This window comes from Pleurodeles waltl, chromosome 2_2 (assembly GCF_031143425.1).
Source record: "Pleurodeles waltl isolate 20211129_DDA chromosome 2_2, aPleWal1.hap1.20221129, whole genome shotgun sequence".
Taxonomy (NCBI): Eukaryota; Metazoa; Chordata; class Amphibia; order Caudata; family Salamandridae; genus Pleurodeles; species Pleurodeles waltl.
The window spans coordinates 1,100,583,492-1,100,655,580 of NC_090439.1; the positions used below are offsets into that span (position 1 = coordinate 1,100,583,492).

Consider the following 72,089-nt stretch of genomic DNA (forward strand, 5'->3'; position numbering starts at 1 on the left):
TCCTCTGTGTCCAGACATCCCTCTGCACTCTCCTGAGTGGGGCCTTCATCTTCAGGTGGAGAACTGGCACTCCTTGACGTCTCCATCCGGGTGGCATGGGTGGTGGAGCCTGTGTGTGAGAGAATAGAGATGTGGGTGTCCTGCACTTTCTTGTCCCTTGCAGCACTGCTCACCAGTAATTGGTGGTTACATTCCCATGTAGTAGCATGCAGGGTCCCTTTGTGTTCTTTTTGATGCATTTAATGAGGGGGTGGTGGTGCATTCTGGGTGTTGTAATGCTCCTGACATTACATGCATAGGTTGGTGACTGTGCACAGGGGGCTGGATAGTGATTTGTATGGGGGGCTGTGGGCATGCAGGAAACATGAATAGGAGTGTCTGGGTGTTGCGGGCTGGATAGGGGATGGGGCATGGTGGTAGTGAGAGGGATGGGGTGATACATGTATTACAGGTGTGGTGACTGTTAGGGTATTGTAGTTGACTTACCCAAGTCCAGTCCTCCAGGGAGTCCAGTGAGGCCCTCCGGGTGCAGGATAGCCAAGACCCTCTCCTCCCAGTCTGTGTATTCGGGGGGAAAAGGTAGGGGACCACCGCCAGTCTTCTGTACACCGATGTTGTATCGTGATGCCATGGAACGCACCTTCCCCCGCAGATCGTTCCATCTCTTCCTGATGTCATCCCTGGTTCGTGGATGGATTCCCACAACTTTGACCTTGTTGACTATCCTCTGCCATAGCTCTGTCTTCTTGGCCAAAGGTGTCTGCTGCACCTGTGCCCTGAATAGCTGTGGCTTGACCCTGAGTATTTCATCCACCATTGTCCTTAGCTCCCTGACGGTGAAGCGGGGTGCTTAGGAGGTGCCATGGTGTGTGTTGTGGGTGGTGTGTTGAGGTGAGTTGGTGACAGTGCTGTTGGGAGTGTGGTTTGTGATAGTGGGTGTGCGGTGTTTGAGTTTTGGTGGTGGTTTTGTGTGTGTGACTTGTGTGATGGTTAGTTCAGTGTATGCATGTTGAGGTGTCAATATCTGTTGTGCTATTGGCGTTGCAAAGGATTGTGGGGTGTGTATGTGTGTGTTTTATAGTGGTGTGGATGTGTGTCAGGTGTGTGCTTTTCAAATTTGCCAATGTGTGCATTTGTTGTTGGCGTTTCCCACTGCTGACCGCGGCGGTCGGGACCGCCAATGGTCGTTCGACATTCACTAACCGCCGCGCTGATTTGTGCATCATTATTTGGTGGGCTGGGTTTGTATGCGTGGCGGTGGCGGGGTGATGTGTACTGCGTTGCCACCGTCGTTGGCCCTGGCGGTAGGTGGAGGTTGTCAATTTTTTGGCAGTATGCCTTTTTGGCATCATTATACGGCAGTGTGCAATCCACCGCCACTGGCGGTCTTTTGTTGGCCGTCAGCACGGCGGTCGGTGGTGTTTACCACCAAGTTCATAATGTGGGCCTTAATCATTATAAATGTAAAGTGATTAATTTAACTGTAACCCGCCACTTAAATTCAATTACTGCAAACTTAAGTGCTATTGAACGTAACTTATTTGCAGTATTTGCATCCTCAAAAGTGGTAATTACAAAGTATTGCCTCTGATGTGGTTCTATGTCTGCCCTATTGCTCCGATCTGTGTTTTGACATACATGCCAGCGTTTAGAAACAGGGAGATTTATATTTAAAAATTGAGGAAATATATTTTAATTTGGAGTGTAGTTAGTTTTAAGCAGGAGAAACACATCATTTATAGTTGTATGAATCAAATGTCTCCTGCCTAACTTGGGATTGACTCTGCCTGGGTCCCATACAGGATGCCAATTTGGCATGCAGCTCCTTAGCACAGCACATTTTTCTGCCGACCAATAAACCCTTCCTATTAGGCGTGATGGTCGGGGTGGAGTGTTTGCACCTGGGAGGTACCCCCTGATCACCTTGTGAAATCACTTGCGGGGCTGGATACACCTTTATTAAGCTCCTCTGCCCAAGGTTTCCCACTCTTTGGGCAAGCCTGCACAGTGACATGCCTACCAGACAGCACAGCTGTCTGGTTTGCCAAAGAAATCTTAGGAAGTTTCAAAAAGTTGACCTGGGAATACATTCTGCCCGTTGCTTGCCATTGGCTTTGTGGTTTGCAAATCATGTTTTCTGGGTTTCTATTTTTTAGCTTTATTGCAAATCATGTTTCCTGGGTTTCTATTTTCTGGCTTTAGTTGCATAAGGCTCCCCAGCTCGAGTTCCTACTTGCCTGTGCTAAAGCCATGTTTACAGTATGCTTCCACAAACTCCTTTTCTGTAATAAACAGGCCTGTAAATCTTATGACATGTGCTGGGCATTCAAAGACCAAGGTCAAATGTCAAGCTGTGTCTTCCAGGGAGCCTGGTGTTTATTTAGCTTTCATCTATCTTCAAGTGAGAGTGTTTAAAGGAAAAGGGAATGCAGTGCTCTTTCTCCATAGAGCCTACTTGAAACTTTTAAAAATAAATTATTTCAGATATAGCCATCTCAAAAGGTATCTTGTTCTTCAGCTGCACAAAACATTTGCCTTTTATTTATGGGGCATGAAGTTCACTATTGGCATTGTCAGGGTGGGTGGAAGCATGAACGTTTATAAAATCATGTTTGAAAACAATTAGGGAATTTACTCTGTTTATGGCACAATCACTGTCAAGCAAAGGATAAGATCTTTTCACAGAAAAGAACCAGCCACATTGTAACACGATTTAACAAGGCTTGTTTATCACTTTGATGTGTAAAGTATATGCTTTATTTATGACATCTGTGGCAACCGGTTTTGGAGAGTTGGATCATTTTACAGTCAATTTTTACGAAAGCCTTTGTGTTTATGTTTAACTACATGATAATGATGTATTCCACCTGCAACTGTGCCTACATCTTACTACTAAACAAGTAGTCACAAGTGCAATTACCCTTGCAGGCACTAGGGCCATGATTTGAATGGTGCAGCAGGTGCAGTGACACAGAAGCCAAAAGGTTTAGGAAACCCACTGAACACTTATTATTGCACATTTTACACATAAACAAGCTGTTACGTTGCAGGCACTAGGTCCTTGATTTGAATGGTGCAGCAGATGCAATGGCACAGAGGCCAAAAGCTCTAGAAAACACACTGAACACTGATTATTGCTATTGTTTACTAGTAAAAAAGCAGTCACAAGTGCAGTTACATTATAGGCGCCAGGGTCATGATTTGAATGGTGCAGCAGGTGCAGTGGCACAGGGGCCTGAAGCTCTATGGAACCCACTGAACACCAATTATAGCTATATTTTACTACTAAACAACCAGTTACCTTGCAGGCACAGGGCCTTCATTTGAATGGTGCAGCAGGTGCAGTGTCCCACAGCCAAAAGCTCTAGGACACCCACTGACACAAAATATTGCTATATTTTATTAGTAAACATGCAGTCCCAAGTGAATTAGCCTTGCAGGCACTTGAGCCATGAATTGAATGGTTTGGCAGGTGCAGTGGCCCAGGAGCCAGAAGCTCTAGGAAACCCACTGAACACTGATTATTGCTATATTTTACTACTAAACAAGCAGTCACAAGTGCAGTTACCTTTAAGGCACAAGGGCCATGATTTGACTGGTACAGCAGGTGCAGTGGCACAGGGGCCAAAACCTCTAGGAAACCCTCTGACACCGATTATTGCTATTCTTTACTACTAAACAGGCAGTCGCCAGTGCAGTCACCTTGCAGGCACTAGGGCCATGATTTGAATGGTGCAGCAGGTGCAGTGGCACTGGGGCCAAGAGGTCTAGGAAACTCACTGAATACCGATTATTGCTGTCTTCTACTAGTAAGCAAGCAGTCACATGTGCATTTACCTTGTATGCACTAGGGCCATGATTTGAATGATGCAACAGGTGCAATGACACAGGGGCCCAAACTCTAGGAAACCCACTGAGCAATGATTATTGCTATTTTTTACTACTAAACAAGCAGCCATAAGTTTAGTTACCTTGCGGGCACTAGGGCCATGATTTGGATGGTGCAGTAGGTGCAGTGGCACAGGGGCCAAAAGCTCTAAGAAACCCACTGAACAAAGAGTATTGCTATATTTTACTACTAGCCCCAACTCGGAACCAGCTGTGGCTGATGTCTCCCCGCTCCCTAGTGACTGCCCCTTGCCCCAGTGCTCCCTGTGGCATAGTGAGAGTGCTGCCTCCTCCACGGCCGTGCCTCCGCAACCTTTCATTCTTCTCTCACGCGCTTCCTCCTTTGCAGGACTCCTCTTCTCCTCACCTGGCACAACATAAAAGAGTATGGATCACCTTGTTTCACAGTACGAGCAGCTTTTATGCAAAGCACTTAAAGGTTCTATAAAGTACTTTAGAGCTTTATAAGAGCCCCTGTTATATTGCACAGACACTTTTTTATGGCAATGGGGAGATTACATGATTTGGTCAGGATCACTGAATGTTGAGCCAATGCGAATACTCAAACCTGATTCCCTGACTCAGCAGCTCTGTCCGTTACTTCACATCTTTATTATTGTCATCAGCAACATGTACAAAAACATAGACAAAAAGAATAGATTTTACATAGGTGAAACCTATAGGCTTTGCCAATGCTTGTTCTTTATCATTGCATCTAATATGATCTTGAAATACATACCTTCGGGATGTGCACTATGTGAAAATGTCTCTAACATTTGATTTTACTAAAATGTTGTCTATGTAGAATAGCAACCCAGGAAATCCAAAGGTTGCACATAACTGGCTTGCCTCTTAGTTCACTATTGGCATTGCCAGGGTGGGTGGAAGCATGAACGTCTCAAAATTGATGTTTGAAAACTATTCCCTAAAAAAACCTCAAGGTACCGAAGGTCAGAGCAATGCTGACAGGCGTGACGGAGTGCTACTTTGAGGAAAATGCTTCCTCAGTAGACTCCGCGCAGACTGTGCGAGGCATATAAGGCGGTAATCAAGGGTATTGGCCTCTCCGCAGTAGTGGGGCAAACAAAAGAAAAGTGGGCAAAGATGGAGACTCTAGAACGGGAGATTCTGGCACTGGAAATGACTACTCCAGAACGAGACGAGGTGGACATAACTCACATGTTGACCCTCAAGCGACGTGAGTATCAAGACGTAGCGCAGGAGACTGCCAAACCCACCACAGACCAGTGCAGCACCGTCTCTATGAAGCCAGTGACAAGGCAGGGAAACGTTTGGCCTGGTTAGATAGATGAGAGGTGGTGTGTCGGTGGGTGGAGGGAATCTGGACAACGTCTGAAGACTTGATCAGTGACAGAGTGGAAATAGTAGAGACCTTTGCGACATACTAAACTACACTCTACTTCCCGTGGGTCACGACCACAAGGGAAGACTCTTATGAACTATTAGCAGATATCCGTCTCCTCCCTCTGTCCGATGACGACAGAGAGTCCTTGGAGAAGGAACTCTCACTGGAAGAAATAGTGGGAGCCATCAGGAATTTGCAGCCAGGCAAAGAAATGGGCCCTAATGGAGTCCCAATTGAAATATATAAACTATCAGCCACTAAACTTGCCCCCCACTAAAAAAGATGTACAAATAGAGTCTAACACGGGGAATACTGCCTCCGGACCAACGCCTGGACTCCATAGTAGTTATATGAAAGGAAGGGAAGCCAGAAGAGGATTGCAGATCAAATCGGCTTATCTTGTTTCTCAATGCGGAGATCAAGATACTGGCTAAAGTGTTGGCCTCCTGACTCATCTCGATCATGCATACGTTGGTGCACCCCGACCAATCTGGCTTTATGCCAGCCTGGAACACAGCACTGAACCTCTAGAGATTACAGGATGTGCTTGGCCACGCTGAATCGCGTCTGGAGGACGCGGTGGTCCTCTCGCTTGATGCCCGTATGGCCTTCAACACAGTCAAATGACTGGGCTTATGTCCTCGATTTGTAGCCTGGGGGCAACTCCTCTACTCCTCCCCTCTTGCACATTTGGTAGTGAATGGTGCCCGATCATGACCATTTACACGTTGATGCAGTACTAGGCAGGGGTGCACACTCTCCCCCCTGCTGTTTGCCTTGGCTCTTGAGCCGTTGGCATTATGGGTGAGAATGGATCCACTGATTAAGGGGATATGTTGTACTGAACAATGGAAGGATAGAATATCACTTTATGCAGATGACATTCTGCTATATGTAGTATAGACCCCCCCACCTCTCTAAACTGGATAACGCATATAATAAGTCTTTTTGGCCAGTACTCCGGTTACACATTTAACTGGACAAAGACAATTATTTATATCCTTAAAGGTGGAACACTCTTGCTTCTCCGGGACTGTTCCACTGAGATAGTGACTGACAGATTCAAGTATCTAGGCATTTACATAATCACTGACCCTACCCGCTACTACTCCCACAATCTGCTCCCCCTCCTGACTGACTCAAGCAAGACATCCAACACTGGAGGTCGTACCGCTATCATTGTTACGGAGGGCCGTCTTATTGAAAATGATGGCCCTGCCACGTTTTTTGTATGTCTTACACAACACGCCATTCCCTGTCCCTCAGCACTACTACAAAACAATAGACAGTGAGCTCCGGACCCTTTTATGGGATGGGGGTCAGACAAGAATAGCCTTAGCCAAGTTGACCAGGGGGTGGTATGACGGAGGAATTGCCCTTCCCTACATCAGGAAATACCACTGGGCAGCACAGTTGACAACCATTACCTAGTGGATACATGCACCCCAAGACGAACTGGCATACCATATGGACAGGCAGTTGCTACCACTGAGAGGGTACTTTAGGGCCATGTATGCAATCCCCTCTCCCAGGCTGACACACAACCATGACAGCTGGTTACTGGCACAGCGCACTCCATGTCCTGGGATGGGAGGGGAGGCTCACGCAGGCTACCCCCCTTTGGGACTCGCAAAGTGGGACCTGATCAGTATATCAAGAGTAGGAGACCTTTGGACATGTGGGGATATACTTACATTTCACGACCTGCAAGAGGAGTACGCATCATTCCCTCTGAGCATTACAGATATCTCCAGGTGTGCCACTCTCAAGGGGGGCGGAGTTACAGGAGTCCTCCCCTTTGGAGAGTAGATTACTAGATGAACTTCTCCCTCGCGTATAAGTCATTAATAAACAACTCCCCAGACCCACTTAAGCATTTGTATGCAGTGGGAACAGTACGTCAGTAGTATGGAAGACAAGGAATGGGGAGCAACAATGGCATCCCTAAGGGAGGTGGGGATCTAGGTTCTGATTGGTGCAGCTAAAAGTCCTTCATAGAGCATACCTGTTGTGCACACTTAGGGGCACATTTAAGAGCCCCGGGCGCCACTGATTGCTTGATAGCCTTCACTTGGTCATTTTCTTGCCCATGCACAACATTACCTGTTCTCACATTTCCGGCTCACTAACATATGTTTTGATAGGAGCTAACATGGCACTAGGGATCTTCTATTCCCTGAGTCTTAACTTCATAGTACAGTAATGGTCCAATTTTGCTTGCAATAATTAGCTTATTCACCTTCCCATAATTCTCAACAATGCCTCAACTGTGTCATTCTTTTGGCCTTGTGCACAGCTTTGTTGCCTTTCATACAGGACGGCGCTGTGCAAGTAACACACACAGACACTTTGGGCTAGATTTACGGGGCCCTTGCGCCTTGTAGCGCCACATTTGCAGCAACATTTTTGAGCACATCTGACGCTAACAGGCCACTATATTAGTGCCACATTTACAAGATGGCACAAATTAAGTTTGTGCCACCTTGTGAACCCTTTGCGCCACATGATGCATAATATATGCATGATGTATGCAAAGTCACGTTCCCTTGTTAGAGGGTTGCTAAAAATGGCGCAATGGAATCTTCAAGATTCCATTGCGCCATTTCTAGTGTCATTTTTAACGCCTTCTTGAAGCAGGCGTTAAAATGAGGCTCCCATTGATTTCAATGGGCCTCTTAACACTATACTGTATTAGAGTCATTTTTTCTTATGCTAATTAAGTATAGCATTACAATAGCATCAAACAAATGACGCAATTGCCCCTAACACGCACCAAGGTGCGTCGTATTGTAAATATGGCGCTACCATGGTGGCGTTAGGGGACGCAAGTGGGGCGCAAGAAAAGTGGTGCATCACTAGTCATGCGCCACTTTCTTGTAAATATGGTCCTTTGTGCTGTGGTTCAATGCCACTCGATTAAGGAGGGGTTCAACAAAGCTGTAGGTTTGGCCGGTCTGTTCATTTATGTACAGTTTAGTGTTGAGCGACATGGATCCAGCCTCTGTTTGGGACTGTGGAGACACAGGGTCTCGTCCTTTTCTCCTTCGCCATTGACCCTCTGTTTTACCTGTGCCAGACCTGTTTGCAAGTTGGGGACACAATTGGTGTCGTAGAAGGGGTTCTTGCCCGAAAGGACTTCAGTTTCTTTGTTTGGGTCTTTGAAAATGTGTTGCCTTAAATCATAAAGTTTAAGCCAGACTATAGCTAAATGGTGCTCGTGGTCTTTTATTATACCTGTCACACGAACCCGCCCCCACGGGTGGTGAATTATGTCCTGTGACCAGAATCTGTTCACTTGCAGATATGAAGGTGACCCAAGGTTTTCTTAACAAAGTATTTGTGTGTGGAGAAGGGCATGGAAAATGTGAGGCCTATAGAAAGATCTTTTCCTAGGACAGGCTGTGTAGGACCAAGGTTAAGGTGATTATGGAGCTTACAGAAGGGCAAGTGGACTGGTTTGTTGTGGGGGCTGAAGAAGGTGGATGCACGTCATGCAGACATGTCCTGGAGGCTGACTCTGCCAGACTACACACTGCTCAGAGTTATTGATCTACTCTGATGTATCCTTCCGCCGAGTGCACCTCTGGCAGGAGAACGAGGTGCAGCATTTCCTACAAGAATCATACTAGATAACAGCAGATAATACATCCTGTTTGTGGTGAAACAAGTGGGGGTTTTGGTGCGACCAAGGAATTACAGAGCAGTTATTCCTCACACTAATTTTCTCCTGTAATTATTTATGTCACAAAGAAGTTTTCATTAAGTATATACCTCAGCGCATACCAATTGGAATAAGCGGCATACGCTTAATTTCCATTTGAAGTGCTGCAGTGATGCTGAAGCAAGCCTCAGTTCAGGATTTTTCAAAACCCAGTGGGGCCCTTGCCTGCACTCGCAATGGGTTTGTTTTGATTGCTCTTCTTCCTCGATATAACCTTTCCATTCTTGGAATGTTTTAACATTTTCAGTTTTGCATTTTGCTTCTTTATTTGCATACTTTTTATTAATCGTCACTATTATTTCATTTTTTAAGCACACACTATTAGGGGAGGGCATCAACACAACCTCACAGTTCGTCGTTTTAGGATGAGTGGTGGGTTTCCAGTCAATGTGGACATGAAATGAAGTAGAACACTAGGGATACCTTCAGTGTGTCCTTGGGCCATGGGCCGTTTCAGCTTCCCGCGGGCCTAGGTTTGTCTAGGTATCCATCCATGCATGCGGGCAGATCTTCAATCGCATGAGTCGTGTATCCAAGTTGCTTATGTTTGGGGAGGGCTATGCCTCTTATCCAAACTAGAGCAATGCACCCACACTATCTGACACAAGAGACTATTCATTATCTGGCATATGAAGGATCCACTCTTTACACTTAAAACAAGCATTTGCAATGCAACGGGTCTTGTGTTTGCTCGTGTTAGAGCTACTAGCGTTGTAAACTCCTAACCGGACTTTTATTGCAACATAAACCATGTACGTATCCGGAAAAAGCGCAATTAACTGTGTAACAGGGTCGATATCATGCAAAGCGCTCGACTTCTGCCAAGCGAGATCACGCTGCAAAAATAGAGAAAAAGTAGTCCACGAACCGGAAGGAAAACAGCGAGCCTCGTATGTTTTCTGTACTTGGTCGATGCGCTCGAGGAGGGCAAACCACGTATGCGTGCCTTCCACTAATGAAATCAAGCAGATTCTAACAGGCAAGTCCCCGAACCAAAGAAAGACACTGACGCGATGCGGACGGGGCTCCGAGCCCTTTTTAATTCCTAAAGCGTCTCGCTAGCGAAACGCATGCGCATGCGACGCAGGCTTGACCCTTAAAACAGGCACCCTCTCAGCAAGTGGTTGCAGTTGGCAGGACCACGGAGCAGTTACACTGTACACTAAACTTAATAGAGTATGTCACACAGAACTGTGGGAAAAGTGGTTTCAAATCACCCCCAGGGGACCTTTTAGAACGAATATGAATGGTTAAATAAAAGTTAAGATATCCACAAGCAATAGCTTAATAATGTAAGTATATTCACGGCACCTTGAGACGTATAATACTTTGCATACCGGATGCTAATAAGCCACACCTGCTGATGATAGGCGCACCTTCATAACAGCATCAAGCAATTTGCAATTATGTGTTAATGACGCTTGTGGTGTGAAGTGAGTACACTCCCATGGCAAGGTATGGGGTCAATTTGACAGACTACTATCACATTTAATGACAACTGCGTTGTGGTTTCTTGAGCAAGTCAAGAACTAGGGGCAACATCTTAACAAGTGTAATTTGAGAACACAAGTGGCCTCTTCAACCCATATTCCATTAAGAGCGGAAAAGGGGCAGCACCTCAAAGACAATGGTTTACCATCTTTATTCCCTCTGTCTCAGACATTCCAAATACGTGCACTAGCGGTGGATTGGTTTGCTGGAATAAAACCAGCTCCAGCTGGGGTCAGCTGTACTGGTGCAGGCACACATCAGCATCACCAGTGCGAGCACAACTTGGGGCCACAGCCACCCCTTAATGATCAGTGATCTAAGTGTCCAGTTTCTGTCTTCTGTCTTCATAAAAACAGCATTGAATATATATGATCTATTATGGAGTGACAGGTCGATACCATCCAACACACCTTGAAATAATATTTGCCAAGGCCCCTTGAGTTTTGCACACAACAGTAACATTTGACTAAACCCATGGTGGCAGCAACTGTGCTTGGCATTTAGGGGGTCATTTTTGTAAATGTGGCAGTCCCACCACCAACAGGCTGGCGGTGAAGACCGCCACATCTCCACTCATACCGTCAGGGTGGTCAGAACCGCCGGGCTGGAGATGACCATCTCCGACCTGGCGGTCCACAGAAGACAGCCGGCGGTATTAGGAGCCAGCTTTCCACCATGGTTTCCGCGGCGGTAGCACTGCCACGAAAACCATGGCGGAAAGGCTATTGGTGATAGGGAATTTCTTCACTGTCACCGTTAGACAGCTCCCCCACCCCCCAACCAGCACTAGACCCCCCTCCTCCCAGCCCCCTTCAGCCACAGCGCCCCCTCACATGCATCCATACAGGCATTCACAACATTCATACACGCATCCATACACACATTCACAACAACATTCATACACGCATTCAACCACGCATCCATACACGCATTCACAACATTCATACATGCATTCAATCACGCATCCATACACGCATTCACAACATTCATACACGCATTCAACCACGCATCCATAGACGCATTCACAACATTCATACACGCATTCAACCATGCATATTCACACCCATCCAAACATGTATACTCACACGCAAACACACATTCACAACACTCACACTTACATGCATACACGCACTCACTTCAACATTCAGACACGCATACACAGATTCATGCACACATGCAGACACCACACACTCATACACACACACACAACACACATGCCAACCTCCTAACCCCTTCCCTGCCGGACGATCACCTTACCTGTTCGAGGAAGAAGGTCATCTGGCATGGAATGGGAAGGGGCGCTTCCACAGCCAGCTGTGTCCCGTCAGCAGGACTCCGCCAGGCTGTATTATGGCCCATAATATGATGGGGGCCGGTGGTGGAACCACCAGAGAGCCTCCACCCGCCAGCATGACTACTGCTGGATTTCTGCCCAAAGTGTGGCAGAAATCCGACAGTACCCGTAATATGGTGGGTGGGAGACCACCAGCACTGGCAGTCTCCTGGCACCCGCGGCTTTGGCGGTCTTCATGAAAGACCACCAAAGTCGTAATGAGGGCCTAAGTATGGAATGAATTCAGGTCAGATAAAGTGACAGGTAATGGTGGAGGGGGAGGCCCTCAGGGCTGACGGTTGCCACCCATACGGCTTGCCAGAATTACAGTGCGATCCAAATAGACTTTGGCGCAAAAAACAACCACAAGAAAGAGCCCAGAGGGGCTTCAATCCAATACTCCAGGAGTGCTTACAGCAGAGACCCAGGATGAAAGAGACTGCGCCCCATTATTCCCATGGGCAGTTGTAAGCCTAAGCAACTGGGGGCTTGCCTGGTAACACTCTGCCTCTGGGTGTGACTTATGTTTCCTAGACTATGGGGTCCAGATGTGGGGTGAACCTCCAAAGGTTCAGAGCCAGACATTGTGTATTCCTGGTCCTCATTAGTTCATCAGGTGAGCAGCCAGCTTAGGTCATATCATCACTGGCTGCCCTTGGATCGCCCATAAACTAATCCTTTACTGTACCAAATAAAGCTACAACATAACTTTCTCCAAACAAGTTGGTGTGGTCTCAGTCACCTACTTGTATAATTCTCCTTTGCATGCATTTGTTCAGTGTAAGTTAGTGTGTGGCCTAGTTATGGGATATTCGTGCTATAACGCTGCCTGTGTTGCATGCAGGGTGACAATTTGGCAGGTGGCACTGTAGCACAGCATTCTCTTGCTGGTCTATACATCCGTCCCATCAGTTTAAGCCACCACAGGGCTTGGTGGTCGGGGGTGGAGTGTTTGCACCTGCGAGGTGGGCTCCCCCGTAAAATCACTTCAGAAGCTGAATCCACCTTTATTAACCCCCTCGGCCCCTGCCGTCCACCTCTTTGGGCAAGCCTGCACAGTGAAACCCATTCTATTTCTTCCCCTTACTGTTTGGTTGGTGAATACAGATATAATACAAATGTGATGTTTATCTTTCTTGTTATGCGTTGCAGGGGGAGTTACAGGGTGATCCAAAAGACTTTGGTGCAAAAAGCAACCACAAAAAAGAGCCCACAGGGGCTTCGAGCCAATACCGCAGGAGTCCTAACGGCAGGGCCTTGGCATGAAAGCAACAGTGCCCCATTATTCCCACCGGCAGTTGTAAGCCTGAGCAACTGGGGGCTTGCCTGGTAATGCTTTGTCTCTGGGCATAAGTTATTTTTCCTGGACTATGGGGTCCAGATGTGGAACCCCCAAAGGTTCAGCACCAGATGTGTATTCCTGGTCCGCATTGACTAATCAGGCAGGCAGTCAGCTTAGGTCAACCCATTACTGTACAAAATAAACCTGCAACATAACTTTCTTCTAACAAATCAGTATGGTTTCATTAATTTACTTGTGTATTTCTCCTTTGCATGCATTTGTTGAATGTAAGTTAGTGTGTGGTCCTGACTATGTATTTGTGCTATATCATTTAGTCTGTTGGCTCAGTTAACTGATTCACCTACTCCAGAGCTCTTTGTTTGCCTCTATGGTCACACGATTAATTCATGGTGTGTCCACTCAACAGTTCAACTTTCTAAGATGGATAAAATTAGTATCATTCAGTTCAGTAACAATGAAAAATTGTTTTCTCTCAATAGTGCCAAGACATCAACTTGGAGATGAACCTTGGGCTAAAAAATACATGTTATTTTAGGGGGAGGATTTGGCGTAACTGCCAGGGCTGCCAACTTTGGAACTGGGGAACCAGGTTTGAGTCTCTGCATTGTCTCAACATCCTGTGATTCTTGACAAATCACTTATAGTGCCTAATTGAGATTATGGGGGGAGGGCATACTCCATCACAACTTAAGCAGATAGCCTGTCCACCAAAATCTTAATACCGTAGGAAACAATGATTTCGGCGGATGGGAAATCCGTCTCCTTTGTGATGGAGTAACCCCTCCACTGAAATCTAAATCAACCCTAAGTCTCCCAGTGCCTACTGGTGCTCATATAAAGAGCTCCAATATCTTCGTGTTGAGTTTGCGCTATCTAAAACTACAAAAATAATGTATGCACTGATGCCTAATTACATTTACACAGTACTCCAGAAATACCAATGCATATATTGCATGTTGCCATTTGTTCCAGATGAGCAGTGTTCTACGTTTATGTAAAAAAGGAAAGATCTTGTTGCACCCTGGTGCCACTTCACCTTTGCTGTGGTAAAGGTGCCATTCCTGAAATTAAATTAAGTGTCTTTGACAATTAGCAATCCTGCTGCCGCCGCAGTAGTTCCTTTATGCAAAGTGTAACTACTGCACAATCATGCAGTGTTCAGTTACTGAGCCCTGGCAAATACCTGCTCACAGCACTACCTGGGGCCACTCTTGAGTTGTTTATCTCTTCAACTGCTTGTTCTCAGCCTCCTGGTGCTCGATGATGTCACTACAACACATCAAATGTTCTCTTCCGTCTGTTTCCACAAAACTCAAGGGAGACCCCCTTTAGTTTGTGTACATTGTACTGTATAGCCCTGCATACAGTGCAGAGGAGAATGTGTGTATGTCGTGTTATATGATGGAACCTGAAGGTGACACATGTAGAGCTGCATTCCCTTCTGAGTATGTGACGTGTAAATGCGGGGTGATGGGGAGGATTGCAGCAGGCGCATGTCTGACCCATAACTAGGTGAGCCACAAATCAGAGCCCCCGGAGGAAGCAGAGAAGCATATATCATGTCAGGCATACTTAGGTCTGCACACGTGTGCATGCCAGTGCTTGCTTGCATTAGCACACTAACTCCACACCCATGGGCATTCAGAATGCTTTGTTTTCTCGTAGAAAAGAGTCATCACCAATTTTCAGTGACCACAAATGCACATCTTCCAGAACATCCACTAGTCCTCCAGGTCTTTTTAAACATTAAACATATAGTAACAAATCAGGGATGGAAGACACCAGGATGCTATGCAGTATAGTCACTGATCAATTCAAAATAGAAAAAGAGAGTTTACAGAAGTCATACATTTTTACAGGTTCTGTGGTGTTTTTAAAGACGTGCATTAAATTCCTTGTCTCTCTCTATTTGTGATGTATATCTTATGCTTCTGAGTAACAGTGAAGTTGTGACAGCCAACACGTGTTTTGCCCCCTATTTTGTTTGCAAGCCACGGGGCTTTCTCAAGGCCCTGAATAGCTGCTGATGGCTTGTCTGAAAATGTGTTAAAGGTTTGACTTGTGTAAACTCTGTTTCCCGGTTTTTGTGTGTATATGTGTTTAGCATAGAAAGCCCTACCCAAGCTCGTGCTCATGCACACCAACAAGACTATTTAAAAAAGCATCATTTGGATTTTGTGTCCCTATAATTTATCTCTCGTAAAAAAGCTTTCAAGCATTTTTGGGTGAGACAAGCGCAGTATTTATTTACACAAAAATATCAGAAACACAACATTTTGTTTTATCTTCACCCCAGTGGTATAACATTCACAAATTTCATAAGCAATATGAGTTCCCCACAATCTTCTGCTCCCATCGTAGCTGCTGTCCAAAAAGAAACGCAGGCTCCTGGGAATTCTTCCTCTCTAAAAAATAATGAAATATGTATTTTTTATTTTAAAACCATAACTTTCTCCTCCTTTGCAAAATGCCTTTTTCTTTTTGTTTCCTGGTAAAGGAACATACCTCAGCCTCACCAAGAGAGCAGACAAAGTTTAACCATAACTAATATGAAGGCAGGGCTGATCGTGGAAGGTGCAGCGCCACTCTTTGAGAACTCAACCCAAACACCACCTCTTCCATAAACCTTACCGATAAACATTCAGGAGTAATGCACCACTCTTCCCTCGCCAAAAGACATTTGTTCTGCTGCTCAACTGTATCACATGTTCAGAGTGCCCTTGACACTCACCTTCTTCAACCGGGCTTTGACCTTCAAGGTTTGGGGTCTGGTAACTGGACAACCATTCCACTAGTCAATGAATGATAATTGACGAGCTTCATCTATTGTACACTGACAAAATGTACTTATGCACCATTCTTAAGTTTCAAAATATGGCCACAACGTGACAAGTGTGACATTTTTTTACCAAATTCACAGTTATTGAATGGGTGGAAAGGTAGGGTCCCTGGTTTTGCCTCTTGTCCTCATGTTCCACCTCTGGTCAACAATCTCTAGAGGTACCCTTACACTTGCATAATATCACTTACTAATTGTCTTCCAAGTTCAACGTATTGTCACTTCAGGAGTGCATCATTTCTTAGTTACCTTTATGCAAAAGAGAACATCCAACTTGCTGCACTTTGAAAAAACAACGTGCCTTTGGGTATACACAGGAGAATAATGCAGCAACCATTTCCTTCAAGTTGTGCCTGCTTTGAATTGATGTGTATAATTGCTGGAGTTTATGCTTGTTCCATTGAGCTGTAGACTCTCAAGTCAAAGGGCACATTCCATCCTTAAAAAGTGGATTGTTTGCAGTAAGGTTGTGGTTAGATTCAGGAAGGATACTGTATTGGCTCAATCCATCAGTCATTAATAGATGCTGAACCCGAATGGGAGGCTGGTTCTTTGGAACCATTCTGACAATACTTTCATCAGCATACAAAAGTTGTGGTAACATTAAGTTTTAACAATGTCTTAATATCCTCTGTTGGTGGGGGAGGGGGAAGTCGTCTTCCCTTGCTAAATGTTTTGGGCCATATTTATTAACATTTAGTCCAAAGATATGGCACAGTTCTTCTCTCTTGTAGTTCTGCCGCACTTGTGGCTGCATGGTGCCAACATAGGCACCCTTGTGTTATATCGCAAGGGTGCCTGTGTTAAGGTCAGGATAGTTTTGTGCAGCCAAGGTACTTTCCTGCATAGAAACTATCCTTTGACACTTAGAGCCAGATGCATAAAGCTTTTTTGACTTGGGAATGGGCTCGATTTGCAGAATCATGCATATTGGGACTGTGAAAATGCATTTTTCAATGCACAATAACTAAATCGCGATTCTGTAACGTGTTAACGAATCACAATTTGGGTTTGTGATTCGGTATTTGGAAGCAGCGTATTTAGAGCGTCCCTTTCAAATGGTATGTATTAATGTTTTACTACCAAATTACAGTAGCAAAACTAATTTTTTACGACTACTGAAAGGTATTGTTAACCATTCACAAATGGGAAAGGGTACCCACTGGATACCTTACCCTTTAAGAATGATAAAAAAAAAGATAAGCATTTTTGTTTTTTTGTTTTTGAAACACGTCCTGTTTTCCTTAAGGAAAATGGGCTGCATTAAAAAAAAATCTGCTTTGTTTAAAAGCAATCACAGACATGGTGGTCTGCTGACCCCAGAAGGCCACAATCCTGTTCTGTCCTGTCATTCAAAGCTGTCATTCTTAATGGGTTGCAAACTGCAGCCTACCTCATTAATATTCATGAGGAAGGTCGATTAGCTACCCACTATGAACCGCTTATTAAAAATAAAACTTTCATACATTTAAAATTGCGATTACCAAATCGCAATTTGGAAAAAAAATGCTATTTTGAAATGCTATCCTAAAGGTACGTACAGCTGGCCCTGTCCCCTCACATGGAAAGAGGGAGTAATAAAAAAATATATATATATTTCTCTTTCTTACGCCAGCTTTGGGTAGAGACACCATTCTGATGCAAACCCATGTTTACAAGTCTTTGAATTACGAGTTTGCGTCAAAATGCGTGAGTGGGTGTTCAGGAACGCCCATGCTCCACCAGTGTAACATCTGTCTGACGCAAGGTAATTCAAGGCAGCGCAGGGTTTTGCATGGCTTAGTAAATAAAAAAAATAGATTTTGCATCAAAAACTGACACAACCTAGACGCAAAATCTTAGTAAATCCTGGCATTCCTTCAATTTTTTGTGGTATGGCGTATTGTGATGTTCAGTCGCTCCCTGGCTCTTCTCTCTGTTTTGTTTGCTTCTGTGACTTTCATCTACTTCTCTTACATTTCTGCCATTCTCTGGTTAGGTCACACTTTTTTACATTATTCTATCAGACCTACAGCAGTGGAAACAATTATAATGGGATATTTTTGCTATGTTGCTGATGATGACCTCACTGCAATGGTGAATGCACCTACGGGTTTACTGAAATCTAAATAAACTATGACATCACTGGACGGTCTTCCATTTGTCATGTAAGGGTGCTGAGATGAGATGATGGCCCGAATTGTAGTCTTGGGGTGACAGTGAGACTGCATCACTCCCTGATTGTCTGCACCAATATTAGGAGGCTCGAGTGGCCTCATGCTAAAGGCATGAGCCTATTGTAGTTAGAAAGCTCGCACTCGGAGTCTCAGGATTGGTACAGGTGGCCGAATTCTATGTTGCTAGCACTGGATTAGTGTAAGACACTGGCAGGGAGTCACTTCTGGTGCCTGCTGATACCAGGTTGGCAAATGCATGTCAAATCGTGCATAGGACGCGGTGTTGGGACAAAATATCGGAAACACAAATATTGTGGGACAGAATACCGTGCCAAAAATATGGAGGGCAAGAATATCGTGAAGATCATTTTCTATGGGTAAGTAAAGTTTTACTATACATAACACCACGTATATGTACATTGATCATATAGACATCTTCAAGGTACATAGATCTAAAGTTAAAAATAGTAAATTTATCCTTTCCTATTTGCAGTTACCTTCTTGATATTCATGTCCTTGATATTCTTGGCACAATGTTCTGTCCACATAATATTTGTGTTTCTGATATTCTGTCACTGATCCGCTCAGAAGTGCGCAGCTGGTGGTTACTAAATGTTGGCGTGCCAAATACCAATGCTGCGTAACCTTAAATCCACCTCATGACTCTTTAATTCACTACCAGACACTCCGTACCCCTTTGTCTCTCACTCTTGAATGTTTCTGATTTTGCGCTTTGTGACAGTGTTTCCATAGTTCTCTTCCTCTTTCTTTTCCCTGTGCGTGATTTTCTCTCTATTGCTCTTGGTAAATGTCTGATGAGGAAACATCACTGCCAAGCCCCAAACATGAGTGCTGGTGGGTCCCACCAACAATAACCAGCTCAAATTAAGCACTAGGCCTCGCACCCAAATAGTGTGCACTCAAGAGTGTAACATTTGACTGCACTGAAGCTTGACAACATGCAGGTGCTGTGCCCCTGCCATGGAGTCCAGCTGACTGCATTTGAGCAGGCCTGTAAAAAAGGGGGCACAAAGGGGCCATTATCCCCCAGGCAATATGCATTTTAGATATAGCAATTGTTTATTGAACTTAAAGCAAAGATGTCCTGCTTCTTAATGATGAGGCGGCTAATACCGCAAGGTGCCACCAGGTGCTGAATTTGCTATGTTTTCTCTTTCCTAAAACTTTGAAACAGGTCCTTCAAGTTTATTCACCAAGGCCCTACAAAAATGATTGATATGCTTGAATTTGACTGAGGCTGCAGTGCATGCAATGGTACATGAGCCTTTGTTCTACTATGTGGAGGACTCACAAATTAGCAAAAACTGAATCATGGGTTTGAAATAGTGAGGAAGGACAGGAATAGAAGGTTCTTAAGTGACAAGGCAAGTCAGAGGACTTCAAGGACATAGAGCTGGCTAATTTGTCTTTTGTTCTGCTTTGTGCTGTATTTAAGTGAATATCCTGCTGTGGATATTTCAGATGATGTGGTATCTTTGAAGCTGCTGAGTATTTCAGTATACCTCACCTTTCAAAGTCAATATGTGAACAGGAGGCCGATGAAAACCACTGCGGACACCAGGACCGTGAAGCTGGCCTTGCTGCCATGAGCTCCGTTAAACGTTGCATTGACATTGCAGAGATTAGTGTTGCAGCAGGAGACGATGACTCCTTGGCCAAGAAAAACCACGTTACTTTGAGTACAAGCAGCAGTGCATTCCTTCTGAATGGAGGTTCCCACTGTAAAGCAAGAGAAAAGATAGTGAATCGGTCCAGCATTTTGATAAGAAGGATCAGATGTTGAATGTTCAGCTTTGTAATACCTTTCATATCACATTGAATGGGAACAGTCTGGCTAGCTGTGTGGTTTTTCGGGCTATCTACGTTAAATGAGTCACGGTCAGACGAGTACGTATTAACGGTGTCAGCGCTGACCACCAAGTGCCCACCGGCTTCATTCTACACATGCACTGGTTGTGGTTCCACGCCTTGAATTGTGCACAATACTCAAAGGAACCACATTCTCTGAAGAAAGAGAGAGCTTACAGGCATATTGGGACAATAGAGTGCAATGGTTCCCGCACTCCTCTATAAAGTAATTGTTAGACAAATATGCCTTAAACACAAATAATTCATAATTGCATTAAATACTTACATTATAGTAGGATCATATCAGCCCTGAACAATGCAACTGCTATATTTGTTAGCTGGGTCCTCAGTGATTTCTTTAATCTTGCCTGTAATTCTATAGTTTATTTGTACTACATCCTCTTGTCACAAAAAGATAATTTGTTCATTCATTTACTCATCCAGCCGCTAACCCAGTCAAGCCGCAGTGACGCAGTGAAAAGTTGTGAATTTCACTGTGTCAGTTCTGCATGGCTCTTAACGTGGGAATGCCTACCTTGCATACATTATACCTGGCGCAGGTATAATATGATGCAGATCTCCAGTGGGCCCAATGAATCTGTTTGTAGATATGGAGCAGTGTGGAGCACTGATTACGCTGCCGCTGTGTCACAAAAAATGACGCAACAGCGGCGCAAGCTCCTTGTAATTGACGCCCTCAGTGTTTCGTTTAGTTCTGCATTATAGTGATGCTATGGTATAAACTGCACTAAGTTTCAAAGAACTTGAAGGTAAGGTTACCTTGAAAATGCTTGCTTGTAGGAAAGTAGCCTCTTTTTAGCATGGTTACTCCCATTTTGGCCTGTTTGTCAGTGTGTTTGACTGTGTCTACTGGGATCCTGCTAACCAGGACCCCAGTAGTTATGCTCTCTCCCCCTAAATTTGGTTGTTGGATACTGTTAACACAGTATTCCACTCATAATTGGCATACTGGTGCCCCCTTATAAGTCCCTGGTATATGGTACCTAGGTATCCAGGGCATTGGGATTCCAGGGGATCCCTATGGGCTGCAGAATTGTTTTTCCACCCATAGGGAGCCCATGCAAAGGCTTCTGCAGGACTGCCATTGCAGCCTGTGTGAAATGGTGCATGCACCATTTCACAGCCGTTTAAACTGCACCAGGTCACTTATAAGTCACCCATATACCAGGCCTTCCAACCCTAAAGGCTGGGTGTCGTGTATCTGTGTGTGAGGGCACCCCTGCACTAGCAGAGGTACCCCCACGTCATCCATGACCATTTTCCCAGACTTCGTGAGTGCGGGGATGCCATTGTACGTGTGCACTATACATAGGTCACTACCTATGTACAGCTTCACAATGGTAAAGCCGAATATGGCCATGTTTGGTATCAAACATCATGGAATCATACCCCAAGGCTTTTGCAAGCATTGGTTTTATGATTCCATGCACTCTGGGGGCTCCTTAGAGGACCCCCAGGATTGCCATTACAGCCTTCTGAGGTTTTCCAGGCAGCCCCAGCTGCTGACACCTTACAGACAGGTTTCTGTCCTCCTGCTGCTTGAACAGCTCAAGCCCAGGAAGGCAGAACAAAGGATTTCCTTTGGGAGAGATGTATTACACCCCTTCCTTTGGAAATAGGTGTTACAGACAAGGGAGGGGTAGCCTCCCAGAGCCTCTGGAAATGTTTTGAAGGGCACAGATGGTGCCCTCCTTGCATAATCCAGTCTACACCGCTTCAGGAACCCCCGGTTCCTGCATTAGTGCGAAACTGGACAAAGGAAAGGAGAATGACCACTCCCCTGTCCATCACCACCCCAGGGGTGCTGCTCAGAGCTCCTCCAGAGTGCCCCTGGGTTTTGCCCTCTTGGATTCCAAGTTGGCAGGGTACTCTGGGAGCATCTGAGTGGCCAGTGCCAGCAGGTGACATCAGAGCCCTCCCCTGATAGGTGCTTACCTGTTAGCTGACCAATCCCCCTTTCAGGTTTATTTAGGGTGTCCCTCTTGGGTGGTTCTTCAGATTCGGATTGCAAGACTCCAGCAGGAATCCTCTGCATCCTTTACATCACCTTCTTACCGAAGAAACTGCATCTGGACCCTCCAGGAACTCTACAACTGCAACAAAGAAGCAAAGAAGAATTCTGCAACATTGCATCTTCAGCTCCTGCCAGCAACTGCAAGTGTCTCCCGGTTGTGCATCCTCAGAGGACAGCCAGTCTTCAGCCTGCACCAGAAGAACAAAGGAATCTCCCTTGAAGTGAAGGAGTCACTTCCCTGCTTCAGCAGGCACCCCTCTGCAGCGACGACTGGTGGCTTGGGTCCCCTCCCCTGAAGAAGTGCAGGGATCCAGCAACATGGGGGGTAGACTGAGGTGGTCCCGACGGTCCTGACGTCCAGCTGTCCAACTTTGGTGGAGGCAAGAGCTTGCCTCCCCACTCAAGACAGTACCCCTGTGCACCGCATGTTTTGCAGTTGCCTTGTTGGAATCCTATGAAGTTCTTCAAGCACTGTGCAGCTCTGGCCCCCAGCACTCTTTCCTACGATGCACAGACTCCTGCGTGGTTCTCTGGTGGCATGGGATCCCTTTGTGTAGTGCTGCATGGGCCTCCTTTTTTACCTTCTTTGTCCCCGTGCTGTGGGACTCCTGTGCACGCTGCCTGGTCTTCTGAGGGCTCTCTGAGTTGCTGAGAGCCCCCTCTGTTTCCCCCTCATGGGTGGAGGCCACCAGGTCCGTCCTGGTCCCGGGCAGTGCCATTTTCCGCTAACTGCGAGCTTTGCATGTGCAAGGTTTGTTGGCAGAATCCAGCGACACAAACTAGACTGCAATCATCCATCTGGTGTGGGACATCATCTACACCAACCAGGAAACCCGCATCCATCTTCTTGGGTGCAGTACTGACTGTTCTTACTCACCAGTGGTTCTTCGTTTGCACTTTCATCCGGGTTAACAGGGGCTCCTGTTCTCCCTGGACTCTTCAGTGCTTCTTCGATTTGGTCCCCTTCTTCCACAGGCCTTCAGGTCCAGGAATCCATCATTGGTGTCTTGCAGTCTCTTCTGGTTCTTGCATAATCTTCTTTCTCGTGTTCTTGTGTGTTCTAGGAAAGTTACTGTGATTTGTACTCCTGCTTTCCTGGGCTCTGGGGTGGATTCTATTACTTACCTTTGCTGTTTTCTAATATGCCCTGCGCCCCTCTACACACTACACTTGCCTAGATGGGAAACTGACTTTCGCGTTCCACAATTTTAGTTTACGGTTTGTGTTCCCCCAGGCCCATTTCAAACTATTGTGATTTTCACTATTTGTACTGTTCTCTGTTTTTACAGCCAATGTCTGCATTCTAGTGTATATATTGAGTATATTACCTACCCCCTAAGAGAGTATAGTCTCTAAGGTATTTTTTGGCATTTGTGTCACCACAATAAAGTACCTTTATTTTTGTAACACTGAGTATTTTCTTTCTTGTGTGTAAATACTGTGAGATTACAGTGGTATTGCACGAGCTTTGCATTTTTCCTAGTGAGGCCTTGGCGGCTCATCCACATTACACCTAAAGAGCCTGGCTTCTAGACCCTGCCTACATTTCACTAATAAGGGATAACCAGACCTGGTACCTTAGGTACCCACTACAAACCAGGTCAGCCCCCTACACCTCATTACTCTTTCCCACAGCGGGGGCACCACAGGCTGATGCCATACTTGCCAACAGACCCAATTCAGGTGGGAGACTCCTGATTTTTTTAAGCCAAAAATGGCTTTATGTTGGCTGACTCCTGCTTGAAATCACCCTTCCTTCAACAGAAGTCAATGGGGGACATGCAGTCTCCTGATTATTATTATCTTTTTTAAATCTCCCACTTTCCTCTTCTAAAATGTTGGCATGTATGGAATTCCCCCAACCCAGTGCTAATCCACACACCTTTTAAACTGAGGAAGTATGTCTGTATAACTTATTCTCTCCCCCCTCACTTGACAGGGATCAGTGGAAAATACCATCGCCTTCTGAAGTAAAGTCATAACAGAATTAATTGAAGCCCTCATACATGCTGGGTCAGCACCCCTACCAAGCTGAAATTGCACGTGGAACGTCTTTCAAGTAAGCTAATCACAAGTCTATCAAAATTAAGCTTTACAGCTAACTTTTGTATATAGGAGCAATTTTGATTTAGTTATCGCCAAAAGATATCTCTAAGTTTTATTCCGAAACTGAATCTGAACTAAATTTGCCAAGGTAACAAATAAAGAAATAAGCTCTGTGTTTTATCTTTTACAAATCACGAAACAGACTACATGGGTGTTGATTCTCCAAAATGCCCGGGATTGAGTACTTAATGCAACGTGACCTCACACAAGGGACGTCACGTGGCGTATGATTGTGATGACAGCTCACGAAGTGCTGAGAGTGACAAATATTAAGACAGGCCACGTACAAATGAATGAAAGACCAAAATAAGCTTGTAAAGAATAGAGCACACATATATACTTTGACAATCTAAAACTAGCTTATCATTGTGAATAAACAATCTGACTACGTCAGCACACCCACGTTACGTAAATACATGTAACTGCAAATAAACTAGTAAACTGACTCCTATTTCTTACGTAATGCTTGACATCAATAGACCTCCTAAAATGGTAGCCATGTTGTGTCATACTGTACCCACTGGCCCAGATAGCAGCCCTGTTTGGTATCAATTAATCTACTTACGATGTGTTCGCTGTGCTTAAGCAGACCCATCTGCCAACACTGTGCATGCAACCCCTTCTGTGCCCAGGGCATAATGGTTACGTCCGCTGCAGCGCTGCTGTGCCAAGGACGTAACCATTACGTCCTGGGACTGACCCACGGGAAAAGCGCTGGTGCTCCCCCCGTGGGCCACCCACCCACAGGCCCCCACAAGGGATGGCAACGGAATACCTTACACTGCTGCCCCTGAACCCTCCCCACTTTGGCGACCTGATGGTTTGGATGCGCGCACGGTGCGCCCACGTCATCAGAGCAGGGAATGATATGTGATAGGTTTTACATGGCTCCCAAAAGGTTTACTTACCTAAAAGCACTTGTAAATGGTTGATTTATCAATGATATTTAGGGATTTTATTTCATAAGTCATTGGTGAATACATAATTTTTTTTTTTTGCCATTTACGTTCTCTTATGCCAAATCCAACCAGTATGCCTGAGATGGACTAGTGGGTGAGTGTGCATTAATGTTTTGGTGTTTATCTTTGCTTTTTACCATCCATGCATACTCTCTCCGTAGCAAACACCTTGCTGTCACATATTTTTGGAATCTAGTCACTAAGGGAACAATATGTGGTGTGTTTTGTGTGGATCCCATAAGGTTTACTTACCTACAAGCACTTGTAAATGGTTTATTTACATTTGCGCATTGGCAGACTGGAATGGAGCTTCCACCCACGGCCAGCCGGAGCTCTTAACCGGTGCCCAATCATACCTTCCCCACCCAGCCAGGCCCAGTTATACCTTCCAGACCCAGCCAGAGGCACTGAAGACTCAGAACTGACACTGGGAAGGAGTGTGTGTACCCTTTGGACTACTTCAAGTGTTTTTTTTTTGGGGGGGGTTGTTGTTTTTTTTTTTGTTCACCTCCATCCAAAGGAAAAAACTGGAATCTTACTATATTCTGAGCTCCATAACCCTGGGTAGAAGGAGTGAATTTGCTCCCTTGAACCTGAAACACTCAAAATGTTGAACATATCACTAAACTGGTGCTGGGAGGCTAGAAAGGGTCCAGAGGCACTGAACTGACATTGGGAAGGAGTATGTATACCTTTTGGTCCATGTGGCGTGTTTTTTTTTGTTCACTTCCATCTAAGGGAAAAACCTGAAATCTTACCTGACTTGGAGCTCCGTAGTCCTGGGTAGAAGGAGTGACTTTGCCGCCTAGACTCAGAAAAACTCAAAATGTCGAAAATATCACTAAAACAGGTGCTGGAAATGGGCCACAGGCCTTCCTGCAGGGCTAGACACTGCTCTAGGCCTGAACCTGGTGGGGGAGCACAAAAGTCCTCTCCAGTCTGCAGCCACCCTTCCCTGTGTAGTGACTGCCTTCCCCATACCATGGGCTTAGGGTGCTGCCTTTGGGCGGGTGCCTTCCACCTTCCTGGAGCCCGGGCACGGGGGCGGCCTGGAGGCTTAAGCCCGGACTACTCCACACCCTCTCCCCACTGGCATGCCCATTTTCCTCGACTATTAAGCCCCAGAACCCTGGGTGGAGACAAAAGTCTGAGTTAGCCCGGCCCACCCGCCTTCTGATCGCCCAGCCGGCGGGCCATCTGGTCAGCTAGCCCAGCGACCAGATGGCCCAGGACGACTTGGTGACCAGATGGCTTGGGATGACCCAGCGGCCAGAGTGACCCAGGCACCATGGCAGTCACCATGGCAAAGACAAGAACGACCGTGCACTCTGAAAGGCTCCTTCCCAGGAAAGCTTGCCTCCCGGTGACTTGTGCAGACCAGGGATTCCCACCCTGACCATCTGGTCACCCTGCTGACTTGCAAGGGATTGTGGCCCCCCTTCCTGCACAAGGTGGTGCAGGGCGGGAGGGGGAGGCCCTACCACGGGCCCGCAGCCCCCTCCCTCCCCACCAGCCTGGCGGCAGAGGGACCACCACCCCCCTAGGTGTGGTGGTAGGTGAACACAGGCACCCAGAGACGGAGACAAAAGCTTGGGTCAGGATGACTTTTAATAGATCGCAGCAAGGTACTCTGCTACTTGAGAAACCCTGAACCGGAATCAGGTCACTTACAAATGATTTAGTACGGGGTGCCCAACGAACATGCGGTGCAGTAAGGGCGATGGAGGCGGACCCCTTCTGTCCGCATCCGCTTACATTCAGCAAGTTGCCACGCCGGATCTGAGGTCATAGACAGATGCCAAAGCAGTCGGGGAAGCCAGGACCACCATCCCCTGGTCTGCAGGGGACAGGGGGACATGGCAGCACACCCTTTTCCCTGGATTGAAGCCCAATCGCCCCCCACCCCCGGGAACCAGCCACAGAGGTGTGCATAGGCAGCCATGGAACACCACAGCCAACCACATGGGGCATGCAGCCAGGTGCCCCAGGACGTGCCCAGGGAAGACTGGCCCCCTGCCCACACTCTGCTAAGGCAGGGTGGCAAGGCTAGGCGCACCTGCAACATACCTCCGTGACAGGGCCAAGGGTGGGATCCTGCTGCAGGCAATCAGGGAGGTCTGACCTTGGAGGGGGTACAAAGGGAGCAGAGCTACCCTGCGACAGCCCCAGCTGCACCCTGGGAAAGCCTCAGCGTGATTGACAATCAAGCAATCCTCAGACGGACGTAGCCACGGGCATAACCCGGGGCCGCAAAGTGAGTTTGAAGTGTCAATGATCAGTGTCCTGCTGTGCAGCAGAGGCGGGAGGAAGGCAGCATCACCCATTCGCCAACTGCACTGCAAGACGGCCAGGCACCCCATCAGACTTCCCCTCTGGGAGTCAATCTCCACGATTCAAAGAACATCACCAGGCTCTAGGCCCAGGAGCCTCTCCACGGGAAAGTGGGGCTCCCAGAGCAGCACAGGGGCCAGGCAGCCCCACCACCACAGGTCCCTCCCAGAGGACCAGGAGGGACCACATGAGTCTTCAAACCCTTACCCCAGCCACACAGGAGCAGGGCAAGCCAGTTACCTGGCAACAAGCGAGGGTCGCCCCACCTGCACACCAGCTATCTGCCACCAGATCTTGACCCCTGCATGTCGAGAGCCACTGGCTTAAGGCGGCAGTCCGAGCCGTGCCAGCGGGCTGGGGATAGCCCACCCCCACCCCCCACCGTACTGGTTAGAGGTGTCAGAAGGGAAGAGGCGCCCCTCCTCCAGCACACCCCCACCGAGGAGAGACAGGGTTCCCTCACAGCCCCAGCTCCTCCTCGTCCAGGCCACCCTGCCACCCAAGAAGTGGAGACTGCACTCGCCTCTACAGGGGAATGTGCAGACTGGGTTCTCTAAGCCCCAGTTGGGCCTCAGGCATGGGGGCCCAGACCAACCTCTGACCTGGAGCACTGAGGCCTCTTTACACACCAGGAAACCCATACCAGGGCCTGTGGGACCCGTCCCAGGCTATTTGCCACCCAGCAGGGCAGAGGACAAAGCCCAGCAAGGGGTTCCCACCCTGGGTCCTGCCACAGCCCTGGCCTTGGGCCCAGGGCCCAGATGGGGCCCCTGAACCCAAACCAGCAAGGGTAGCCTCCCTTGGCCTACCGTATGCCAAGGCCCTTCACAGTACGGCAGGCTGGAGTAAGGGAGCACCCACCCCAGGCCCTGCAGGGGACTCTGCAGCCTGGGTTCACTAAGCCTGACCTGGGCCTCAGGCATGGGGGCCCAAACCAACCTCCGACCCGGGGCCCTGAGGCCTCTTTACAAACCAGGAAACCTCTACCAGGACCAGCGGGACCCCGTCCTAGCATATTTGCCACCCACCAGGGCAGAGGACAAAGCCCAGGCAAGGGGTTCCCACCCTGGTTCCTGCCACAGCCCTCCCTGGGGCCCACGGCCTGGCCGGGGCCCCTGAACCCAAAACAGCAGGGGAAGCCTGCCTTTGCCCAGTGTACGCCAAGGCCCTCCAGGGTACGGCAGGCTGGAGGAGTCTGCAGCCTGGGTTCACTAAGCCTGACCTTGGCCTCAGGCATGGGGGCCCAAACCAACCTCCGACCCGGGGCCCTGAGGCCTCTTTACACACCAGGAAACCCCTACCAGGACCAGCGAGACCCAGTCCTAGCATATTTGCCACCCATCAGGGCAGAGGACAAAGCCCAGGCAAGGGGTTCCCACCCTGGTTCCTGCCACAGCCCTGTCCTGGGGCCCACGGCCTGGCCGGGGCCCCTGAACCCAAAACAGCAGGGGAAGCCTGCCTTTGCCCAGTGTACGCCAAGGCCCTCCAGGGTACGGCAGGCTGGAGGAAGAGAGCACCCACCCCAGGCTCTGGGATGCCAGTTTGCTCTGTGGGAAGCCAGGTTTGGAGGAGAGACCCATCGGACAGGGCTGCAAGGCGGCCTCACACCTGGGCGCCCACGGTGGGCCTTGCAGTGCCCAGTCCCGGAACCACTGGACCCCAAAGGGGTCCAGAATAGCCGGTCCCTAGTAATCCGGAAGTGACCCCCCCTCTTTCTGGTACTCCATGCACACTGAGGGATGGAGGGGACAGTCAGGGAGAACACACCTGACCTTGTGGAGCCCTGGCGGGGTTTGAGGAAGCAAATGAGCCCCTATCAGGACATCCAGGGCAGTCTGGCCATCTAGACGTGCCACAGGAACGCATGGAATGCAACCAGATGACCGAGTTGTCGGAGAGACCAGATGTCCGGAACGCGAGGGCGTAAAGGCTCCCCAGGAGCCCTGGCTTCGGGGGGCCAGAGGACAAAGACCAGGACTGGGGCTTCCGCCTCGGGCCTGCAATAGCTTTGGCCCGGGGCCCGGCTGGGGCCCCTGAACTCAAACCAGAAGGGGAAGCCCACCCGGGCCCGGCAGACTCCCAGGCCTGGGCCCCTTGGGGTACGGCAGGCTGGAGGAACAAAGCACCCGCCCCAGGGGCCTGGTGGGGGCCCAGCTGGCTCCCCTGAACTCGAACTTGCAGGGGAAGCCTCTCTGGGCCCAGTGGACTCCCAGGTCTGGGCTCCTCAGGGTACGGCAGGCTGGAGGAAGGGAGCACCTGCCCCAGGGCCCGGTGGGGGCCCAGCTGGGGCCCCTGAACCCAAACTGGCAGGGGAAGCTTCCCCGGACCCCTGTGGACTCCCAGGACTGGGCCCCTCAGGGTATGGCAGGCTGGAGGAAGGGAGTGCCCATCCTAGGGCCCGGCATTGGCTCTCTGAACACAGCCATGCATGGGGGTCCGCCCCAGACCCTGTCCCGGGTGCCTTGCCACTTGGTGGGCAAAGTCCAGGACAGGGGCTCCAAACACGAGGCCCGCTGGGGCCTCTGAACCCAAACTGGCCTGCTTGGCCCGCTGGACTCCCAGGCCTGGCCCCTCAGGGTACAGCAGGCTGGAGGAAGGGAGCACCCGTACCAGGGCCCCGGCGGTGGCCCGGGGCCCAGCCAGGGCTCTCTGAACACAGCCACACAGGGGAGGCCTCCTTGGACCCCATCCCAGGTGCCTTGCCACACAGTGGGCTGGAGGACAAAGCCTAGAATAGGGGTTCCCAAACCGGGACCTGCCAGAGACCTGGCCCGGCCCCTGAACTCGAACCAGAAGGGGAAGCCGTCCCGACGGACTCTCAGGCTTCGTCCGCTCAGGGTACGGCAGGCCCACGGAGCGCCTGCTCCAGGGCCCACCAGGGGACCGGGATCCGGTTAGGGCTCTCTGAACACAGCAAACCTCAAATTTAGCTAAAACAATCACGCTTTTCTCACATTTCTGGCTGGGATCACCTTGCCAGCACAAATTTCCTAACACCCAGCATTCTCCTCGGTCTCTCGAGTAAAAATGATACCTCACTTGTGTGGGTGGGCCAAGTGTCTGCAACAGGGAAAGGCCAAAATACGTGTAGAGATTGAGGGGATATCACAGCGAGTTGATAAGCACAATTTTTCAAATGTTTTTAGGCTTTGGGCAGTCACACAAGAGAGACAGTTTCCCAGAATCCACCATTGTTTTCAGACCCATATCTATTGCTAACTGGAAGAAGGTTGAAAGCACAAAAAATAGGAAAAATTGGGTATGTCCAGTAAAATGCCAAAACTGTGTTGAAAAATGTGGTTTTCTGATTCTAGTCTGCCTGTTCCTGAAAGCTGGGAAGATGGTGGTTTTAGCACCTCAAACCCCTCGTTGATGCCATTTGCAGGGAACTAACCGGATGCTTTCTTCTGCAGCACTTTTTTCTAATTTTTCCCCGAAACTCCAAATTTTAGCTGTATTTTGGCTAATTTCTCAGTCCCCATCAGGGGAATCCACAAACTCCAGCAAGGGCTTGGCCTTACAGTCTGGTATAGAAGTGATTACCGTCACTGATCGGCCGCACATCTAACATAGCTGCCAAGTTTCCAGTTTGCTTATCTGTGACATTTCCGTGGTTGGAATGTGCTTTTGTGTGACATTCCATTACAGAGGCAACATTAATTCAGAATCCATTTAAAAAAAGGTCCGGGACAATGCTCTCACCTGCCTGTCTTCTCAACATCATCAGTACTACCCTCATCCAAGACACCTTCCTAGGCTCCATTATGACTGTGCAAATCTTGCCTCTGCTTAAAAAAACACCACTCAAACCCAGATGACCTAGTCCATTGCAGTCCAATCATACAGCTTTCCATCCTGGAAAATCAGTTCTGTTGGAGCAGGCACCCTAGGCCTACTTCCAAGGGTCCAGGACTGAGGCGCCGCTACTTAGCAGGGTAGACTCACAGAAGTCAGTGTCCAGATGAAGGGGCAGAGTGATTGGAAGTCTAGTATGTTCTCGAGATTTCAGAACAGGAAACCAGCCAACTAGCCCTTGGAGTAAGTCTGGGTTCTCGGTTCAGTCCTTCTCACTCCTAGGCAAGAAGGCAACAGGTGAGCACAGCAAAGCAGAAGTCCATCAAAGTATCAGTCCAGCAGAGTGACAGTCCTTCAGCACCACATCAGTCCTTCTTCTTGTCAGAGTATTCACAGGTCCAGAAGCGTACTGAAGTGGTGGTGTCAGAGGTCCAGGACTTATACCCTGCTGGCCCTTTGAAGTGGGGGAGACTTCAAAGACATGCCTTTGAGGTGCACAGAGTCCCTGCCTTTCCAGTCCTGGTTCCACACACACGATAGGGGGCTATGCAGCCCTTTGTTAGTGGACATCCTGCCTCAGATGGATGATCAAGGCCCATCAGGTCACACCAAATCTGCCACTATATGTGCTTGACTAAGAGGAATGCACAAGGCCCAGCTGTCACCCCCCCCCCCCCCAAGACATGTGAGCAGAGATAGGCAGCAGGCACCAAGTGGCTAAAGTAGGAAATACCAACTTTCTAAAAGTGGCATTTTCAGAATTGCAATTTAAAATCCGACTTCACCACAAGCTGTGATTGTAAATTATGATTCCAGAGACACCAAACATGGAAAATCTATATCTTCCCTATTATACTTAGACTATTATAGGGCAACTCCAAAGATATTCAATGGAGAGATATGCCTTGCAGTAGTAAAAAACAAATGTAAGAGTTTTTCACTGTCAGCATATGTAAACCCTAAAGGTACAGGTAATTTACCGGCCCTGGGCACATGTAGTGCTCCTTACTAGGGACTTATAAGTAAATTAAATATGCCAATTGGGGATAAGCCAAAGTTACCACATTTTAGGGGAAGAGCATAATCACTTTAGCACTGGTCAGCAGTGGTAAAGTGTGCAGAATCATAAGGCCAGCAAAAAAGAAGTCAGAAAAAACAAGAAGTCTGAAGGCACAAAGTTAGAGGAAACCATGCCAAGGATGCTAAGTCTAACAATGACCTTTCCAAAATGGGGGTATGTGTACTGTTTTATTATCTGTTATACAGAGTGACTTCACAACTCTTTCATTTTTCTTGTGTTATCAATATTGATACGTCATCTGAATCCACGGCCTCTTGATGGTTACAGTTTCCACATCAGAAGTGAATTATTCAACTCTAAGGGAAAATTTACATCATCAGCTGTAATATCATTTCTCACTTATCATCGCTGCTGCCTGAGAGACCAGTTTGTATAAGGAGTAAGGTGGACATTTACTAAAATGTGATGCAATGGAGAACAGCAAAGTTCCTGAGCTCTGTTGTGTCAAAGGGAGAGCACAAAACAGAGCAATATCTACTGGCAAAAGTTTGGCTGTTATGACCCCAAGCACCCACCCTTGCACAATAATGTAAGGGGGTGTGGGTTCTGTCAAGCATGGGTTTTGTACTGAAAGGAGACACTTCCCATACAAAAGGTATGTTTTAATCCTCTTACCACTCTGTATGTGTGCATATGCAATGAAGCACACATGCAAAGTATGAAAAGTATTCAGAGATTAGAACATTTTTCACATGCCGACAGAAAGCCTACGTTTTTGCCCCAGATCCCTGTCTACAGTTTCAGTAAATAGGAATTTGTGTCAGAACCTACGTGCATGATAAGGTTCATGTACCAGTCATGGATGTGCCTCTTTATGCAAAGTAGCACATAGTGCTACGTAGCTTTACTTTGGCCATCTTTCCATCACAAATGAGTAACAGTGCAAGTTATAAAGTTACAAAAGTAATGCAAACCCAAAGCAAAGTGTTAGTAGATCTGGACATATGTGTGGCAGAGGTGGGGCACTATGGAAGGTCAATGACTTAGATTGATTTCCATGACTCCAGGATTTTTGTGAGTAGCCAAGCAGTACACTATCTACTGAAATACTCGGAATACACATATGGTGGGTTACCTGGAGTGGTAAAAATAAAGTTGTATAAAGTTGTGCATTGGCACATACATTTCTTACAGCTAAAATGATCCCAATATAAATTGCCACTTACCAATTGCAAAATGTGACACTGTGGTCATGCAGAAGGATTCAGCGCCACTCGAGCAGTTCTTTGGGGTTTTGCAGTTGTCATTGCTAGACTGTGAACTGCACTCGTAGCAAGTCAGAGAATGTGCTGTAAAGAAAAAAAACATTTTCACACAAAGAAACACAAAGATGCATTTTCTTAGCATTTCACCCTTGCTATTTGGTTTCAAATGATACAGCCAAACATATTTACATATTTAGTGGCCAGGGGAATCTACTAAACCTTTCTAACTGCACCCTCTGATTGCACACACATGCTGTTAATACATTGATTCACAAAAACAATTCTACACATACAAAAATGTGTTATGTATGTAGACATTTCTCACATGCATCTCCCCCATCACAAAGACTGGGTATCACAGTCATGCAAGAGGGTGTGATGGGGCAGATGACTGTTACTCACAAAGCGATGAACTAAAATCTGTGCCTACTGCATCACCGTTCTGCTACAGGGGAAGCAAGGCTGGACTGGTCATACCGGGCATCGGACGTTTCCCCAGAAGCTGGAAGGGAAAAGCCCTCTTTTGTTACTGGAAGGCTGTTTTTTCAGCAGTGCATCAGTTTTAAAAACACTGCAGTTCCCAGTATATCCAAGAGTTTTAAGTCAACAATAAAAGTGGCAAGATAACTCTGGTGAGCAATGTACCTGCTGGAGAGAGGTAGTGGCAGTTTTGACTCATCTAAGGTAGTGCAGCGGGTTCATATACCTGCTGTAAAGAATGAGTACTATGCAGATCATAAAACAGTATTTTATGTGCACAGCTCAGTGGGATACTGCTTTTGTCACAGAGCTCCTCTTGTTATCAAGCAGTTCATAATTAACAATCATAATCTAGCACATAGAGCTATGAACTGCCATTTAAGAGCTAAATGCAAACTGCATGGTATGGGTTGGAAAGTTATGTTTTTTTCCCCAGTCTTTGATTATCCTAATTTTGATAAAAAAGGGTTTGGGTGAGTAGAAAAAAATGTTGCTAGTATGTGTTATGTTCTGAATAGTGAGTTTATGCATCCCCATACCAAGCACCCATAAAAAAATGCCTACCAGTATGGATGACATGTGAATCTTACACCTTGCAGTCCACTTTGTCTTATGCAACATTTTCTATACACTGATTTACCCATGTATGATTCATTGTCTCTGTTTGTGAGCGTTTTGTAAAGTGCTTCAACACCCTACACTGGTAAGAGAGGCTCTATAAAACGAATGAAAGACATGTGAGAGGGGCTATGGAGAGATGAGATGCACTGTAAGAGGGTGATGGTGAAGGAATCACTGAAAAGCCCCAATAAAGATTGCCATATCCCGGCGCACTGTAAGATTATAATTTATTATGGGGGTGACGAGCTGAGGAGAGTGCACTGTGCACTCCCCTCGGGTCACATGTGTGTTTGGCTGGCGTCTCAGGCCGGTCAAACAAACATGCGCACAGGGCTCTCTCCAGGCCAGCAACACGGGTGTTGGGCTGGAAAGAGCCTGCACAGGCTCCCAGTCTGCCTCCAATTCCCCGCCCCTTTCACATGGAAAGCATAATAAACAGAGTTGTAAAAGGATATGCAGCGGTTGCTGCTGGCGGGGGGTGACTCTCCTCCGCCCATACGGAGGAGCCACACCTGGGAGAACTGGCACTTATTTTTGCAGGCCGGCACATATTTTTCTGCCTCAAACATTTACTGCGAGCAAAAGACACATATGGGAAAGAGAGAGGAAGAGAAAAATGAAAAAGCGTCACAAAGGGAGAAAGCAGAAAGCTGCAGGAGTGAGCTGAAGGGGCAGGGAGTGGCTGTATACGGATTAAAGAAGCCCGAGATGGCTTCAGGATTACGCTGCCTCAGTATTCCGTGTTCGCACATTTAATTTCAGCAGCCACGTGTTTAAGAGGAGAGTTTTGGGCACCTGAGCATTTTTATTTACAAATTAAGCATTTTCGAGGCAGCACAAAAAGTGAATGCGAACCCGTGGTCCACACCAGGCATCAACGTGCACTGCATCAATCCTCTATTGCAGGACAATATCTTCTGATCTTCCCAACATTTTGAGAAAGCCTGAAGCATTTTTTTTTTTATCAGCGGCAGCTACTTATTGAGTGGCTCCAGCCTCCAACCGCTTCAGGCATTTTTCAAGCACCCCACCCATGAGCCTTTCTGCTTGTGATCAGATTCCTAGCTGTATTCTCAGCTGGCACTGATTTCCAGTACGCACCCTCATGCACAGGAGAGGTAAAACTTACTGTCAATCTTCAGTCTGAGCAAGCAGCGCTCTGGTTCAGGTGCTCTGTTTAATCAGCACACACACCACGCGACTGTAAGAAGAAAGCCCTTAACAACCACACTCTTTGCGAACTGTATATTTTTGAGCAATATTAGAATTTCAACAATACTTGTTCAAAGACATTTTTTTGGTATGGCTTCTGTTTTATTTAAAATGGCTTCTTTATCTATGGTAATTCCTCCACAATTTTTGGCACATCACGGGCAACCTGCTATCCAATGGGAAGAACGGATAGATCTTTTTAAGAACTGTCTTATTGCTCTAGATGGCCAAAGCTTTTCACCAGAGAGACAGAATGCATTATTACTGGGTACCAGGGGCAAAGAAGGCCATCATATCTTTAAATATCTACCTGAAGGATGAGAACACGATGGCAAGCCTATAGGGGATGTACACCAAGAGGCTAAGCTGCATTTAGAGTGCAGGTTTGCTAAGGAAGAGAACATTGTAATTTCTTGATACAAGTTTTATACAAGGCCACAAAGGCCAGGAGAGTCATTAGAAGACTATGGTCCATATTTATGAAAAAGTTGCGCATCAGAGCTGATGCACGACTTTTTCTGCGCCCCCCTACAGGCACCTAACATCACCATGGTTGCACTGTATGTATGATACAGTGCACCATTGCGGTCATTAGCACAATAGCATCACATTTTTTTAAGCTATTGTGGCACTTTACTACATTAGCATAAAAAATGTGACACTAGTATAGAAAACTGCAAGGAGGCCCATAGGTTTCTATAGGTTCATCATTTTAACGCCTGCTCTGAGCAGGCGTTAAAAATGACGCCAAAAATGTTGCAGTGAAATGTGTTAAATTTCACTGCGCCATTTTTGCTGTGCAGTGAAATTTACCACCAAAAAATCCTACCACCAAAATGCCCCCCTTGCATACATTATGCCTGGTGCAGGCATAATGTGGCACAAAGGGTTACAAAGTTGCGCAATGCATACATTGTGCTACTTTGTAAATATAGCGCGGGGAAAAGGCCACCTTAGCGCTGCCTTAGAGTTAAGAAAATTACACTAAGGCGGTGCAAGGGGCACTTTACTACATTAGCATAAAAAATGTGACACTAGTGTAGAAAAGTGCAAGGAGGCGCATAGGTTTCTATAGGTTCATCATTTTAACGCCTGCTCTGAGCAGGTGTTAAAAATGACGGCAAAAATGGTGCAGTGAAATCTGTTAAATTTCACTGCGCCATTTTTGCGGCACAGTGAAATTTACCACCAAAAAATCCTACCACCAAAATGCCCCCCTTGCATACATTATGCCTGGTGCAGGCATAATGTGGCACAAAGGGTTACAAAGTTGCGCAATGCATACATTGTGCCACTTTGTAAATATTGCGCTGGGAAAAGGCCACTTTAGCGCACCTTAGAGTTCAGAAAATGACACTAAGGCGGTGCAAGGGGCTCTTAAATATGTCCCTAAGTGTCCTCAAATTATCAGTCAAATGCAAGTTTGCCCAGATGACAGATGAGCTGATCAAAGACCAACTAATGGTCCAGTGTACGAGCAAACAAACTCTGGAGCGATTATGGGCTGATTAGAACCCGTCATTAAAGGGTGCTTTCAGCATTGCTAAAGTTGTGGAAGAATCTGAACAATGCATGAGGGAACTGAATAAAAAGGATGCAGTGAATTCAGAAGTTGAAGTTGTGGCTGTAGGAAAGAAGGAAGAACTTCAAGAGAATGTAGGACCAATCGAGAACAGCTATAACAAGTCACAAAAAGTAGTGAAAACCAGAGTGTGTTCAAGATGTAGAAGTTCATTACATGCAATCAATCCGAAGTGGTGCTTCTCATCTAACAAAGAATGTTAGAAGTGTATAAGTAAAGAGCATTATGCTAGCAAGTGTAGAGATAACAGTAAACTGTGCGTGGCAGTCACAGAAGAAACATATTACGAGGAAAACAATGGAGATTGGGTGTTAATCATACATTCAGGATCAGATGAAGAAGGAAGGAAGGTCAGGACTAAGGTGTCCTTTGTGATGTTGGGCAAGAACATTGAACTGATGGTAGACTCTGGCTTGTTATACACCATTGTTTCAAAGAAGCTGTGGCAGAAGGAATAGCCGCAAGTCTTGTTAATTCCAAGATACATAAGTCTGAGAGGCTATCAGGGCGTGAAAATAGATGTCTTGGGAGACTTCTTGTCTTGCATCGAATTCAAATCGAGATGGAAAAGACAGAAGATGAACCGCCAATTCTAGGATGGATACATCAGTATGAATTACATACTGTGATTAATCCTCATGCTCCAAACCAGATGTTGGCTGTGGATAATTCAAGTGTGGAAGAAGTGCTAAGTAAAATGAAAGACATGTTTAATGAAAAGTTAGGGCAAATGATGGGATATGTTCACAATATAGTACCTAAACAAGGTACTGTTCCTGTGAAACATAAATTGAGGAGAGTGCCTGCTACTGTGAGAGGTGAAGTAAAGAATATCTAGATAAAATGATAAAAGAATGAATCATAGAATCTCTGGAAGCCTCTGAATGGGTCTGCCCAGGTGTGATAATGAAAACAAAACGATGGCAGGCTCAGGTTCTGTGTGGCTGTGCGCAGTCTTAATTAGCATATTGTGATGGATGTGTTTCCTCTCCCTAGCATCAAAGAAATCCTGTTATTATTCACAGTAGAAAAGTATTTTTCTAAGCTTGATTTAAAAAATGGATATCATCAGATCAGGCTTTATGAAGAATCTAAAAGCTGAACGGCTTCTGTTACGATGGCGGGCACAGTCCAGTTCACAAGGATGCCTTTTGGTTTGTCCTTGGCCACAAGCCTGTTCCAACGCATGATGTCTAAGGTTTTCAAGGATCTGGGAAATGTGATATACTTCCAAGATGATACTTTGGTGTTTGGGAAGTCCATGAAAGAGCACTACAACATCTTGAGGGCAGTGTTGGGCAGGTTGCAAGATGCAGCTCTCAAGTGATGAGAAAAAATGTAAATTCCTAGTAGAGGAAATTGAATATTTGGGACACACCATTTTGGTGGGGGAATTAGACCCAAGAAGGATCTCTTGAAGGCAATCAGATCTGCACCTATACCCTGTGACAGTGATCAGTTGCGATCCTTTATGGGTCTTTTTGAATACTATCCGAAAATTGTCAGCAATTTTGCTGAGAAAACTGAGGTGTTGAGAATGCTTTTGAAAAAGGGGTGCATGTTTAAATGGGGTGAGGAACAACAAAGATCATTTGATGTTGGGAAGAAAGATGTTTGTGAAGCAGGCATACTAGCACCTTTTGACACCTAATGGAAATCAATTTTGATGTTGGATACGAGCACATGTGGTGTAGGAGCAGTTCTGTCCCAAGTGTATGGAAGGAAAGAGAGATCTGTGGCATTTGCCTCACATTCTTTAAGGGAAAGCGAACATAACTATTCCATGATAGAGTGTGAGGCATTAGCTGCAGCATGGTCGATGAAAGATTTCAGAACATTCATTTGGGGTATGGACGTCTGTATTTGCACATACCAAACGCCCTTGATCAAGGTGTTGAGTCCAGGAGGAGCACGGAAGCGGTTGGCTAGGCTGGCCAGACTAGCCTCCAGGCTACAGGAATATTGGTTTTGTGTTGAACATATTCCTGTGTGAAAAAACGTACAAGCCTACTGCCGCTCAAGGTTGTCCTTAGATTGGACAGAAGTCGATAAGTAAAACATTTTGGACAAAGATCAGGAGGGTGCTATGGCATGGTGGTATGATGTGGAACAGTGTGTGGATGGGGCGTTCTTGGTAGAGAAATGGAATAGTTGCATGAAGAAAGATCAGGTACTAAAAGGGGTTGAGAAACTGGTGGTTGGAGGTGGGAGTAGAGAGAGTACCACTGCTCCACCTTTGAGACCTTATGTGAAGATATTAGATGAACTAACACTAAGTGGCAAGGCTGTCATTATGGGGAATGACAAATTTGTGTCACCTGAACTTTTGAAGGAAAGAATTACCAATCTAGCCACCTATCACCAAAGACAAACCAATGAAACAAGGGGGAAATGTTTGGTTACAGAGTATGGACTATCAAATCACAACATGGGTGGAGAAATGTGATATCTGTAGAGCAAGTGAGAAAATGCTAAAAATTGGGTTTGTGCACTTTGAGGTCTTATAGATGATTCTGGAGCACCGTGGAGCATGGTGCTTATATTTCATAGGACCTATGCATGGATTGGGTGGAAAGACAAGAATGTGTTAGTTATGGTAGATGTGCATTCCACGTGGCTGGTGGTCAAATGTGTGTCTCATGTGACCACTAGTTCTACAATTGAAATGTTGTGTGAAGTGTTTCTGGAGGAGTTTTGATTATTGACAATGGGATACAACTCACGTCACATGAGAAGAAGGCATTTTTAGAAGGATGTGGTATAAAACACCTTTGCACCGCATTGTACATCCCCTAAGCCAATGGCAGTGGAAAGGGCCAACCGTTTGGCCAAAGGGACCATACTGATTGCGAGTCAAAGTGGGAAGGATGTAGAAGCAATGGTTAATGACATGGATTGGGCCCATCACACCATAATAAATAGTGTGACTAATGTTTCACCATTTGAGAAAATGAGAGGAAGAAAACTGGGTACAAAGTTTGCACTGGCATGGTTAGCTAACTGTAGCAATGAAGGGAGGACAAACAGTAATCGAGAAGGAGCCAATACAGGGATAAAAGCTGGTGATTGGGTGAAAATATAGCATGGGAGAGTGGTTTATCCAAATTTCGGCGTCCTTTCTAAGTCAGGAAAGGGGTTGAAATTGATATGGAATTGATGAATGGTAACAAATAGAATAATCTCAAAGTGACCGTGTAACAGAGAGGTGATGGTGTTGGTAGAAGGGAAGAGCATATACAGGAGGGTCTCAATGGCTACATGTTGCCTGGTGATGAGGAACTGTTGAAAAATGCTGCTGAAGTGAATAAGCAATACAAGAATGGTGATGGAGCTGAAAGTGAATGTTCTGGTGGAGATGCTGTACCAACCCTAAGAGAACCCTAAAACAACCCAGCGCGCTATCCAAGGAATCGCAGATCTTTGGAGGATTATGTTCAATCTTCTTGATTCTTCTATATGGATTATCCTACTTAGTTTATTTTTATGTATTGTGATCCTATGTTTCTGTTATCTTTCATAGTTTTTTGGGGTGTAAAAGAAGCGGATGTGTTGTAATCTGCGCGATCCCTTTAGTATTATAATGTTTGTTATTTTAGAATATTGGTACTTGCTTGATTTCCCCTGACCTGTGGCTGGCTAAGGGAGGATCACGTTCTTGTCTGCTTCTTGAATAAATCGTCATATACCTATCAGCGTTTCACTGAACTGTTATTACAACATTGTTAAGTTGTCCTTGCACCTACATTCTCTGCTTAAAGGGGCCACCCAGTGTCCAGTAAAAACAGTTCTCTTTACCCAGTCCTGGCTCTAATAACAATCAGCATTCTAGAATGTTGCTTTGTTTGATGATGTCTGCTGGGGTCATTCACCTGATGACCCCTTTAAAAGGACATAGTGATTGTCACTCACCTTGATAAGTGTTCTGACTATTCCATTATTTACTGTAAGGCCATCAATAGGGGACCTTTGGTACGTCAGGCACTGCCCTTGTGACCTCTGGCCCCAGGAATCAAGAAAGCAGCAGCTTTCCTTCCCCCTAACCCTTCAATGGCAAACAGGAGGCTGTTGATTGCCTAAAATGGCTCTGAGATGTCTCTGAGGCTCAAAATGTACTTGATGTTCCTTTCTGGCATCTTGGGGAATCAAGTCCTTGGATTTGGGCATTTATGTGGCCGAAGGGCATGCCATTGGTCACCCTTCTGAGGGCTTATGCCGGCTCTAGTTCCTACAGCTCTTCATGCTGTAATTTAACCAAGTCATAGAAGTGCACTTAACATTCAAGTCACTGAATGAAGTGACTTCATGACAAACAGAACCTTTCAAATGGTGGCGCGACAAAAGTACAGCAGGGGAACAATATTGATAAACTAGGTATTTGTAAGTGTAGTTTTCAAACTATATTTACTGAAAGGCCAAAATTAATAGAAACTGAGGTTTTTATTTCTTTTTGGTACTCATTAAATAACCCTATACAGTAAGGGCTCCCCTGCCACATTCCACAAGATAACTATTTCTTCCCTGCAGAAAATGGTGTGACCAGTTAGAGGCAAACTGGCCATTACCATCAAAATGCAAAGATCTGGTTGTCAAGTTTCAACAAACTCCCCAGTGCTGCCCTCTGCTAAGTGAGGGCCTCTTTACAAGAGTTGATATCTTCCCCTCCTTCCTCTACCCCACCAAAAAAATACAAAAAAACACTAAACAATGTAGTTATTTTTTAGGTCTAATTTTGAATAACACCTGTTTTGCTGCAGGCCTTTTTCCCAACACACAGTTTTAATACAAGGAACACCCTCATGAGTGTCGTGGGAATCCAGAACCAGAAAAGTATCCAAATAGAGATACTCTTTGGGTAGTAATACTGCACTTCCTCCACTCTCTTTTCTGCCCATTTGTTTTGTATGCTAACAGTGAATATTATATGGAATAAAGTACCACCTTCTGTACTTTAAAAGGATAGTCACTGCAAGCCACTGGGGAATTAGCTCAAAGGCCGAATTCCTTCATATGGTCATGGAAATCTGACAACGTCAGGAGCTGGCAATGATGTAATTTGCAAAATGTATAAATCACATAAATTACACTGCTGCAGTTTAGCATTGCCTGCCAAGTTTAAAAAACAAATTTACACTAAAAAGTGCAAAATCAAAATTGTCACTTGCATAATCAATCCAAGTATCCACAAAAATGTTGGGTAAAAGCTGCAGTGGTACCAAGGCAGTCTATGTAATACAGGCTTCTCCAACGAGTAGCCCGTGAGCTACTAATAGCTCTCCAGCCACTTGTGAGCAACTCTCCTGTGTGCATTACAGCCTACTAAATTAGAAGCTTTTGTTTGGTTGAATTAATATAGGTATAGCAAAATTTAAAAGCGTGTATCTGATATAAAAGTGTGTATTTTCCTAGCCCATCATTTTCAAATTACATTTAAAGCCAATATTTTAATAATAATCCATGCGGCATTGTGAGACTTATTACTAATATTATTAACGTGGTACTGGGGCATTACATCTGTGGCTGTTATGTATTACCCTTGTAGAGGCATTCCAAATAGACTAGACACCTGAGTTAGAGTTTGGCGGAGGGGTTCCATATTACAATGTCCATAGAATATAATGGAATCATAATATGACCATCAAGTTTGTGATGGCATAACCCCATCTGCCAAACCCTAAATCAGGCCCTTTGCTTTTTTTTACATTACTGCTGGCAATTTTGCACTGTGTTGGCAGGGATGTGGAATTCCTTTCACCCAAGACATATTGCTAGGGGTCAAGGGCAACAAGTTATCATGTTTATTTTGTCCTTGGGACAAGTAGGCCCAACCCCCTGCAGCACAAACCCTTTGGCTCCCAGTGTACAAAAAAATTGGAACTGTGTGCAATGAAGGTACTATGTACGTCTCTGTGATAAGCTGTTCAAACTTGTATTTATAGTTCATTAATTAAAAGCCTTAATTATTAGGGTGGGCGCCGTAACTAAACATTTTAAGGTCGCATTGCACTACTGACAGTAGTTCCAGTAAAAAAAAAGAAGAAAAGTGTACAATTGTTTGAAAGGTTTAACAGTATGAGGCTAAGTAAAATGCTCCCAGAATGCTCTCTGATTAGATGCAAATGTTTGCAGAAGCTGATGGTTCTTTGCTTTCAAAATAACATGTTGAGAAAAAAATGCAAGTAGGAAAAAAGTGCTTCACTACAATTAGATTTTAGGTGCTTTTTCTTTGAAGCGTTGTTTATTAAAATGTGTTGATGCATACTAGTATTTCAAAAAAATATTCCTAATGGAAAATCAGTGTAACCATTTTCAACAAGATTATGGGAAGCATGAAAATAAACAAGCACTGGCAAAGCCAACCGATCCGACTTTTTTTGTGAGTCTTTTGATTTCGCCTATGAGTGTCTTCTTTTGACATGGCTTTTGTAACACTTTATTGTTGTGGGAGCTGCCAGGCCCTCACCATTGTAACAGACACTGGCAAAAAGAAAAACACATTTTTTGGTCTCAAAAAGCACACATTGCAACCAGTATTGTAACAAAGGCCCTGCAGCCCCCTTCCATGGGGCCCCCTCAGCACATCACCTGCCCTGAGTGAGTTTGGAGGGCAGGGGCCTCCATGTTCTTTGCAAGGGGGGCCCCCCAGTTTCGTTACCCCACTGATTGCCACAGTAGTTCCTGGCACTGAACAAAACTACTTTGTGTGCCAATATGCTCCTTGTGGAAGAGCAGAATGCAATCACTCACAGTAAAGCCAGCCGGCAAAGAGAGAAATAGAAGTTTAATAAAAACAAAATGTCTCTGTTAACGCCATTCCTAATTAGGGTCCCAATTCTTAAAGAAAGTCACAAAAGTGCACTCATGGTATATGCCTTTGAATTAGTGGCTTTCGTGAATTTACAAGAGCTTACAGGAGTAGACCAGGAAATAGTACCTCTAGAAAATATTTGTGAACTGTATTTTAGCATACATGTGTAGATTTGCTCATGTGAAAATCTATTGAGCGTTTACAAGTTCACTTTTCCTCCATCCACTTTTGTCCCCCACCCTGGAAGAACTTCTATTTCTGCCATTGTCAGGAGTACATTTCCAACCTTTCTCATTATGGGAAAAGGTTATAGAAGAGCTGGTGAAAATCTTCAAAACATGCAAGTCAGTAGGTTTACAAACTCAAAGGCAATCGAGCCCTAGAACTATTGCTTACTGCTTCCTCCAGTTCCAGTATGTAGATCTGCAGAAAGGTGGCAAAATAAGGAAATTGCTATAGTAGGGATTGAAATTGCAAGTATTCAAGTCCTACTATAGTAGTAGCCCTGGCATAATCAGAGAGGCTATTATCAGAGCTCTTACATAATAAGATTACTGCCATAATTTGTCACCTTACTACATGGCACCAAAGGGACAAGTATTTTTTTTTACAGGACAAGCAGATTTAAGAAGCAACCTGTCCCATGGACAAGTAGATATTTTATTAAATTCCACATCCCTGGTTGGCCACTAATGTAATCTTGTCTGATGTGAACAACATTGTTAATATTAGTAGCTCGGGCTGATTCTCGTTGAACATAAGTAGCTCTTGTTAGTGAAAAGGTTGGAGACCCCTGATGTAATACAGCTGTGCAGGTGTTAAACCCCATCACCTCTGCAGTTTTTTTAGCTGAGAAATATAGGTACCATAATTGCACCAGTGCATTCTGACCCAAAAATGTTGGTATACAACTGCATGGACACTTGTGCAATCTCAGTAATACAGAAATATAGGTGCAGACATTGCACCAGTGCAATCTATGTAATTCATTAGTATAGGTATAAAATTGCATCTGCGTCAGTGCAATGTATGTAATCTGGAATTGTAGGTACAAAACTGTTCCAGTCAGTGCTTGAAATGGAAAAAGAGAAGTGCAGGTACTCTGTACGAGAGTATCTGTTTGTTTCTGAGAAGTGCTGGCACTCTCTAATTAAAAGTATTACGTTATTCCCAAGAAGTTCGGGTACTCTCCCTCTCAAAATAAAAAAGTGCTAGTACTCAGTACCGAACAGTAACGGCCCATTTAAAGCACTAGCTCCAGTCCGATTTATGTAGAAGAACATCACCTGTGCAATCTATGTAATCTAGAAATGTTTGGGAAAAGCTACACCAATGCATTTTTCCCATCCGATCCATTATAATCGTCCACTACTGTATTATTTGAAAGTGGACTGGGGGATCAAAAGCAATGTGGCCAGAATATTCCACGAGGCAAGCTCAGACAACGGTGTACCGATTGAGAAGCAGCATCCTCTCAAAAGAAAATGTATGACCCTGGGTAGACGCTGCATTTTAACTGAAGGACCTGCCACAGAACCCAGCAGTGAAACAGGGCCTAAGCGCTGCAGGCCCCTGGGATCTCCCCCCCCCCCCCCCACCCCCCCACACACACACTACAGTTGGTTCCGCTCAGCCTCACTTACCCATTTGCACACAGAGGGCCGCACTGAGCAGGACGAACAGGAGGACCTTCATAGTCGCAGAATGTGTGGATCTTCCAAAAGGTACTGGAGGGGCGTCCGAGGGAGTATATATAGCCTATTTTCTTTGGGCAGTGGATTACAGCAACAGTCTGACGTCCTTCTGAAGAATGTGGACCAACAAGTGACCATATTCAGACTGCACCCTTTTCTTCTCTCGGCGGTTTCAAAGTTACCTTTGAGGTGCTTGGTCTCTGAGCAAGCAGGGCACGCCCCGTTATTTGCGTTCAATTCATGGTTTACTCAGATGCGGGTTTCTCACCAGGTGGTGGCCGTATGGGACATGGGGGAATTCCCACTAGCCTGAGGGCCAGGGGGCTGCTTTTAGTGACGAATGGCCCTGGGGAAGCAGATACTATTTACAGGTAGACGTACACATTGCTTAATTTGGAAAAGAATGAACGCCGGTGTCCGTAGCTCTGCTCAGGCGCCTACAACGAGTACAAATAAATATGCCTGCGCCGAACAGCCTTGTATAGTCTTTAATTCACCTAAGGCCTCTTTAATCCATTACCAGGCTTTCCAGCCCCTCTATCTCACTCTTACAGGTTATTGTTTTCTGCGTTTTTTACGGGTTTTCCATCTTTCTCTTCTTCGTTCTTGCTGTTTTGTGTGTTGTCTGTCTCTTTTGCTGTGTGCCACTGTCTGTTGCAGAAAATTGGGTCCTCAGAATAAGTGCCGGTGGCCCCCACCAACAGCCACAGGTTCAAATTAAGCATTGTATAAATATAATGTGACCCCTGTTGCCATCGGAGACAGGTGACACCCACTCGCGCCACTCAGTGCACAGTGTGGTTGGAATTAACACATTTCCCAGTGCTGCATTTAGCTGCCAGCCCACCACTGTTGCACCAAACACAATCATATACGCAGTTGCACACACGTTAAAATAAGTGTCTTAAACGCTACACTACTTACAGGTAAAATTAGATAATTTCAGGGTATAAATATGTAAAAAAATATTCGTTAGTTCCTTTTACTCTTTTTACTATAAGTTTTGTATCTCCTGAGACACAGTCTGGTATAGCTGTAGAAGGATGTGTTCACGTTCGCTTCGAACGAGCAGACCAGTTTTTTAATCAGTTACCTTATTTCTGGTCTTCCATAAGGCAGGTAGCAGCCATACGACACCACCACGAGGTGGCGCCAAATGCTGTGGAAAGGTCTAAAAAATGCTCTTTTCCATAGTGGGGCGTAGCATTTCAGAGCCTAAATGCTATTTCGTCTCAAGCACCTAACACCCTTTCACCGTTCTTGAGTGAACATGTACGGCAGTCAAACAAGCATTGGCAAAGCCAACTAACGCATGTTTTCAATATTGAATGTAGACTGCACATCTGAGATTCCGAGTTCCAATAGGGTGATGGTTATTACATAGGGTGGAAGATGGCTTTGCAGCTGAGGCATGCTGGTTTAATGTGTTGCAAAATAAATATTTGGTTTATGTGATTGACTTGAAGCTTTTTTAACGAAGTGGCTTGCTGTACTGGGCACTGTAAAGGATGTTGGAAAATGATAAACGCGGTCTGTCAGAAAGTAACGTAACAACGCAGTGTAATTACTGTGGGTTGGGAGTGCTAGAAGTGGGCAGGAAGTGTGAGTTCCAAATGCTGGAAGTGGTACAGCCTGGGCCCCAGATGCAGGTGTGGTCTCTGCGTGTCATAGGGTGAGAGTATTAGGTGGCTGCAGGAAGTGTCACACTCAAGGGTGAACTTTATGGTTTCCAAGTGCTGACTTTTGTGATTCCGCCCACTCCTATCCTCCAGGGTTAGGTCAGCAACTAGTTACCACATTATTATACGCAGATGACATTGTTTTTATTGAATCTTTCCGGCACGCGCTTGCAAAATTTGTTAGCCTCTTTACAACAATACTGCTCGACCAATGAGTTGACCATAAACCCAGGGACGTAGCTTGGTCAGTAAGTCCTGTGGGGGTGTGAGCTTCAGATTTTCTGACAATCATGCTGGCATATCATGTTAATTATTATATGAGAAGCAGCACATGAGGGGGCCTAAGTGACAAAGGAAGGGGTCAGCAGTGCAGATTGTGAGAGGTACTTAAAACACAGTGTTTTGCAAAATACTCATGTTTTAAAACCTTCAAAACAGAAGATTGTATGTGTGTTTTTCTCTTAAGGAGTTTTGAAAAAATCCCAGGTGAAATCCGACAGACACCTTACCATACTCGACTGAAAGCTCCTGTACCCAGCTATTTACTAAATAATACATGTATTAGAGGGGATGTAACACTCCAAACACTCCCCCGAAGCCAACCCCCTGCATTAACCTTGAGAAAATGGAGGTAGTCATTTTTGGCAAAATGGTAATCAAGAAAAAGGCATGGTATTGTGGGGGAAGCCCCGTGGACAGAAATGGAAGTTACAGGTACCTAGTGTATGGCTGCAAGATCGCTGGTCCCATTGACTGCACCTAAAAGCACTAGAAGCGAGAGTGGCATCACAAGTGGCAGCACTCCAAATTGCAAAGTCCAACTTGGCAGCCGCTGCTTAGAGCGATAAAGGCAACGTTCCTACCAACGTTGACATACGGCCGGGAAATCTTTCGCGGATAATTTGCAACCTTCTTGAAAATCGCACAGAGCAAAGTTTTCCACCTTACCTTCCACCTGTCGCAAAGCGCCTCACCGGCGCATCAGACTAGAATTTGGCCTCCACGACCAAGAACTGGTACCAGAAGGATCTTTTCTTAAATAGGCATTGCTTCTGATGCAGGTAAACCCAAATACACAAAAAGCATTGTTTTGGCAAGAAATTGCATCAAACATGCCCCAAAATCAAATTCCTTGTCCAGGAAAATAGCAGCATCAAGTAAACATCTGAAGGCAGAACAGCTTTGGTAAAAAAATGATTACCCTACCAGTCATTCAAGCTAGTGTTGAACAAGCAAACCAAGCAGCTTTCCTGGGAGTAGACAAAGCCAAATTTAGGTCGCAAGTCATGCATGGATGACCATCAATACATGCAAGGAACTGAACGTGCAAACTTACATGAATGCCACCTTAACAAAGAATATAAAAATAACAGTGCTCCAAGCCAGATTTGGGTTCCTACCATCACTTGACGCATTTCCAAAATGGCACCAGCCAATAGAGAACAAAGAGTGCAGGCTTTGCCAGTATCCTCGGTAAGACTTCCTACATATATCATGCATATGCCCAGTTTTATTGCCTTAGGGTAAAATGGATCTTTGAAAACAACTTTAATTCAAGTGACGTTAGATCCTGTCACCAAGGAATCTTGTTCTGCATGAAAGGTCTGACACCACAAACCATGGCGTGCTTTGCAAAATTCCTTTTAAAAGCAGAGTCACCCATCAAACAGACCACCATTAAATCTTCTGAAAACGTGATGGAGTCTGCACATAAGCTACCTCCTTGATTGGGCACCCGCCTACATCAATTACTTGAATAAAACTTTGATAAATGCCAAACGTACTGCACTGTAGCAACTCATCGTGTAAATTAATGAACAATGAAGACATGCACTTTAGCCTTTGTGTCATACTGCAGGGAGGATTTCAGAATGCATGTTGCTAGGATTTGAGTCGGCGAGGTGGTGCACACCCCTTTGCTGCACACTGCCTTAAGCGGAAGCATGGCACTTCAGCACTTTACCTTCTGTTGGATTTGTACGAGGATAATTACTGATGAACTGCATTTTTAGCTGTTTACAGTTTCGTAAACCAATGCCAGCATATGGCATTTTAGACTCTTACGTTTTTGTTAGCTCATCATAATGATTTTCATTTCTCTTCATCTTTTCTGTTATCTGTTTTCTTATTTCTCAGTGTAACTAAAGTACTGGTTATGTTTCTTTCTAATACCCAATTGCAATGGTTTTTATGAATCATGCAAATAAAGGCCCTCATTACAACCCTGGCGGTCGGTGTTAAAGCTGCGGTAATACCGCCAACAGGCCGGCGGTAAAAAGAATGGGATCACGACCACAGCGGAAACCACCAACATAGACAGCAACTTCAACACTCCGACTGCCACGGCGGTAGCAACAAACACCGCGGCGGTCACCGCCAACAGACAGACGGAAGACAATGTACCGCCCACCCCATTACATCCCGCCAATCCGCCAGCTTTTCTGGGGCAGAACCAACGCCATCAAAAGCATGGTGGAAACAGTGCACAGAAGGGAAACCATTCACTTCTCGACACTCGACGAAGAACCAGGGCGCCATGGAGCCCGAGTTACAGGTCTTACCCATGCTGGTCTACATCCTCATCCACCAGGAAAATCAAAGGCGGTGGCGACGACCACAGTGAGTACTGCACCTAGCACACAGGGGAGGGGGGAGGAAAAAGAGTGACACACACACGCAACACGCAACACCCCCAACCCCACCCTCACCCACAACACCATACACACAAACACATGCATCAACATTACATTTACACCCCGTAACCCACTGGAAGAATGCAAGGACAAAAGGAATAGAGCCCAATCAGTGATATATTAGAAATAGGCAGATATATGTAACGAATATAAAAACAGTCTTTACAAGAATATACAATATCTACAGAAGGCCGTGCATTGTCCTTTGCAAATGTCCGTGCACCACTGGGCCAAATATCATGGGCAAAGCCCACACTTGACTCCTGCCTAAATATGGAGAGAACGCTGCAGGGGCATCAGGTCGTAAACACACAGGCACCTCAGGGGGATGGGGAAGGGGGGGCACCTCAGCCGGAAGATGGAATAACGCCACTGCTCCTGGAGGGGGCTACATGCCCACACCGATGTCCTGGGGAGTACAAAGCCACAGTCTCTCAAGTGGGTGCTTTGCCCACTGCTTGGTCCTGGGGAGTGCAAAGCCACAGTCTCTCAAGTGGGTGCTTTGCCCACTGCTTGGTCCTGGGGAGTGCAAAGCCACAGTCTCTCAAGTGATTGCCTTCTTCCACTGGTTCTGGAGGGGGTCTTGTGCCCAGTCTGCTTCATCCTGCCAAGGAAAGGATGAGTGGATGCATATCTCCACTGGTTTTAGAGGGGGCCCAGTCTGCTTCATCCTGCCAAGGATAGGGTTAGTGGATGCATATCTCCACTGGTTCTGGAGGGGGTCTTGTGCCCAGTGTACTTCATCCTGCCAAGGAAAGGGTGAGTGGATGCATATCTCCGCTGGTTCTGGAGGGGGCCTTGTGCCCAGTGTGTTTCATCCTGCCAAGGAAAGGGTGAGTGGATGCATATCTCCACTGGTTCTGAAGGGGAGCCTTTTGCCCAGTGATGCAGCACTTGGGGTGTGGCAGTTCACATTCCCTCACCTAGGTGTCTGATGCACGAGATTTGCAGGGACCAGGTAGCATGAAAGTCCATGGAGGCTGGGCCAGACTCCATACTGTGGCGACTAAGGCTGCAAACTGGTGACAGTGCTGGTGCTGGTGGGGGTGCTGCCAGTGGTGGTGGGAGGCTCCAGTCCGTTTCCTGCAGCCTAGGACGGACGCACACTGGGGCTGCTGCTGCTGGTAGTGGTCCTACTGTCAGGTGGCAGTGCTTGCGGCGGTGCTTGCAGCGGGGATGCTGGCGGTGCTGGCAGTGGTGCAGGTTCCAGGGCTGCCAGTGGTGGAGGGAGGCACCAGCCCTTCTCCTGCAGCCTCGGACGGCTGGCCACTGGGGATGCTGCTGCTGACAATAGTGGTGGCAGCGCTTGCGGTGGGCATGCTGGCGGTGCTGCCCACGGTGCAGGTGGTGGGGCTGTCGGTTCTGATGGTGGCCCCCAGGCCCTCACCTGCAGCCTCCGACACCTGAAGTGCCTTGCCTTGGCTTTTCTGCCAATTCCTCACCTTGGCAGATGCTGTTGGGACCTTGGCTCTGGCAGCTGGAGTTTTGGAGGAGTTCTTGGTGGGTGGGTCGTGCTCCTTGCCCTTGCTGCATGCTGTCCCCTTCTTCACCTTGACAGGTGGTGAAATGGTTTGGTCCTTTGCAGGGTCGGTGGCACACTGGCTGGCCTGACGGGTGCCCCCTTTGACCCTCTGGGAGTTGCAGGTACCACAGCGGACGCCGACTTGGTGGCTGAGGTGCTGGCCTGGGTTCTGGACACCCTGACCCGAGGGGAAGGACAAGGGGTGGAGGAGTAGGGAACAGGTCAATGTTTGCCAGGAAAAGTTTTTTAGACACACTGGGGCGGGAAGATGGAGAGGGTTTGGGAGTCGAGGAAGAGGGAGTGGTTGTAGGAGGTGTCTGCTGAGTTTGGGTGAAGGTGCATGGGCTGGATGCTGTTGTGAGGTGGATGGCTGTTGGGTGGGTGGGTGCTTGCGTTTGTGTACTTTGGGAGGAGGGGTCTCAGACACACTGGGAGAGGACACAGGACGTGTGCATGGTTGTGGGGGTGGTGACTGCTCGTGAGGGGTGTGTTGTGATGGGCGTGCTGGTGATGTAGGTAGTGGATGAAGATGTTGTGCATGCAGGTGTGAGTGGAGACACTACTTGGAGGGAGGTGGACGAAGAGGAGGAGGGGGACACAGTGGAGGCAGTGGATGTTGATGTGTTTGCATGGGTATGGTGCTTGTGTGAGTGCCAGTGAGATGAAGTGTGGTACTTATGTTTGCCAGAGCCACTTTTGTGTGGTGATTTGGGTGAATGCTGGTCTGAAGGTGTGCTTGGGATAGGCTGGGGTTGAGGGGATTGGGTCTGGGTAGAGGAAGTTGGAGGGGGGAGGCTAAACACAGGGACAAGGGCTGCCATCAGTGCGGAGGCCAGAGCCTGAAATGCTCTCTGTTGGGCCGCCATGCCAGAGTGAATGCCCTCCAGGTATGCATTTGTTTGTTGCAAATGCCTCTCGACACCCAGTATGGTTGACTGCCCAACAGTGAGGGATCTCAGGAGGTCAATAACCTCCTCACCGATGGCAGCAGGGCTGACTGGGGCAGGGCCTGAGGGTCTGGGGCGAAGGAGATGCACACCCTCCTGGGTGAGCGGGCACGGGAAACATGCTGAGGGGCTGCTGGGAGAGCGGTGCTGGTAGGGGGGGTGGCGGCTGTACCTGTTGTTGGGGTGGGCACAGAGGTGTCCGCCACCGCCAGGGAGCTTCCATCGGAGGAGGAGTAGCTGTCTGTGGTCTCTCCTCCTGTCCCCGTCGTGATGCTCCCCTCGCCCTCCGACCCACTGGTGCCCTCACCCTCGGTGGATTCGGCCTCCAGGCCCATGTGGGATGCAGCTCCCTCCGTCACCGGTGCCTCTGCTCCTCCGCCAGATGATGCTAATGCACATAAGGACAAGGTGACAAAACAAAAAGGGGGGGAAGAGACAGAGGATACACTTGGTCAATGCCAGCAACACCACTACTGTTGGCGTACACAACACACAGGGAGCAGCCCTATGCCCTAGGCCATGCCCAACCATTTACTAAGACAGTCACCAGCCCATGGGGTTCAATGCCTAACACCATTAACTGCACACCTTAAACCCACAGGACCCTTCCCAGTAGTAGATGCCCACCAACAATATTGGGGTAGGAGTGCTCCAGAGCCTGCCCAACAAGGGACCTACCCTGCCATGTTTGCCCTGGCATAGGGGCACCCACAGCCCACATCCCCCACCCAGGTACCTCCTAATGCGCGCAAAGTCAGGTTCCAGATTCTGTACTCACCCCCTCGTGGCTGCTGTGATGCCTTCAAGCACTCATCCAACTCTGGATAGGCCACAACCAGGATGTGGAACATCAGGGGGGGTCATGGTGCGACGGGCACCCTTTCCTCGTTGGGAGGCCAGCCCCAGCCGGGCCTCCGCCGTCTTCTTTGCTCAGGGGCGCAGGTCCTCCCACCTCTTGCAGCAGTGGGTGCTCCGCCTGTCAAAGAACCCCAGGGTCCGCACCTCCTTGGCAATGGCACGCCAAATACCCTTTTTCTGGTGGGCCCTAACCTGCAGAGAAAAGACAGCAGAAAAGGGAATTAGTCACCCATCCAGGCTGTCAGACTCATTGCCCACCAGATCCCACCCATCCCTTGACGCACATACATTGACCACCTTACATGCTGCACTCTGGCCAGGACCCCTCTGCCCCCCCACATGCGGCTTACATACACACCACTCCATAAATTCATGTCCCATGCATCATGCTCACAGTGTACTCACCTGTTTGTCTGGAGGACCGTAGAGTAATATGACCCCATCCACCAGTTTCTCCAACTCCTCTACAGTGAAGGCAGGGGCCCGTTCCTCAGCCACATGAGCCATGGTCGGTTCCAGACACAGGTCACAGCAGCACTGGCAGTGTAGGTCCTCTACTGTTGAAGGTCAGGTAGCAAGTGAGTGATTAGATAGAAAATGGCGGTGACGTCTGAGGCAGTGCGTACCGTCACTGCCGGCGTACATCTCCATTGGCTCCTGGAACCCATAGGGCCCAATGATAACCAATGCGATTATGCGTAGTGGTCATTGACCGCCTACCCTGACGGCACACAACGCCAGCGCAATTACCTCATTTCCACTTGTCCCTCCTCACAGGTAAGGCAGCCGTCATTTCAGGGGGGCACAGGGTATGGCACCTAACTGCATCACAGCAGACATTGGCACATCAACTGACTCTTGAGTTCACATACTGTTGCTGTAAAGTAAACATATCATCATTGGTGCAATATATGTGTGAATATGACCCTCTGCTCACCGTTCTCTTCCATAGGCTTCATCAGCTGAGGCAGAATATGAGATGGCGGCATCCTCCGGTGTACAGACCCCTGGTGGACCTTGCAACAATGGAGGGCAGACACATTATCATTACCTACAGACCTGATCATGCCACAATCCAAGAACTGTGTGCCCAATTGGAGCCAGACCTGATGTCAGCTATCCGCCAGCCCACAGGTATCGCCCCTCTAGTGCAGGTCCTGTCAGTGCTCCTTTTCCTGGAAAGTGGTTCCTTCCAAACAACGGTGGCCATGGCATCAAGGATGTCTCAGCCAATGTTCTCTAACGTGTTGACCAGAGTGTTGTCTGCCCTGCTGAAACACATGCGCAGCTACATCGTGTTCCCCCAGGTGGAGGAGTTGACCACAGTGAAGGCTGACTTTTATGCCCTGGGACATATCCCCAACATCATTGGTGCTATTGATGTTACACGTGTCATTTGTTCCCCCCTGGAGAAATGAACAAGTGTTCAGGAATAGAAAAAGCTATCACTCAATGAATGTGAAGATGGCGTTTGGCGGACCAGTACATCTCCCATGTGAATGCCAAATGTCCTGGTGCTGTGCATGACAGCTTTATCTTGAGGAATAGCAGCATCACATATGTGATGGGCCAACTCCAGAGGCACCGGGTGTGGCTAATAGGTGAGCCAAAGGTCCCCACACACTATGAGTAGGTGTCTGGGTATGGGGTTGTCCCTAAGGGTTAGTGTGTGTCTAACAGTTGTCCCTCGATATTTGCAGGTGACTCTGGTTACCCCATCCTCTCATGGCTACTGACCCCAGTGAGGAATGGCAGGATAAGGGCAGAGGAACATTACAATGAGGTACATGGGCGTACAACGAGGATTATAGAAAGGACCTTCGGCCTCCTGAAGACCAGATTCCGGTGCCTCCATCTGACAGGTGGATCCCTGTACTACTCACCCAAGAAGGTGTGCCAGATCATTGTTGCATGTTGCACAACCTGGCCTTGAGACGCCAGGTGCCTTTTCTGCAGGAGGATATGCCTGGAAATGGTCTTGTGGCAGCGGTGGAGCCTGTGGACAGTGAGGAAGAGGAGGCAGAGGAAGAAGATGTTGACAACAGAACCAATATTATTCGGCAGTACTTCCAGTGACACACAGGTAAGACACTGTAACTTCACTTAAAATTTCAGTTATCTGTTGGACATTGTACACGGCAGCCTGTTTCCCTATGTCTGTGGCCACTGACTGTACCCTTTAGCATCTCTATTTTCAGATCTCTGTGCCCCACTCTGGCGCCTGCTATGTGTACTGCTGCCCACCAGAGGTCATCCTAAAGTATATTTCACTGTACTTTTGAGTTGCTATGCTTTGATAATGTAGTACTACTACATTTGTGAATCATTTGACAGACTCCAGATTGGTATTTGTTCCAAGGGTGTTTATTTAGGTGCTCATAAGTAGAGGGGGATGTGCAAGGGGCTGGGCTGATGGTTGAGGAAAGTTCAGGGTAGAATTCAGTCTCTTGGTATCACAGGTGCATTGTCCAATGGGGCATAGGAAGGGGAGTAATGGCAGTTCAAGGTGGACAGGGTGATAGTGTGGGACACAAGGGTGACAATCAGGAGAGTCTTATTTCCTGGCAGTGGTCTTGGCAATGTTCTCTGGCTTCTGCCTGGATCACAGGGACCATTTGCGGGGTGGTTCTCCTTCTGCAGGGGGTGGGGTGCTGGTGGCCTGTTGGTCCTGTGGCGGGGCCACCTGTCTACTAGCGCCGGCAGAGGTGGAAGGCTGTCCCTCGGTTTGGCTATTGTCAGGCACCAGTTGTTGTGCTACTGCCTCCCTCATGGTCTTGCCCATGTCAGCCAGCACCTCTGCAATGATGACTAGGATGGTGTAGATTTTTGTTAGGTCATCCCTGATCCCCAAGTACTGTCCCACCTGCAGCCGCTGGGTCTCCTGCAACTTGCCAACAAAGAGAGGATAGGGAGGATTAAAGGTCCAGTGTACGTTCTCCCAATAAGACTAATCGACAACAAAAAAGTACACTGTTCCATGGATCTAGGGGGACAGTTCAAGTTCAGGAGCAAGAGCCCTCACACACCCTGATGGGTATATAATAGATAGTGTCTTTTCCTATTTCAATACAGTCAGGAGAAGTTCAGTTGATTGCAGGTCCTGATGAAGCGTTAGAGGATCTTTCATGACCACATTACGCGAAACATGTTGACCAGACCTTAGGGGTCAGGTGACAATTTCCCAGATCTCCAGGCATTTCTAAAGTGGTTGAGCATTATCCTTATTCTCCACTTTCTGTATGTTTTTAATCTTGATCGCAACCCCTTGATATAGCAAGTAAAGTAGATTACTTTGGGGTTACTAATCAATTTTAAATTTTCTTCACTCTCCTGTTATAATGAGTGTCTGGCCTCTACGATCTCAACGGCAGCCACCCTTATATGTAAAAGATCTCCGGTAAAGAGCCCCCGACAGGGGAGCCCGTCAGATATTGCACCGCCGGTCTGACGAGGAGCTTCCCGATGATGAAGCATGACAGCCATCGGGGTGTGTGAGGGCTCTTGCTCCTGAACTTGAACTGTCCCCCTAGATCCATGGAACAGTGTACTTTTTTGTTGTCTCCTGCAACTTGGCCAGTATCTGGCCCATCGTCTCTTGGGAATGGTGGTATGCTCCCAGGATGTTGGAGAGTGCCTTGTGGAGAGTGGGTTCCCTGTGCCTGTCCTCCCCCTGTCGCACAGCAGTCTTCCCAGTTTCCCTGTTGTCCTGTGCCTCTGTCCCCCTAACCATGTGCCCACTGCCTCTGACCCCAGGTCCCTGATCGTCCTGGGTTTGTGGGGTTGCCTGGGGTCCCTGTAGTGGTGGACACAATGCTGATTGACGTGTCCTGGGGACAGTAGCATGGGCCCGCTTGGTGGTCCCCATTAAGAAATGTACTATCCTGTGTATGTGCTGCTCATGGAGGGTGGTAGATTCCATTTTACAATGTGAGGCACGTAGGCCATGTTTTGTAACTTCCTTTACTGTATTTTACTTGACCTTATGTGCTGAGTTAGGTAAGATTAATGGTAACGCTTTTGGTAATGTTCGCGAAATAATCATGTTAGTTTGGAGAATTAATGATATGCATGAATACACCTTGTGGTTTGCAGAAATAAAAGATCATGTGTGACTTCCTTAATTTGAACTGCACGGACTTGGCCTCTCAAGTCAGTGGTTCCCATGCACATAAATAAAATCATTTTATTCTTACTGAGCTGGTTGGTCCTTGGATTTTTTCTGGATTTGAAAAGCTTCAACATGTGTTTTCTTTTGGTGGACGAATTAATGTCTATGGATGTAAAAACAAAGAAGATGATTGTGTGTGCAGATGTGTATTAGTAGGAAGGTGGATGGATGGATGAGTGTGGGCAGGCAAAGAGGGTGCATGTGCCTGCAGGAAATACTTAATGCCTGATTACAGTAATCTTCTAGTTGATAATATGCATTTTATGAATAAGAAATCTAGATGTGCTCAGACTTTGGGTTATTCCACGCTTTACTGCCTGCTTGGACTGTGGGTCTTGCACCTGCACCACTTCAACTGTCCGATAACTGTGCAGATATAGAAAAAGCACTACAAATTGCACAGTGAACTGTCAAGAAACACTTTAAAAGTTTACAGAAGCTGATCTTTGTGGGTGAATTTTCTTCACATATTTTGAGACTCTGTAAAATAAAATTCACCTGCTTAAGATCTTTTGGGGCAAATGGCCCTAAGGACCTCCAGGATATGGCCCCACATTTTGTCCCAGTCAGCCAAATGTTCTAATTTATCTGCCCCCAATCCTTGAACAGAAGGAGTCATTCAGATTATGGTGGAAACCATTGAGGACTTCTGGAAAATACATTTGAAACAATATAAATCAGACTCAAGCTGCCATATGATCAAGACAGAGCTAGAGATTGAACTTTTTAGGAAAGCCTTGATCTGTGATTGAGTTTGGATATTCTGGGAAGATGATGTGCTGTGGGGTCCAAGATAATCAAGTGTTCGGGTTTGTGGGGAGTGTTAAAGGCAGTGTGCATGAAGCAATGCTCCAAAGTGTTGGTGTCCATTTTAGTGCCCTTTTTGGGCTCATCAAAAGTAGTTATGTTGAGTGATGTGTAATGGAGTGTGAAGAGGCAAGTACATGGGAGGAGAGTGCTTGTGGGAAAGAGCACTGGAAAGTGTGATTTGTAGATTTTGTATCATCTCAAACAGATTATCCAATTTCAGTTTGTTGCCAAGCAATTTGCATACTGAAAGTGATGGATGGAATGGTTAAATTAATCTCAGCCATTGATAATTACTCAGGGTTGCATCCCAGTCCATTGTTTATTGCACACCATGCCACCTCAGTTTGCACCCAGCCATATGCAAATCAGTGTTGACCCTGCTGCGATTGGAATAACCCAATTTGTTTGGGCAGTGAACAAGAGAACTGCTCTGTCACTCACAAAATGTGCAGTACTTGAGAAGCAGATTCAGTATGCAACAGCCATAATATACAACCATGTGGCATCACTCATAACAGGGAAAACATATGGTTAAGGTGTCAAATCAGGTGTAAATGATGTGTATCAGTATGATGTAACTTTGTCTGAGTGCAAATTAAACTGCAAAATTACTTTTGAACCAACATTAGAGTGTGGAATGGTGCGAATGTGGACAGATTTTAGGAGAGCACATCACATTTGTTTGCAAAATCTAATTTAGGTACAAACTCAGTTTAGGTGGAAAATCACTCTTGGTGCAAAGTAAGCTGGTTGTGGTATTGTCATTATGAGCAAAATCATATCAAGGTGCAAATGACACCCAGTGCAACTCCAGCCTTAGCGTGGAAACACTTAGCATTTAGAAACAAAAACATATTTAGGAGGAGAGTACATTTAGGTGCAAAAACAACCTTGAATCAACATCAACTGGTATGTGGACACACAGTTAGGAAGAAAATCCCTCTGGGGACAAAAACACTTGAAAGTGCACATTTCTCATTTCTAAAAGTACCCTCAGGTGCACCGTGTATACCCTGGTAACTCCACTCCCCCCACCGAATTACCAGTTTTTCTAGAAATACTTCACCTGATAATGGGATACTCGCAATTAAGCCCTCACAGCTAACATCTGGTGCGAACTGCAGGCCAGATGTGTAATTCATGTCAGGGTGAGATCAGCATTTCATCCATCTGAGACTGATCAATCGAACACTATGAAACTGGGTAAAAGTAACATCTGTTACATAGGGTCCTTAAAAGTGGCTAATAGACTGGTATAATAATTTTTTGTTTGAATCTTTTTGTTTTTTCAGAGGAAAAAAATAAACCAACAGGTTACAGCAATCGTATATTCAGGTGAGGAATCAGGCACAAAAACACTTTTTCCATAAGCCGCGATGGGAACTTGAATATTATGACTTTACAGGTGTTACCTACACTGAGTATAGCATTATCAATCACTTTCAGCAGGAAATAAAGTATGTATAAAACATTGGGATGTGATACAACAGTGTTCCTGGCAAGTGTCGGCTGTTTATGTAGTGTCGTCAGAAGTGGGCCCCATTATAGTCGGCGTTTGAGCCAAAAACAGCAATAAACAGTATCATTAAACAGTGAGATCAACAGAAGAAAAAGAAGAACAACAAACTTGAACTGTGATAATATCTAACTGTGAGAACTTCTCCTGGGATTCTAGCAATGTGGGGCCCCTGTTGAACTCCTGCATTACTGTTACATCCAGCAATATAGTCCTCATTGTATGTGAAAGAAATTAGAGTATCGAGGTTGCCGGTAAAAGGTGATCTTCCCTTATATAATACAGAGAGTATTGTAGTCAATGTGGAGTGGTGCCTATGTCTATGTTATTTTTAAAATCAGTTACGATTTTGTCCCAGTATGTGGTACAGGGTACTTGGGGAGCTCAAAAGTGTCTTCTCTGTTCAATGCAACACTTTGTGCCTGGGCCCACACAAAAAGGAAGCTAGTCCATGAAAGTATTACAGCTCATGTGACTTCCATCTTTTAGCAATTAGTTGTTTTGCCATTATGAGGCCCAAGTCCAAAAAGCGGGTTGTAGCCTTGGCTTTTTTTTATGTCTGTGGCATAAACACAGGAGACATATCTCCCATTTTTGCAGTCCCTGACGGTCAGTACAGCTAATCAGGTGGTGCGTGACCGCTTGCCAGTAAGCTTGTAGCTGTGCGCATGCCAAAAACATGTGAAGCAGATCCCCATCCTGTTGAAGGGAACGAGGGCAGGCTGTGTCTGTTCTGTGGTAGAAGGGATTTATTTTAGCAGGGGTGAGGTATGCCATATGTATGATATAGTATTGTATTAATTTGAGTTGAACATTGCGTGGAATATGTACTGGGCTTTCTAGTATAGTGTCCCATTGTTCGTCTATGCAACACCAGGTTAAGTTGGATTCCCATTGTTGTATAAGGAACATAAGTGGGAAGGTGGTGTTGTTATGGAGTCAGCAAATCAGCGAATTAGGTATCAACACCCATTGCACCAGCTGTTAGCGTCCATCACATGTAGGTACTGGATAGTGAGATGAGTGGGGTGCTTGTTTGACAAATCACCCCATTTATCTCCTAGTGAGGCTAGTAAGGAGTTAAATAGTAGGGATCGACCGGGGGTAAACCTGTATCGGTTGTCAGTGACACATAACAAAGAAGGGCGTATAGGTCGCCTATTGAGTGTATACCTGAGGCGTGCCATGTGGTGAGTTCAGTGATAGAGGTGAAGGTGTTGCCTCTGGGAGTGCAGAGGATCACTGTGGCAGGTGCATAAGGAGTATGGGATCGTGTAAGTTGTAGGCATCTATGGTAGCAGCAATAAGCAACTTCTAGCAGTAAAGGTTCAGGGGGTCTAGGTCAGGAGCATGGATGGAAGAGATGAAGGATGGTGGTGAGGTTTCAGGCAGAGCGGGTCGTGGCTGTGTCTGTCAGGTATCGACCAGCCATCCATCGAGCCACCCATTGGACCTGGGAAGCGAGGTAGTAATGATCTAGGTGTAGAACGGCTAGACCGCCCTGACTTAAGGGTGCACATAGCTTCCCTAAGGCTACATTGTGACACGAGGTGTGCCAAATAAATTCCTGTATACGTTTCTCAAAAACACGAAAAAACTTGGCTGGGATATATATGAGGAGCTTAGTGAAACACTATAATAAGCACAGCAGTACAACCATCGACAATTAGCACTATTTGCACAGTCACTGTTATTGACAGTGTGCGCCAGAATGCCATTTGGGACCGTAGGGATGTGACAGCCTGTGTAATGTTGCCATCAAAATGGTCTGTTAGGGAATGGTAAACCCGCACACCTAGGTATCAGAACTTACGGGGGTGCCAGGCGGTTTGTATCTCATTAGGAATAGAATTTACATCAGGTATGGTGGGCATAAAGGGGAATAGGCATGCTTTTGTCCAATTGACCTTCAGTCCCAAGAGGGACGCAAAGTGGGTGAATATTATGGCTATGGATGCAGTGATGGCATGTATATCATTTATGTATAAGTAATAAATCGCTGGCATATAAGGAAATGCTGTGAATTCCATTGCTTAGAGGTATACCTCAAGATTCCCCTTGTGTCCGAATAGCAACCACGAGTGGCTCAATTGCCAGAGGGAAAAGGAGAGGGGAGAGGGGCAGCCCTATCTCGTACCTCTACATATACATATGCGATCAGAGATCATGGGTCCTGTCTTGACCCTAACGGAGGGTTGTGTGTATAATAGTTGCACAAGGTGAAAAAATCGGGACCCAATGCCATATCTAGGGAGGGTGTGAAATAAGTAAGTCCACTCTAGGGAGTCAAAGGCCATTTCAAGGTCTAGGACGAGACACCCAGCAGTCAGCCAGTGCTGGTGGGCATAGGTCATTATTCGGAAAAAGCATTGAATATTGAAAGACGTTTTCCAGTTGGTGACAAACCCATTTTGGTCCATTTGTATTAGAGATGAGATTAAGAGTGCGAGGTGGTCTGCTAGAATTTTTGCCAAGATCTTATAATCCATGTTTAATAGGGTGAGTGGTATATACGATCCCAGTAATGTTGGATCCTTGACAGGGTTGGGAAGGGAGATAAAGAGTGCCTCACGTTGGGAGACAGAGATGCTATTATATGAAAGAGTTTCTTCATACACTGTCAGTAGGCGGGGAGCAAGAAGAGGTGCATAAGTCTTATAAAACTCTGCTGGTAAGCCGTCAGGACCTGGGGAGCAGCTAGAGGTGAGTGATCTTATCGCCTCCTGGATTTCAAACTGTGTCATGGGCTTATCCAATTCGGTGGATTGTTCTGGTGAGATGCGAGGGAGTGATATTGTGGACAAAATGAGGCAAAGTCTGATGGGCTTCTGATGGAGACCGAGTAGTATAACTGTGTTCAGTGCTTACTCAGCTACCCATGTATGTCGGATTTGGTGTATAGCAATATGCCGTCTGTGGATCTAATCATCTCAGTAGGGTGTCTGGATTGGTCTTGACAGATAAGCCATGCCAAGAGGTGGCCTGATCTGTCCACCACGGCATGTATGCGAGCTGAGTGGGCAGCATAATTTAGGCAACGTAGCTGTGTTCCCGTCGAGCGGCTGCCAATTTGGATGTGCAGGTGTGGTCATGTCAGGCTAGGGCTTCATGGTGTAAAGGGTGTGTTCCAGTTTTGAAAGATCTTTATTAATGGCGCATGGACCATTGAGTACCCAAGCAGTGTCCTCTCATCGTGGCTTTGAATGCATCTCATTTAATTAGTTTGGTGGAAGCTGTGTTATTATTATTTTCAAAGTATTCAACAATAGTTCTACCCTGCGAGGCATGGAAGGCGGGGGTTCTTCCAGGAGTGAAGGCTGTAGTAACTAGCTATGGATAGGAGAAGTATAAATGTCCCAGGCAAATGTTAAGATTTGAGGGTTGTGGTCAGAATGGGTTCAGCCCAAATAATCTATGCATGAGATGGTGAAGAGTAAAGTGAACCCTAGGAGATGATCTATACAAACATGAAGTCGATGTGGTGCAGAGAAGGAGTATTCCCTAGTGTCAGGGTTGCGGGAGCACCATATGTCAACTAGTTGCTTGAGATAGAGCCAGTCTTGTAGAGTTTGTACATTGGAAGTTGCGGGTGTGTGGGGCAGCAGAGGAAATGAGCCGTCTAATGTGACATCAAGAACACAATTAAAGCCTCCCCCTAAAAGCCATGGTAGTCCGTGCCAACAAGATAGTGCATCCAATATTTGCTGAAAATATGTTGCCATAGGGGAAAGTCAGTTTTGTATCCAATGTTCAGTGTATGCCACAGTGTCAGAGCCCCCAAACCCCTACGGGAGACCAACCACTCTGATGTGTTTTTCTTCTCGATTGGCCCTCCACATATTCAGCTATGCGCTCCAGGATACGGACCAAGTCGGTCAGGGAGGTGAGTACGGAGAGTAGTGCTTGTGTTTTCGGCTGAAGTCAGTGAGGAGTAATTCTGTATCATGGACTTTGTCTGCTAATTTTAGGAGGTCAGTGTGTAACAGTGTGAGGTCGGCTGTGATATTATCTATTTTACTCTCCAGAGACGTGCATGTGTTTGCAAGTGAAGTTCCAATTTTTTCGACTGCCTGCAGGACAGAGTACAGTTTTTCGCCGATGGACATGGTGCCATCCAATTGAATTGGGGTGTCCGGGGTCTCAGGTCGCTGATCGATGATAAGTGTTAGCACTTTGGACCTTAAAAAGTAAACTTACAAGGCAACGTGTATACGCCAATGGACTTTTTGACTGCGCTTTGAGTTTTTCCCCCACATAAACCCGTACCAATACAGATCAATAACAAATGACAATCAATGACATTAACATTCAATAGGAGACAGTAATTTTCACTCACCATGATTTCGTGGCCATGAATAACCACACCTTTATGTAAAAGTTAGAATGTTTATTTCGCTATATTAACAATGCTAATGTCACCTAACTTAGGGGGTCATTATGATCCTGGCGGGTCAGACCGCCATGCCGGCGTCGGGTGAAAAGACCGCCACCGGCATGACGGTCTGAACTGCCATATAAAGAACAAAGGGAGGGCCGCCATAGCAGCCCTCCTCCACTGCCAGGCTGCCTGACGGTGGAGGAAATAATTATCCGACAGAGCAGCGCTGCTGCCCCTCGGATAATGATCCCTTCTGCCACCAGCCTTTCGCGGAAGGGGTGCTCCGGGGCCCCCGTGGGGGCCACTGCACTGCCCATGCACTTGGCACTTGGCATGGGCAGTGCAGGGGCCCTTGTGGAGTGCCCCATCACGCAGGTCACTGTCCGATTTACGGGCAGTGATCTGCGCGACGAGTGCAGCTGAACCTGCCGCACAGAGGCATTGACGGTGGCTCCATTTGGAGCCGCCGGCAATGTCCCGGCCATGCATTCTGCTGGGCCGGCGGGCGGAAACAATGTTTCCGGCCGCCGGCCCAGCAGAATGTTCTTTATGTGGCCGGCAGGGTCCCAGGGGGGCTGGCAGTCAGTTAAATGACCGTCAGCATGAACATGGTGGTTAACGCCGCCATGTTCATAATGAGGGCCTTAGTCTTAAAATCAAATGATAAACATACAGAAACAACAATGGCTGACCAAAGAGGCAAAAGAATTGCAATCTAATCAAAGCTTGAGCTACTACACATTCTAAGGTTACAGTACAAATCAATAGCAAGAATAACTGGGCAAACGAAATCACATACATTTAGAATTCAGCAAAGAAAAAGCATCAACAATTATATGTAGCAAACTTCATTAGCGAGAATTCTAACTACCATCAGATTAGAATAGCATGTTTGTACTTCATACAAAACTATTTTGTCACACAAATTTGGAAATACAGCGAACTCTGGCGCTATCAAAATAGCAGTTGGTACCTAGAAACAAAATCAACTAGACATAGCAATCAATAACAGTGACGGTATACCTGTCCTCAATATGTATCAGCTAGCTATGACAGTCTTCGTTAATAGGACATCAGTTCAGTCAGCATGGCATCAGGATTCAGCATTATAGTTCAGAAAAAGCAACGTCTCTTTAAGCAATTAAGTTAAGCATGTCTCTTCTCTGGAAGAACGCACAAAATGGTAATCTCCTCTCAGTGCAGTTAGCAGTTAGTTCAGCTAAGTTAGATGTCCTAAAACTACTTCCAATGTCCCTATTGGTTCAAGAACCGCTTGTTCACATCTAGTCCAATGAAACTAAAACCTCAAATCTGCATTTCTACTATGTCGATGATTGGCTCCTCTGCTTCTGTTCTCGTCATTGCGCTCATCAGGTAACAATATTATTGGAGTTTACAATCCAGTCAGTGCATTCATTATCTTCTCCTGGGAAGGTCAGTCTCCCACATACTACATTAAACATAGGCTCATATTTATACTCTGTTTGCACTGGATTAGTGTAATTGTTTTTTACGCAAATTCAGCGCTAGACCCGTCTTGCATCACAATTTCAGAGTTTGCATAATTTTCTGGATGTGTAAAACCACCTTGCGTCAATAAGATGCAAGGTAGGCGTTCCCGTCCAAAAAATGACTCCAACACCCGTGCGCCATATTTAACCATCCGGGCAAAAATGACGCACGGCTGGGAAGCGGACCCGAAGAATGACGCAAAGCCCGATTTGTGTCAAATTTTAACGCAAACACACCACTACTTAAGGAAAACACGCACAAGCAACATAATTTTCAGGATGGACAACATGGAGTTGCTACTCATGCAGCATGCCAGACGACACAGACCACAGGACTAACAGCAGCAGCTACCACCATATCAACGTGGACCACAAAGGCAACGCAGAAGGCAGGTGAGGGTCTTCAGGACCAGGACAACCCTCCTGGGCCTTGGGGAACAGGATATAATCCGGAGGTACAGACTCAACTGGAAAGCCATACACCAGCTGCTGCGCCAAATTGAGCCACAGATGCTGTTCTGCACATGTTGGCAAGTGGCTCATTCCAAACTACGAGTGCCCTGGTTGCTGGGTATCATAGCCCGCACTCTCCGCCTTCCTTCCCAAGGTCCTTGATGCCATCATCTCCCTCACACCAGCCACATCAGCTTCCCCCACACACAGCAGAAGCAGCAGGAGACCAAACATGGCTTTTACCAAATACATGGCTTACTGCATGTGCTTGGTGCCATTGACTGCACCCATGTCCGTATTGTACCACCTGCTGAAACCGAGCATCTATTCCACAAGAGAAAGCACACCCACTCCATAAATGTGCAGGCCATTGTTGACCACCAGGGATTGTTCACCAACATCCTGGCAAAGTATCCTGGGAGTGTATATGATTCCTTCATCCTTTGCCACAGCACCTTCAATCGGCACTTCCAGGACAGACGATATGGAAATGGCCTTCTTGTCCGTAAGTCCATAAACTTAGTAATATACACATGGCACAGCAACCCTGTAGGACACACAGTACATACACCACTACATTCACACGTAGGTAGGAAAACACTGAGGTGTGACACAGGTAGTTATGTTGGACACCCTGACACAATTGGATACACACCTATAGACAAATGACAGCTGACAATAACAATAGATGCCACTCTAGAGCTACAAAGGACCAATTTCAAACCACACAGTGACAATGACATGGCCCGCACTGGAAGTACAACTTGGAAGATGAACCATTTACTATTACATAATGCCACATAGTCAATCCCACACCCTCCCAAACAATAAGTACTGTGGAAGGGGTGTGCAATGTGTGTTGCTGGAGGTCAAACACCATGAGACACATAGCATGATGACACTTACTCAAATATAGGTGACATGGAAACACTGACGCAGTACCAATATCACACATCACTCCTGGGGTGACGTTGCCAGCTAGCAATAAGGAAGTGGACTGTGCTATAAACACATACTGATGTGACACTAATGCAAACTGCACACTGCTGCACATACTGAAAGAGCCAATTCTCGATCTAAGTAACAGATGTACAGGGAGATGGCCCTTCCTGCACACATACATCTACCTCCACAAGGCAGTTAGCCAGCTTACCTGGAGCAAGTTCGGTAGTGTAGGTTCACGGCTGCACATGAGCCACTGGCAGAGGGAACCACAAAGGTCTACATAGAACCAAGTCACACAAGGGACAATTGTGCATTGTCAATACTGAACACCTCCGTGCTGCCAACTTAGGGAGATGTGTTGGGCATTGCCACCAAGCCCAATCAAAGGGTCTCACCTCTGGTTTTCATCTGCAATTACATATGTCCAAGTGGATGGGATGTCCAGGCCATGTAGTACAACCATGTTACCACAACATTGGAATCTATTTTGTGTGTGGAAGTATCATGTCCGCTCCAGTGAAAGCACACTAAAACATGTAGCTCACTACACAACGTATGGGAGATACACACTGAACAGCAATTTGGAACCTAAACCATACATATCAGGTCAATAAGCCAAACACAAGTTGTCAAGTCAAACAACACAATGCAGAAAGAACCTCACAAATAACCTCACAAGAGCCCAGGATCACACACAATGTCACAAACTCATATGAGTCACAGACAACAAAAGATATCAACTGCCATGCTACATGACATTCCTGGTGCAAGCAACAACAAAATACTCACAATTTTATTTTTTATTTTTTAGCTGATCAGGGTTACGGGATCCAGCCATGGATCATGACCCCATTCCCCAACCCAAGTACAGCAGCAGAGCGTGCCTATAATGAGGCACATCAGAGGACACGCACCATTGTAGAATGGACCTTTGGCATCCTGAAGTTCAGATTCAGGTGCCTGGACATCACCGGAGGCAGCCTCCTATATTCCCCAGAAATGGTCTGCAAGATCATATTGACTTGTGCCATCTTGCACAACATTTGTGTTAGGAGAAACATCCCCCTATATGAACCTGAACAATAACTGCCTAAGCAGGAGGAGGAGCCGAATGGTGCCAGGGACAATTAGAGGGAACATCCAAACAAAGCTGCAGGAACGCATTGCAGACAGCAGATAGTTCTAAACGTTTTTCAACGATAGTCACTATAAACACATTGTTATGATATTGAATTAAACACCTCACTTTATCACTCAATCCTGCTCTGGGTACTTATTTATGCATCACATGTTCTTTAGGAATCTGAGTATTACCTCAGGGAGCATGTCACAAAGGCAAATCTGGCTACTTCTGATGCCACATCACATTTGATGCGTATGATTGTAGAGCAGTCATCACACTCAGTGTGTAAAAAAATCATTTTTTCTATTTCACATATGAAGGGCAAAATCATAGGATCATTGCTATGACAGACATCCAACTATGATATCTTCAATCATAAGGTAAATAAGTGCATCATACATGAGTCAGTGGATGTGAAATATCATTGGTAACAGGAACTTATGAACAGACCCTTGACATTAGGAAGTGTGACATTTGCTATCTCTGCAAGGAGCTTGTGTGACAAGAGGTGCATCAATCCTGAAAATGGATAGCATGAATGTCCCAGGTATGACAAGCAATGGTCACAAGACATGCCCTGCGCAGTCCATCCTTGGTAATAAGTCCTGCCACTGGCATGTATTAAGTCTCTGACCTCCCTTTTCTAGGGGGCGCTGTTAATGGACTATCTGTACCCTGGGAATTACCATCAACACTCACCTGGACTCCCATTCTGATGTCTGTTTGCTTCCCTTTTCTATATGGCATGCCATAGTACAACTACATTAGCCTGCATGGACTTCAGGTCCCATAATGCACTGTCTGGTAGTCGGTAAGACCTGTAATATTCTGTCCATAGCTTTCCATGTGAAAAGTGCGGTTGTCCCCTTATAATGGATTCTCTCCTCCAGGACTTGTGAGAGACTGAAGCTGCACACACCTGTGAACTCTCTCGTGCAGCCCAGCCATTTGACTCTGCCCTGACCTTGCTGCTACCTGGAACTGCTTAGAAGCTGCCATTCCCTGAAGCTCCTCGTCGTGCATTGGAGTACAATTCATTTGTGTACCAGAGCCCTTGTTGGATTGTGTTACAATCCTGATTATCCCTGAAACTGTGCTCTGTTTCCACAGTGTTTTTCCTGATTGTTCCAGTCAAACTCTGCTCCCTGTTTTTCAGCCTTGTTCTTGTTGGTTCCTGACAGAGCCTGCTTCCTGTTAGCCAGACCTGTTCCAGTCTTTGCGTCAACCAGAGACTGTTCCCTGTGCCTGCATTTGCCTCCTAGTTCGTTCTCTTGCCCTGCGTTTCCACTTGGGGTATTGTGTCTGGTAAGTGTATTATTAGTCCTCAACTGTATAGAATAGTTTAATTTTGTATTTGTACTGGCACATGGTTTCCAGGAGGCTAATCCAGCCCACATCCTTTGTTTAATTTTGCATGTATCCATGAGTGCCAAACAGTGACAGTGGGGGTGATTCTGACTCTGACGGGCGGGGGAGGCCGCCCGCCAGAGTTCCCCCCCCCAAAATACCGCTCCGCGGTCGAAAGACCGCTGAGGGTATTTTGGGTTTTGCACTGGGCTGGCGGGCGACCGCCAAAAGGCCGCCCGCCAGCCCAGTGCAAAACACCCTTCCCACGAGGACGCCGGCTCAGAATTGAGCCGGCGGAGTGGGAAGGTGCGACGGGTGCAGTGGCACCCGTCGCGAATTTCACTGTCTGCAATGCAGACAGTGAAATTCTTTGTGGGGCCCTCTTACGGGGGCCCCTGCAGTGCCCATGCCATTGGCATGGGCACTGCAGGGGCCCCCAGGGGCCCCACGACACCCCATACCGCCATCCTGTTCCTGGCGGCAGAGCGGCAGAGCCGCCAGGAACAGGATGGCGATATGGGGTGTCAGAATCCCCATGGCGGATTCTTTTGGGCAGCGGAAAACCGGCGGGAGACCGCCGGTTTTCCACTACTGACTGCGGCCAAACCGCCGCGGTCAGAATGCCCTGCGGGGCACCGCCAGCCTGTTGGCGGTACTCCCGCCAACCCTGGCCCCGGCGGTCCATGACCGCCGGGGTCAGAATGACCCCCAGTGTGCTATGGCTATGTTCCTGGATTTGTTACTATGCCTCCAGCCCAACAAACAAGGTCTAGTCTTGTGTATGTAAGGACAATCCATGTCTGTGCCCTGAGTGTCCAGACACAGATTTACTTCTGCCGCCACCTTTCAAAGGGGCTTGCGTGGTTACTAGCTGTGAGATTAATTTGCACAGAGGCACTGACGTTCCCTGTTGCTGTGGGAAGTGCAGAGCCCTACCCTGTGTACAAACGTAATGATGAGCCCTGTGTGTTTGTCCATTGCTGATCCGTTACATATTTGTCCACACTAAGGATGCTCTGTGTTCACTCTTCTGTATTATCTGCAGTACCACAGCTGCCCTATCCCTTTGTATGCCTTTAGCTGACCTCGGCTTTAGAACAATTCTGCTTTGAAAGATACTCTGTGAACTCAAGGTTTGCCTCAACAGACTCCTGACTAGACCTGCACAAAAACGTAACACCATGGAGCCCAATACTGACACAAGGTACACATGCCCACACACTTGAACTGGACACTTTTGTGCAATGCACCTCTGAAAATATGTGAACACATGCAGCCTGGGCTGCTGGTCCACTACAGCCACAGGAGGAATATAGGTCATTTACATTAGTCAAACTGACGTGTACCTGACAAATGGGTAGTTTACACACAAGTCACCATGAAGTGGTAGGCAACAATTAATGACATGTGAGGAGTAACATATCCAACATAGCCCTCATCAGCCATCCTCCATCTTCCCTGTGTATTGTCTGTCGTGGGAAATGTATTGTCACCAAAGTCAAACAACTACACACAGCAAATGAGTCAACACATATTACAAATACATATCATGACTGTTGTACCTCATTGATCGCCATCTGATGTTGATGCCCATTTGTAACACAATCATACATGAACAGAACGCCAAAAGTATTGCATGCTGTTCCAACAGAACCACACAAATAGTTCTAACACTCAATTCACACACAAAACACACAGGCCATGATTTGTATTTCTGTAGCGCTGCCTTGCCGTCATTTATTGACGTAAAATCTGCACAAACTTACAAATTCCATTTAAATTTACTACCTTTGGACTGCTTTTGCGTCAGTGAAAAAAAGGGAATCCTGCACAAAGATAGTTGAAATGTGGGCCACAGTTGCTTGGTCTACCACATGTGGCCAAACACTAGAACACGCACTGCATGCCATACCATCCTATCTTCATCTAGATATAGACTGCATGCATGTTAAATAATGAAAAATCACGCAAACAGAGTTTGAGTCAGAAATTTTGACGCAAATGCATCAAAAAAACACGCAAACGCACATTAAACATCAATGGGTCCCAAGCGTTAATTCCACCAGCGCACCCCACACATGCGGATATCCATAAAAATAGTAGTTTCCCGGTAATGCGTTGAATTTTGACGTACATGTAGTTGTTGCGTCAAAAATATTCATGCAAACAACATATGCGTCCAAAAAATTGGAAAACGGGGCGCAAAGGAGACAGGAAGTGATGTAATAGGAAATCCTGTTTACAGACATGGTACAGTCGGTGTGTAC

The 72,089-nt window shown here is 46.5% G+C and overlaps 1 protein-coding gene across 1 annotated transcript; it reads right to left on the minus strand.

Moving 5' to 3' along the window:
- Positions 1-15,320: 15,320 nt before the first annotated feature.
- On the minus strand, positions 15,321-46,025 carry LOC138282878 (lymphocyte antigen 6E-like). Its single transcript, XM_069220870.1, has 4 exons — positions 45,822-46,025; positions 33,440-33,562; positions 19,626-19,837; positions 15,321-15,507 (listed from the first exon to the last, which is right to left on the minus strand). The coding sequence occupies exons 1-3, from the start codon at positions 45,871-45,873 to the stop codon at positions 19,635-19,637; spliced, it is 378 nt and encodes a 125-aa protein (XP_069076971.1). The 5' UTR covers positions 45,874-46,025; the 3' UTR covers positions 15,321-15,507; positions 19,626-19,634.
- Between the last annotated feature and the right edge of the window lie 26,064 nt (positions 46,026-72,089).

Bases quoted from the DNA above. Each gene is read 5' to 3' on its own strand.
- LOC138282878 (XM_069220870.1), bottom strand. From the start codon at position 45,873: ATGAAGGTCCTCCTGTTCGTCCTGCTCAGTGCGGCCCTCTGTGTGCAA. The intron at 33,563-45,821 runs GTAAGTGAGGCT...TTTTCTTTACAG, and splicing joins GGCCCTCTGTGTGCAAATGG to CACATTCTCTGACTTGCTAC. The intron at 19,838-33,439 runs GTAAGTGGCAAT...CTTGCTTTACAG, and splicing joins AGTGTCACATTTTGCAATTG to TGGGAACCTCCATTCAGAAG.